The 72,089-nt window shown below is 36.6% G+C and overlaps 3 protein-coding genes, 1 long non-coding RNA gene and 1 pseudogene across 4 annotated transcripts; 2 read left to right on the top strand and 3 right to left on the bottom strand.

The window, feature by feature from the left end:
- Positions 1-13,152: 13,152 nt before the first annotated feature.
- LOC105194291 lies at positions 13,153-14,315 on the bottom strand. Its single transcript, XM_039447578.1, has 4 exons — positions 14,212-14,315; positions 13,905-14,139; positions 13,558-13,827; positions 13,153-13,443 (listed from the first exon to the last, which is right to left on the bottom strand). Exons 1-4 carry the CDS (start codon positions 14,313-14,315, stop codon positions 13,153-13,155), a joined length of 900 nt encoding a protein of 299 aa, XP_039303512.1.
- Positions 14,316-23,302: 8,987 nt separating this feature from the next.
- Positions 23,303-27,623, top strand: LOC105205437. The gene is made up of 5 exons (XM_039447577.1): positions 23,303-23,447; positions 23,891-24,328; positions 24,563-25,562; positions 25,683-26,532; positions 26,607-27,623. Exons 1-5 carry the CDS (start codon positions 23,303-23,305, stop codon positions 27,621-27,623), a joined length of 3,450 nt encoding a protein of 1,149 aa, XP_039303511.1.
- Positions 27,624-46,521: 18,898 nt separating this feature from the next.
- LOC120357259 lies at positions 46,522-48,094 on the bottom strand. The gene is made up of 2 exons (XR_005574420.1): positions 47,063-48,094; positions 46,522-46,703 (listed from the first exon to the last, which is right to left on the bottom strand). It is a non-coding gene; the product is annotated as an uncharacterized LOC120357259 (long non-coding RNA).
- A 13,354-nt stretch (positions 48,095-61,448) lies between these two features.
- On the top strand, positions 61,449-63,211 carry LOC113005687 (annotated as a pseudogene).
- Positions 63,212-68,435: 5,224 nt separating this feature from the next.
- Positions 68,436-69,143, bottom strand: LOC120357393. Its single transcript, XM_039447575.1, has one exon. It carries the CDS (start codon positions 69,141-69,143, stop codon positions 68,436-68,438), a length of 708 nt encoding a protein of 235 aa, XP_039303509.1.
- Positions 69,144-72,089: the final 2,946 nt, after the last annotated feature.

Here is a 72,089-nt window from a genome sequence, read left to right as displayed (position 1 = left end):
TCTACATCAGTATTGCTCGTATTTACTGCATTAATATTCATTGAATTTTCAATTCTTTTCACGAGTTGACTTGGTTGATTTATAAGAGTTTCAGTTTCTGGACATTGAACATTGCCTTTATCACTGGCCTGAATGTATCCCCTGGAAAGTATATGTCTGATAGATAATCGGATCATTCTTGCCGTTGGATTAGGATTAAATCTTCCACGTTGTCTTAATTTTGAAAATAAATGTTCTACTGAGTCTTGATTACATAATCCTGTCGCAAGCTCAAATCCTTCATATTTATTTGAAAGATTTTCATAAACTGCAAGAATAGCTTTTATAGTTAGGACTAAGCCTTTAAAGCAAGGCATTTGACTTATACGTTCTGCTGACTTTGACCTTTTTGAGCACCATTCTACAAAATCTATTAATAGATGTTTAATATCTGGATTTTTAGTGGATAATGGTCGTGTAAATTTGCCGCCAAATGAAATATTGAGACTATAAGAATTGCATGCATCAATAACTTTATTTAAGCGCTCTGCAAAATTTGCTGTTTCTTGCCACGTCATTGTATTTAATTCTTTTTCCTGGCCGGCTGTTTTTATCGCGGCAGAAAAAATATTGCTGAATAGCTGAAATGATTTTTTTACATTCATTGCTTCAAAATTATTTGGACGAATGTGTGCTTCTGTTATATGAGATAATAAATTAGAACCTCCTTTTGTGGCATTATCGATAGACCAAGTCATTTCGAAATCCTCATATGACGCAATAACTTTGCCATCGCAATACAAATTTGTATGTGTTCTGAAGAAACTTGCTAATCTTTTTATTAGATGTGGAAAGTCAAACGATGCGTTATATTTTTTTTCATTATAAAGAAAAAATGGATTTTCCGAGTTAATACCAAGTTGAGTATAAGCACTTTGATTACACGTGCCTTGATCACATGCCATGTAACAAGTTGCACATCAGCACCCGTTTCGCTCAATTTGTCTAGACATTCTTTTAATAACATTATTATTTCCTCTGCTTTCATGCATTATCCTGGGAGGAAATATGCTAAAGGCTGTCGCCAAGCATTGCCGCATTTAAGCTATCTAGACAAAAGACAAATACGCACTTTGATCTTTCTGATGTTCTTCCCAAAGATCCAAGATCGACAAGGCCTTCTATTTCATCCAATTTCAACGAATATTCTTCATAAGGTTTTATGGCTATTTCATCCCATTTTAAAGCACACGCTCTTTCTTCCATTGGTAGGTGAAAAATCTTTTCTTTCAATTTTTGAAATATAAAATCACAAAATCCTGATCGTACATTATATTCTTCCAGCCATCTTTTAATAGTTCGCTGTCCAGGAAAATTACAGCCTGCTTTTCTTAGGCGACAGAAAGCAGCAGCTGAATAATAATATAATTGCCTTGCCAAATTTTTTTCTTCTTCGTTATATTTTGCTTTTGGTGTATGCAGTTGCAAATGTATCATGGCTTTTGCAACAGGATGTAGATTTTGTTCATCTATCAAGGTTCTTAACAACTTTTTTTTTTGTTTCTTATTTTTTGGCATTTTACGTATTTGTACAGTACAACGTAAACGATATTTTAAATGTCTGATTTGCTTTCGTAATTTCATGTTTTCTGTTTTCAAGCAATCAATTGTAAAATATAATTTATTTATTTTTGTAATATTATTTTCTTCCTCTTCTATACTTTTATTCGATGAAAGAGACACTTTTTCACGTGTACAGAGTTCGAGATGCTCATTTTTTTTATATGTTACACTTTTATTTAATGGAGGAGACGGGAGACCACTTTCATGTATTGGTGGCTCAAGGTGCATCCATTCCGTAATGTCTTCCTCTTCCTTAGAAATATCAAAATTTAAATGTGGTGCTGCATATTGCACTGGATATCGTTGTAATGGATGTTTATCTATTGTAACATCATCGTTAATAAAAATAGGCGATGATGTTGACGCAACAATCTCCGTTGATTCTATTTCTTTAATATTTGTTTTTTTATAAAAAGGCACTTGTTTCGCTGGTATTATTTCTCTACTTTCATTTTGTACATTTTTATTAAATACATTTTCATTAAAAGGAATTGGTACAGACTTACGCTTCAAATTTTTCTTGGCAGTATTAGTGAAGCAATCTTCATGGAAATGATCCTCGCATTATCCAGCACGTCGAATTGAGCTAGGAGACCATTTTTCTAATTTAGTATTTCCTGCAATACAAACCAATTAAAAAGTTACAAATAATGTGATGTCATATGCTCGAGCATAGATGTTCTATTACACATATAACTGTATAATATTAACTTAAATAATAGTAAACGCATAAAATATATATTGGACTTTCAATTTAGATGGACTTTTAATATATCATACTTCAGCCTTATTATTACATTAATACGATACGCCTGTCAAGCATTTGAGGGAAAAATGCGTTACAAGATTTATGTATCAGTATTGAGCGATAAAATTGATTCGACAAGCGATGTGGAATAGTGAGTAAAGCACTTAATTGCAATGCTTGGTTTGAAATTAATTTTTACAAAAATTTGATTTAATTTTTTTATTGCAGCATATTATTGTGTACATTTAATATTTAATATATAACTGACAAAATTAATGTTTTATTGTTATTATAAAATTTATTACATTAAAAAAGTATATAATTTATAAATTTTATGTTTTACATGTTACGTTATTAAAATTTATTTAAAGTTGTTTTAAGCTGTAATACTTTTTTTTTACTCAATAAAATTAATATTTTATGAAGTGAAAAAAAATTAAAATTTTTTATTATATTATCAACTCATAAAATTTATATTTTAAATTAATTCATTGTGGCAAAAATAAAAATTATAGCACAAGTAAAAAATGATTTACAATGTTTATTGCTTAACTTATTTATAATTTAATAATGTAAATGCATTAAATAAAATTCATATAAAAAGAATGCTTTTTTATTATTTAAGGTTCTCTTTAATTTGAAAAAAATAAGGAAAGGAAGAAAAAAGGATTAAAACATAAATAAACATTATATCAGAAATACAATATTTTATTGATAATAATGATATATATTGTTAATAATTCCTCCTCTTTTTCGTCCCCGTGTCCCACGTCCACCCCGTCCACCTCGTCCGCCCCGTCCACCCCGTCGATCCCGTCCTCGCCATCCTCCCTGTCCTCCCCGTCCTCTTGCTGCTGCGATTGCATTAGCTATTAATTCTTGAAGTTCTTCTCTCTAAAACAAAAACATAAAAAAATATGTAAAGTAGCAATAATATTAAAATGTTAAAAAAAAATACTGTATTTAAAACTGTATTTAACATTATATTCTAAAAATTGCTTACATAATGTTGTCATTGTCGGCGTTGGATTAGCCGCCGACGGCGTCGTCGTCGCCGTTGGATCAACTACCGTCGTTGGCGTTGGATTTACCATCGACGGCGTCGACGTTGCCGTCGGATCCACCGCCGTCGCCGGCGTTGGATTTCCCGTCGACGGCGTCGACGTTGCCGTCGGATCCACCGCCGTCGCCGGCGTTGGATTTCCCGTCGACGGCGACGTCGTTACCGTTGAATCCACTGCCGTCGTCGGCGTTGGATTTCCCGTCGACGGCGACGTCGTTGCCGTTGGATCCACCGCCGTCGTCGGCGTTGGATTTCTCGTCGAGGGCGTCGTCGTCGCCGTCAAATCCACTGTCGTTGTTGTTGTCGCCATCGGCAGTATGTTGGCGGTTCCTTTCTTGATCGTCCTTTTAATAATGTAAAAAAAAAAAATAAAATTATGCTTAAAAACATTAATACTAGCTAAGTGAGCAAGTGAGAGTGAATGAATGAATGTATGTATGTGTGGATGTGTGTGTGTGTGTGTGTGTGTGTGTGTGTGTGTGTGTGTGTGTGTGTGTGTGTGTGTGTGTGTGTGTGTGTGTGTGTGTGTGTGTGTGTGAGGCACAAACAATATTACTTTTTTTTACATTAAGCAATAAGTAACAGTAAAATTATTCATGTTTCACAATGTAATGTAATTTCAGAAAAATATACATTGTAACGCTGGTACTTTCTCGGTGTCGGTTACGGAAATTTGGTTCAGGATCGGATGCTCGGATGTGCTCGCCGGATGTCCGGGTTCGTGTCAAAATGATAATGCCGTGGTTTGTTAGTGAAAACGATATAGTGTAAATATATTTTGAGACGTTGGTCTAATACAAAAATAATCATACAGTTCCGATATCGTTATCGGATAATACTGAACTCCTCGAATAGTATTACGGCACTCAATTGCGCGGTCGTCGGCCCGCGTGAAATCAAGAGAACGATCACAATGTATTCGAATAGTGTTACGGCACTCAATTGCGCGGTCGTCGGCCCGCGTGAAATCAAGAGAACGGTCACAATGTATTCGCGCGGTACTTAATATCTAAACACTTAGAAGAAACGGTCTCGACGGCCAGGTAAACGACTGACGAGTACTTAATATCTAAACGGAACGGACTTTAGAAATTCCGGAAACGGACGGACAGTGACTAGGCGCTTTGCGCTCGGAGGTAGCAATCGGGGTTGCTCGGTTCGACAACATATATATATATATATATATATATATATATATATATACATAACTCGCGGCGGAACGTGCGATATCAGAACGGACTCGCGGTTATCGAAGTGTACGGACTCGGATGAGTCGTGCGATATACGGACGGATTCGGTTTACGCTCTATGCGTATGGTATCCGTATTTAGAGTGGTCGCGCGGCGGTCCACTCTAATGCCGTGCTCGGGGCGCGATTGGCCCGTGCGGTTGACCGGTTACGGTCTCGGATGCGACGGCTCGCGGCGCGACGGACAGTTTCGCGCTGCGCGAGGGTCGTCACCGGTGTCGGCCTGGGCGGCCTCATCTCGCGGGGAAAACTCCCCCACGAGGTACGGTAGGCGGACACAGGAACGGTGTCGGCGCGGACAGTCCCCGAGAATTCCCGGGGACACTCGGAACGGTCTGGTCGGAGTAGCCGGACGACGAGAATGCCCGTCGTCCGGCTGAACGGAACGGATAAGCCGTGCGGTGAGAATTCCCGCCGCACGGTGCAACGGATGCGGATTGGACCTAACCGGACGCACGAGAATACCCGTCGTCCGGCTGAACGGTCTGATTGGCCGCGCGACGAGAATGCCCGTCGCATGGCTTCCGCGGATTGGATCGTCCGCGCGACGAGAATGTCCGTCGCGCGTCGGAGCGGATCCGGCCGAGCATACCCGGCCTCGGGGACGACGGTTTTACCCGTCGCGGGAAGACAGGAACGAGTATGCCCGTTCCCGAGGAGGTGCTCGAGAATCCCCGAGCTAGGAGGCGCCGAGTATGCCCAGCGCTGGAGATGATCCGGGGAGATCGGTTGTTCGGAAGGATCTCTCGTACGTTGCCCACTGCCGGCTTATATATCGTTCCGCGCGGCTGGACGCACCAATCAGCGCGCTCGGACGGGCCGGCTAGAGTGGGAGCGCTTTCGGAACGCGGCGCGTAACGCGTCGGTCGCGCGCGGTAGCACGCGGTGGTCTTACGTAAGCCGATCGTACGCGCGTGGGTCTTACGTAAGATGCACGTGCTCGGCTGCGGTGCGTCCGACGGTTGGTCGGTCTTGAGTGGCGGCACGGCGGAGGGGCGTAATGTTACAACATAATAGATTCTTGCTTTTCCTTACATTTTTTAAATAATTAGAAGCTTAGAAAACAATATGTTTTTTGTATAAGAACAACTACAGAAATAAGAAAAATACTACATTACATTTCGAAACATGATACATTTCTATCTTTCGAACGAGTGAGTCATACATGTTTTATATCTACCCGTCGACACACACATACACACACAATACACAACACAATGCCCAACAATACATAAACACAATGTCGACTAACTCGAATTTTTTGTCGGATAAACGTAAACATAAAATTTGCTCGCTTGAAAGGAGAAAGAAGTATGAGAAGAATTAGATTTAGAACGACCAGAAATATATTAAATAAAATATTTCATATTTCAAAATGTGATACAGTATTTTTCTCAGTTTTGTAATAGTTTTTATTCAGAAAACTTATCTTATTTTTAAAGTAAACAACTCTCTAATTAGTAAAGGAAAAGCAAGAATTATGTTCAATCAAAAAACTGCATTACATTATAAAACATGGTAATTTTTGTTTATATGTCTTTAATCGTATTAAATGTATATGTTTTTCTACAAGTATAATATTATACACTATAAAGATTACAAAAATAAACAAAATAATTAATTTTATTTCCATAATTGTTTTATTGATATTGCAATTATAAATGTACACATTTTACTATAAAACAAAGTTAATATATGTTTTAAAATGTAACATTTCTCTCTTTCTCTCTCTCTCTGCAGATCTACCTGGACTTCTCTCCTGCCGATCTCGAATACGCGCTTGGGAGGATCAGAGAGGACATCTCCGCGATAGAGCAATGGGCTCGCAACAACCGACTCACCCTGAACGCCATGAAAACCAAGGCCATCCTCTTAGGTAGTGCTCGCTATGTCAATAATATTCTTGCTAATAACAACATCGTTTTGGAAATTAACGGCACTCCTATCGAGGTCACCGATCGGGTGGTCAATCTTGGCTTGATCTTCACCAGCACTCTTAGCTGGAACGAGCAGGTCAGGTCTGTGTCCCAGCGCGTGAATGGCGTACTCTGGCGCCTCAAATATTATCGGCACTGCCTCTCACGTCCCCTGCGCGTTCGCCTCGTGTCCTCTCTGATTTTCCCTATCTTTGACTATTGCTCTGCCGTCTTGACAGACCTCACCGGGTCGCATCGCCTTCAGCTCAGGCGTCTGATGAACTTCTGCGTACGCTTCATCTGCGACCTCCGCTGGGATGATCACGTCTCACATTTTTATTCCCAGCTTGGCTGGCTGCGGGCGGATGACAGGAGACTTTACCTCTTCGGCTGCTTCATCTTTGCCATCCTCCGTACCGGCATCCCTCCCTACTTAGCCTCCTTGCTCTTGCCCTGTCCAAGACCCAGAGCGGCCTCCAGAGCTTCCCCACTGGACCTAGCGATCCCCTCCTGCCGCACCTCTACATTCCAGCGTTCCTTCGCCTTTACCGCTCCCTCTTTCTGGAACTCTCTCCCCATTGCGGTTCGCAGCGCTGAGTCTACTCGCTCCTTCAGACGTGGCCTCTTCGATTTTTTGCAGCAGCGTGGTGCGTCTCAGTCCCAGCCTCCGCCTTAATTCTCAAGCTTATCTCTCAAGCTACTCTACCTTATTTTGTTCTCCCTTGTTCCACGCATATTCCCTAATCATTACTTTCTTTTGTTTTTCTCTTCTTTTGCGGCAATATACATATTTATTTTCTTTCACTTATTGTTTGTTCCTTGCTATTCAATCTTCGTATAGTTATGTATTTTCGGTTCTGAGCACTTCTTAGTCTTTATCTCTATTTTTGTTATTGCGATACTTTATCTGTATTCTATGCATCGTTATTCTACTTTAGTTGTTTTTATTTTTATTTTTTATTTTTATGTTTATAATTTAGTCTTAAGTCGACACTTTTCTTCTTTATCTGTTCTTGCTATGTATCTGCCTGTCCTTAGAGGGCTTGCCCTAGGACAGTAATAAACGCCCATTCATTCATTCTCTTGCTGTCTGTATGTCTCTCTCTCTCTCTCTCTCGCATTTTTTCCCGTTAGTACACACACACACACACACACACACACACACACACACACACACACACACACACACGCACGCACGCACGCACGCACGCGCGCGCGCACACACACACACACACACACACACACACACACACACACACACACACATATATATAATAATTAGAATTAAAAAATAAAGGTATCCATATATTCCATATTAATCTTTATTACATTAATATTATTATTTACTATACAATATTAAACACGCGCGTATTGTCATTTTTAAATCATACATGCGCGTATACACCATTATAAGAAAATATGAAACATTTGTAAAAAGTGGGCGCTTTCTGGCCCCTTTACGTCCCTGCCCAAAAATCGTCCGAAATCCTCTTTCTGCATTTTACGGCCATAGCGTAGCGCGGAAAACGAGATGGGCGAGAGGAGAGTGGAGAGGAAGGTATCCGTAGAGATAACATCGCCGCTTGTTCCGTGTTTGCCACTGCGATGCTTTCTCTCTCTCTAACTGATGGTCTAAACAGAGGACGGACAGAGTTCGATTGTCCGTCTTTGCCTAACTAACGCATCTCTCACTTTTACGCATAGCACGGATCTAGCACGGACATGCACCAATCGATCGGTAAAGAAAAGGTGGATCTACACCAATCGAGCGGGAAAAAAGGTGGATCCAGCCATATAGTTCCGCCGACTGAAAATGTGGATCCATTGGCGTCACTGTACGACCTAGAGAAAGCGTCACACAAAAATCGACGGCATGGCCTCTCTCAGGTTTCTCTCTGTCGAAGGTCACCTTATTTGGCGACTATGAATTCTTATGACTTAAGACGATCTTGATTGAATAAGATAGTCTGGCCAAGACGATCTTAAGCGCTGCCTTGAACTTGGACTATGAATACGGACCATAGACATGCTCTTACAACACTGTATGCTTTGTACGCATGCGCGGCTTACCGATTTCGGCAGTGGAGGAAGACACACAAAACAGCGTACACTGCTTAAGATCCAAAGGGTCGTGCAGTAGCTCTAACTTATCGGCCTAATATGTCAACACATACCGATAACTCAGAGCTACTGCACGACCCTTTGAATCATTTTTACATGTGACCATATTAAAAATATCATTTCCGGGACAAAAAACTTTAATTACTGGACACAGGACCAGCTGACAAATTCCGGGACAATCCCGGAAATGCCGGACATCTGGCAACCCTAGCTACAGCTGAAATGGCATCAGATTTCAATCTGAAATCGTTTGTAGTTGTTCGTAGTTCAAGAATTTTTGTTCAAAGTTTAAAAATAAGAACGTCATCAATTTTTAAAAAACCAGTTGGGAATTATTTTATAACTACAGCACAAATGGCATCACATTTCTATATAAAATCGTTTGTAGTTATTTGTAGTGTATGAGTTTTTGTTCGTAGTTGATTGTAGTTTAAGAATTTTTGTTTGCAATTGAAAAATAAATATGCTATCGGTTTAAAAAAAAACAGTAAGAAATTATTTAATAGCTACAGCTCAAATGGCATCAGATTTCATCCCGAAATCGTTTGTAGTTGTTTGTAGTTCATGAATTTTTGTTTAAAGTTTAAAAATAAAAACGTTATCAATTTTTAAAAAAACAGTTGGGAATTATTTTATAACTACAGCACAAATGGCATCACATTTCTATATAAAATCGTTTGTAGTTGTTTGTAGTGTAAGAGTTTTCGTTCGTAGTTGATTGTAGTTTAAGAATTTTTGTTTGCAATTGAAAAATAAATATGCTATCGATTTAAAAAAAACAGTAAGAAATTATTTAATAGCTACAGCTTGAATGGCATCAGACTTCAATCTAATATCGTTTGTAGTTGTTTGTAGTTCAAGAATTTTTTTTATAATTTAAAAATAAGTATATTATTGATTTTTAAAAAACATTTAAGGATTAATTTTTAATTGAAGCACAAATGTCATCACATTTTTATATAAAATTGTAGTTGTTTGTAGTAAAATTTTTATTTGGACTTAAAAAATATGCTAATAATTGACTTTTATATAATAGCTCGGTATTAAATTTATCATGTGCGAGCTGCTTGTCGACATAAAGCGAAGCGGACCTCGACGCCTGCGATCATAAGTCGGCATCCGTGTTCATCACAAGTCGCCGATCCGCCGGTTTGCCGATTTTCTTTGATTTCGACGCTTGTGTTACTTATTCTGGCGTCAGCGTTTATCGCGAGTCACTAATCTGCCGATTCGCCGACTTCCTTTGATTTCAGCGCTTGTAATATTGGTCCCGGCGCCGCGTTTGTCGCGAATCGCCGACGCACCGATTTGCCGATTTGTCCTAATTCGTTGGCGCTGGACACTCGATGAAAATTTTTACCAATAAGAGAACAAGGGCGGATTGAAAATTTTGGATATAAAGCGAACACGGACATCGAGGCTATCATATCTCACTCAAATTCTCTTGTGAATCAAACCTAATTTAAGACGTTGTGAAGCGAAGTTAATACGTTACTGCAAATTGAAGTCAATACGTTATTGCAAAGTGAAGTAAAAACATTGTCGTAAATTTTAAAGTAAAAATTTATTATGTTAAAATATTGCAATCCAGTTGACTCATTACGGCCCCAAAGCGTTATCACGGATCGTCGAGAATGAGATTCCTAATCTCAGGTAACATTAAAGATACATAAATGCAGTATCAGGGTGCTATTACACGTATCCGATGACGACATTGTCGGACGATTGGCTAATACTGCGCGTGCGTTAGTCCGTACGACGAAATTTTGTCGGCCGCATGTAATATGGGTCTTAACAGCAAACAGCCGTGGGCCGAGTTGGGCCGAGTTCTATTGAGTTCTACGAACGAGTCAGTTTGATATATCATATTGCACCGTTGTCCATATTTTGCATAGTTACAAAATTGTTAAAGATGGCTAAAGAAAATATCGTAAGTATTTTTACTTATCATAAATAATCCAAAATAATTTGCGTGTGTGCTAATTGAAACAAACTTTTGTCATTGAATAAATAAATAATAAAACGGTTTTCAGATTCATTTTCCAGCAAAATGCACTGTATGTAACGATGTGTTACAACAAAATGAAATTGTGGGTCATAAATGCTTTGTCTCATCTCAAAATATTTTTATTAACGAAAATGGAGAGTTAGTTCCACAGCGTGGTGAGTAAATTATAAGCAATATAAGTCATGTGTTATATTCTTAAAAAGTTCACAATTTCTTTTATATTATATGTATAATTATTTTTATTATATATATTCATATTTCAAGAAATCAATAGATATATATTTATAAATATTATATTTTTTAGAAAATACAATAATGACTCCATCAACTTCACAATCAACTGTAGCTTCAAGTTCGCCATCAACTTCTTCAGCATCAACTTTGCATCACGTGCCAGGTAAATATATTCAACGTTCTAAGACTAACCCCAGATAGCAAAGTGACCTTATTTGTTATTATTTTAACATCACAATAACATCTGATCACAATTTTATTTGAGACATTGTTACCTGGGACGTTACTGTTTACAAACAGTATTGAATATTTACATGCATTATCATATTTTCTGATTTTAACATTGTATATTGATAGGAACAACTGCGACACAAGACGATATTGAGGAGATTCTTATAGCTGAAGCACAAAAAAGAAGAGAATTATGGGACCATACATTACCTGTAAGCAAAAGATCTCGAGAAGTGTTAGCATCACACTGGGAAGAAATTTCAAAAGAATTAAATGGTAAAATTAATCTATTTAGCTGTTATCTATTTAAAACATTAATTGATCAGTTTTATTTTAAAATGTTAATAAATTTGTGTTATAGGTATTTTAACACCATTTTCTGCTTTAAAAAAATGGCGATATCTCAGAGATTCATATATGCGTATTCGCAACGAACAGCTTAAAAAGAAGAGTGGTTCAGCTGCTTCAAAAGCTATCAAATGGAAGTGGTTCAGTTACATGGAGTTTCTAAATGACACACAGGATTTTTGCAGGTTAATAGATTAAAACTTTGTTTAAATTAAAATAAATATTAACAAATGTCGAAATACGATTTTAAATTAAAATTTATAGTAGAGCAACAACATAAGCTTTTATTTGGAATTGTTTTTTATTTTCCATACATTATATACACACATATATGTACATATATATGTGTGTGTATAATAATTTGTAATTATTTATATTACATATAGAGTGAACCACATTAATACTAATATTTAAATTCTAAATTGCATTTTAGTACTACCAGTAATATACCGAGCAGTGAACATAGTGCATCAACAAATGAAATAATAGAAGTTGAGGAACAAACTCGGCCGTTAAAGCGACGTAAAAAGGATGATATGAAAAAATAGCAACCATGATAAAAGAACCGATCAAAGTTAATGTATCATCGGAGAAAACTCCCGAAAAACAGTTAGTACCTAAAAATCATTTTTCAAATACAGCTGATAATATAAATAACATACTAAATATTATAAGTAACTTATTACATGAAATGCCGGAAATGGCTTTAATTTTAGCTTAAAACTATTAAACTTAACAACACAAAAAGAAAATGAGTTTCGAAACAACTATCTATAGTTTACTTACTGTTTTGTTAAACAATGTTTGATAATCTTTTATTACTTATTACTCTTTACAGCGTATAATTTTTATTTTATTATATGTATTATCCGATCTCAACTAAAATGTTTTTTTTTTAAGTATATAACAAATGTTATTTATTATACTATTATTTTATAAGAAATTTTAAGATCATACAGTTAATCAATTAGATTAGAAGTTTTCTTGTATTGAAAATAGTGTAAGAATATCATATATTTTCTTTTACTGCTTATTCTGTGATTCTCATTACATGTGATATTAGAAGATTTAAAAAATATTGTATAATGCGCATGTTTTATTATTAAAAAGTAAGACTGATGTTTGGAAGGAACACAAGAGTACAAAATAAAGTATTACATTTGAAACCATGTTGTACATTTTAATATACCCTAAAAGCATATGTTAATAAATTTATATCTGAGAACTAAAATAAAATAAAATCATATAAATATAAACTAAACATGTATATTATGTCGTTTTAAAAATTACCTTATATAATACATAATGTATATACTAAGACACATGTCTACAACGGAACATATATAATTAACTTGATATTTATACGTTTTCTTAAATAGTGCAAACTATACTGCGGAGAAGAATGTTACTGGCAGCAATGATATTAGATAAAAAAAGAAAATAACAAAAGAAGATATTGGGTATCTGATTATTTATATCAACGCAAAATGAGTGGTGCTTATTATATTACAATTCCGGAATTAAATTTTGATTCATTTGTCTATTATTGTCAGAAGAACAGAAACGCAATTGTAATTTTTAAGATTTGAAAATATCAAGAACCATTCAAAAATATTAGAGAAAATATGAGTATTAAATCATAGCTTCTTGCGATGGAATTGCACCCATGGTATTAAAATAAAGAGTAAAACTATTGCGTATTTCGGAGGCTTCTCGTGTATTTGTATTACTACCAACGTTATTAATATTTTCTAATGCTTCTGCTCTCATCTCAAAGGACTCTATATTATTTTCTGTATTAGAAGTAATGAATGAATTATTATCGTTATTTTGGCGAAGAAAATTATGTAATACTATTGTAGCTTTCACTATATTTTCACCCGTCTCTAATGAGGTATTTATAGGTCTCCTATATATTCTCCACTGCGAAACAAGAACATCAAATGTACATTCTACCATACGACGCGCTTTACTTAGTCGATAATTAAAAATTCTTCTCTCTTTTGTTAAACTTTTGCCAGGAAAAGGCCGCATTACATTATTTGTTAACTGGAAAGCCTCGTCCGCTACTAATACGTATGGAAGAATGGGTCCTTCAAAGATACGATCTGGAGGTGGTATATCAATGTTACCTCTTGAAAATGCCTGACCAATATTAGATCTTATCCATATACCTCCATCACTTTGACGCCCTTCTGCACCAATATCGACTAAGATAAATTTATAATTACTGTCACAAATAGCCAGTAATACGATGCTGTGTGCGCTCTTATAATTATAATAACTAGACCCAGCATTTGGTGGTGCCTAAAAATTTATTTATAAATAATCAAATATTTGTCGTAATCGTAATGATAGAATTTATGAATCATCTGGTACATTACCTGTACAATTACGTGTTTACCATCTACGGCGCCTAAACAATGTGGGAAGTCACACTTTATTTTAAATCCTTCAGCAATTTTTTTCCATTCATTATATGATGGTATTTTTAGTACAATAGGCATTAAAACAGTCCATAATATATCACATGTTTCATTAATAATTTTTGATATGGTAGGTTGAGCAATATAATATTGATACTTCATTGACATCATGCTGTCCCCAGAGGCTAAGTATCTATAAAAGATACAATGCGTCAAAATTATAATTTAAATGACAAAATATACGTATATGCTCGTATATTTCTACCTTAATGTAAGCAATAGACGTTGCGCAGGATCAATGGGCTCTCGAATAAATGTATCTTTTTCAATATATGGTGCAATTAGTGCAAGTAATTCTTCGAATTGCATTCTGTTCATCCGACAATAATTGACAAATAAATCAAAATTTAATTCCGGAATTGTAATATAATAAGCACCATTCATTTTTCGTTGACATAAATAGTCGGATACCCAATATCTTCTTTTCTTATATTTTCTTTTTTTATTTAATATTATTGCTGCCGCTAATATTCTCCTCCGCAGTACAGTTTGCACTATTGCACATAAAATATCATTATTTACGTCAACAGTAGCCATATCTACTATTTTTACGTATGTTTTTACGCGTATAGTTTTTACTATCGCGTCGTTCAAAATTGTCGTATGAAGTTCGTTACTGCCCGACTTCAGTCCGACAAAAATTTAGTAACTATCCGACGGAAGTCCCCCACTTAGGTACTCATCGGCAGCCAATCGCTACGTCCGACAATGTCGTCGTCGGATACGTGTAATAGCACCCTCAGTATACATATGTAGCGATTGAAAATAAATACATTAAAAATAAAGACGCAAACGAAACCGCGGTATTATTTGTTATCTTGCTCATACAAATCTATAATGTGTGTGTGAAGTTGGCGTATCATTTCGTAGAAATTTACGAAATTTTGAGAGTTTGAGCTTCATTTACAATAGTTCTATAGTTCTTAATAGATAAAACCAATACTTCTGGCCTTAGAAACAAAAAAAATGCATAGGACAAAGTGAGACGCCAGGCCAGGTTTACGCAGCGTCTCAGTTTGTCCTGCGTCATTTTCTGGCACAATTCGTGTAGGATTTTAGAAGACCTGTAGTTCTAGATGAGTTCTGGTATTTAACATAGTTTTTTTTTTAATTTTTATTTAAAATTATTGTAAAATAATTATATTTATAGGATTATCGAGAGTTCCATGTATCAAAAAATATTTTCCCTACAGTTCTTAACGTATTAAAGTGCCTTCCAAAGAGTTTTAGTCCATTCCATTATTTATTAATTAATAAAAAATTATTAACTTCCGCGGAAGACGTATATTCGCGTATATGGGTGAGACGCTTGTTTATTATTGAGAGTTTTGTATATCAAAAAATATTTTTCCTGCAGTTTTTAACGTATTAAAGCGCCTTCCAAAGAGTTCTAGTCGATTCCATTATTTATTAATTAATAAAAAATTATTAATTTCCGTGGAAGACGTATATTCGCGTATATAAGTGAGCGCCTTCGGAAGGCGCTTTAATACGTTACGAACTATAAAAAAAATATTTTTTGGTACACAGAACTTTTGAATAGACCAGCGTTTCACCCACCTATGCGAATATTTTCTCTGGAAGTTAATAATTTTTTATTAATTAATAAATAATGGAATCAACTAGAACTCTTTGGAAGGCGCTTTAATACGTTAACTGAGAACTGTAGGAAAAATATTTTTTGGTACACGGAACTCTCGATAATCCTATAAATATAATTATTTTACGATAATTTTAAATCAAAATTAAATAAACTATGTTAAATGCCAGAACTCATCTAGAACTATAGGTCTTCTAAAACCCTACACAAATTGTAGGGTTGTATAAATATAGTTGTATAAATTTGCCAGAAAATGACGCAGGACAAACTGAGACGCTGCGTGAACCTGACGTCTCACTTTGTCCTATTTTTTCGCTTTAAAAGCCAGAACTATTTGTTTTATCTATTAGGAACTATAGAGCTATTGTAAATAAAGCCAGAACTCTCAATATTTTGTGAGTTTCCACGAAATTATACGTCAACTTCACACACACTTATAATTAACTTTTAAATATTATAACAACTAGGTATTTTAACGGTGTTACTTAAGAGTTAACACCGCAAAAATGTTATTTCGAAAACATTCAAATTTCATTGATAATTTCTCTGTGACTCGTCATTAATTCTATTTTCTTTATTCACTTTTTATTTTACAGTATATTTTTGAGATTGTTATTATTGGATACGTTGCACTCATCTGTCTCTGAGTTCTCCGCTAGTCAGTTTTTCAAAAGAATTACTCAGTATATTAAAATTTGTAATTAAGATAAGAGTATTTATTGTCACACTAAAGAAAAAAATGTCTTGTCAAATAAATTTATTTTCCAATAAAAGAATATGTAATATTTGTATGTATCGATACAATGCATTAATTTTTTTATACTTTCTTAGAACAAATACATTTTTTTGACAAAAATATATATATTTTTTCAGATAGTATAGTATAGTACAATTTTAGTATCATTAATTTAGTATAATTAGTTTAATATAATTAATAAAAGTTTGTATCATTGAAAAATCATTGTTGCAAGCTTCCTGTTAATTTTTACAGATAAAAAAGGAAGACTACATATTATCCTACATATACATCGAATGGAATTGATGGATGGATTCGTTATCAAATTAGTTTTATTACGGATTCTTTACATTTAAAAATGTAGCGACTTTATAAAACTTAGCATGTAGGATTAGTTATGTACATATGTACATATGTAAAATTTTAGATATAGGATACTTTTAATTTAGTAGTTTTGATCTAGTCAATCTAAATTTCATAAGCATCAATTGAATTCGATCTAGTCTGTATAACATTATTATCATAGACTTTATCATGCCTAAACGACCACATCTGAGCTGTGATGATTTATATGACATTTTTAAAAATTGGTACTTCTTAAAAGATGGCAAATATCTACAGTATAACGATCGGAGTTGGCAGGGTGCATCTCAAGCAACAAACAATAAAATGAGCAAAGTTTACATATATCAATACATTACACAAAATTGGGGAACGATTAATAAGAATTCAACAACAGGTTTGTCATATCGTATTCATGGTGAACACATGCCAAAGATTTAAAAAAAACAAAAGAAGTGCAATAAAGATGACTTTAACTGGTCAATAAAAGTGCCAAAAGAACATCATAAAAATTTACAAGATTTGAGACAAAATATTCATTTGAGCTGCAAAGAATGGGATAAAGTAGGAGTTCAATTAAAGAAATATAAAGGAAAGGACATACGAAGTTTTAGAACCCGGTTGGTGTGACAAAATTTATTATATGATTTATGAAAATCTTAAATTGCCATGTGCCTTTAGTTTCAAGAACGCCAAAATTGATAGAACCACAGGGGGACCATTTTTAACTATCAGAGGACAGTGTATTGAATGTAACACAGAAATTAATCTGTACAGTCTAATATTGAACCAACTGCTGACGGAATTGATTTTCACATATCTACTCTGGATACTCGGGGGATTGTCCACGTGAAAAAACGGCAACTTCGAGGAGATAAAAGAAAACAAATAGCTGAAGAGCTGAAAGGAAAGTCAGCCTACTTATGGCAACGTGAAGCTACGCAGAAGCGGATGAAGTTTGGTGATAATGAACCTGCTGACTTATATTCATCGGAAGTCTTACGTAAAGTAATGCAAGAAACAAATGAAAAAGAACTAGGATTAAAATCCGGGGAAAATCCGTTATTTTCCCTCTTTAAATTAGCACACTCACCTGAATATGCGGGAAGTATTTGAGAGATATGTCTCTATAAAGCATTTATTATGTATTGGTTACCGAAACAAATTATATTATATAACTTGTTTTTAAAAAATGATAAAGTAGGTAGCATTAGTATTGATGCAACTGGTAGTTTAACAAAACCGCTACCAACAGTTGATGGTTCAAAGAACGTCATTTATTTGTATCAAGCTGTAACACGTTATGGTACAACAATGGTAAAATACTTCCATTATTTCAAATGATATCCCAAAAACATATCGCAAACACATTATGCTATTGGATACGAGAGTGGTTGCGCTCAGATGCTAAAATTCCAAAAGAAGTTATTGTGGAATATTCTCTGGCACTTTTAATTGCTTCTTCGTTGGCATTTAATCAGTGCAGTTTGCAACATTATTTGAATAAATGCTTTTATCAAATATTTTCATCAAATACATATCTGGAAAGAATGTGTCTTTTGCGCATCGACGTCGCTCATTTAATAAAATTGATTACTCGATGGCCATGCTTTCCCAAGGATCAGCCTTACATAAAAGATTTTTTTGTACGATGTGCTGCATTATTAGCTCTTCAAACAGATGTCAAAGAATTTGAAAGTTTTTTGCTTGCCGTATTAATTGTAGCTTATTCCCCTAAAATTAATGAAAATGATGACACAGATCTCTGCTTCAAATCACGAGAAACACTTTTAAAATTTATGAAAAGTGGTCTTAATACCTGGCAACCAAACGATTCCAAAGATGACATTTTTGCAAAAATATGTGATTTAAATTGTGATACTGATGAAGATTATGAAAATGACAACAGACGTTCTATTGTTAACTTCATAAAAAGCATTGAGAAGAAAAGTCAGGATAACGTCTAAAGGAGTTCCTAATAAATATATGTGTATCAATTTTGGAAAGAAGCTTGTTAAATTATCAAAACAATTTGTTTTATGGACTAATATTATGCCAAAACTTTACCGTAGAAATGAGGATCATAAGATTGATGAAATTGAGAGAGCATCTTCGGCACACAGTGAAGCATATTTTAAAGATATCAAAAATTATATTTTGCAGAAAAAGAAAACACTCAGGGTTGATAAAGTTGTAGTCCAGCATTTGAAAACTCTAAGGTACAGTGAACTTGCTAGCACCGAACAAACATGTCAGTAATCCACCTACCAATGATAGTGTACAGGAAGGAAGTAATAATGATGAAACTACTAATATGAGTCAGAATAGCAACGCACAGTTTACAGACATATCAGCGAAATGCCGAATTTCTGAATCGCCTAACTTAAACAAAAATATTACTGAAAATTCACTAGTGAATTATGCACAATCAAGCTGGAAAAACTCTTTTAAGAACAGTGTAAATCATTTGTCAATTCCAGATACATCTCCCATTGTTCAAATTAACAAAAACACAATTTTGATTAATGAAACTAAAGAGGAATTATCTTCATCAAGTCGCGATAATTCGTATTCTAATATTAATCAATCGATTAAATTAAAGAATTCTCCAGATAATAAGCATACTGTAGTTACAAATGTATTACAGGATATTTCTTCAAATAATGAAAATTCTTATTTAAATAAAGTAGATGAATGGAAAGGATTAATCAATAATAAAAAGCATAAATCTGTATATTTTGAATATTATCCTGATATTGAAAATCTTCATAAACGTCCAAAACCAATTAAAAAAATATCACTTATGATAAATAGCAATAGCAAACCTCCTCTCCAGACGAATGCAGGGTTACTTAAGTTCTCTAATACTTGTTCTTTTGATTCAATTATTCATTGTATTAGAGTTGGTTATATAGACTGGGCTCCGTATAATGAATACGTGAATCAATCCAATAATAAAATATTTGATATTGTTAAAATGCTGTCAACTAAAGGCGCAATTAGTTATGTTTATAAGACTTGTGCAGAAATATTGTTAAAATTTAAGAAACCTGAAGGCAATATTGTGAATTGTGAGTCAAATGTTAGCAACATTATTAACGAGTTATTTCATGATGAACTTTCCATTACCACGAATCAAATTTGCAATATTTGTAAAGATACAAAAACGAGGATTAAATCAATATTAGAAATTGATTTGATCCCATTATACAAAAAAGGTCTAAAAGGACTTCAAGAATCGCTAAACCAATATTGTCAACAAAAGCCTCCAACGTGTAACACATGCAATGAAGAAAAAACATGTGTTTTTGATCACGGATCTCATTTATTTCTTGATATTGAAGCCATACAATGGACTATTCTCGCCAAAAGATCAGGATTTTCAAGTACCAACGTGAACTTTCTTTGGAAGATATACCAGATAATTTGTACTTTGGTAGACACTTTTACAAATTAGTAGTTGCCATTGAATATATTGCAGCAAAAAATAAGAATGGTATATCCCACTATCGAGCATTAATTTTAAGAAATCGAAAAATGTTTGGTTCACGGGAACTTCACGACGGTCTATCCCCCACGGCAAAACCACGTAAACTTAATAAACAGGAAAAAACAAAACAAAAAAGATGCATACCTGTTCTTTTTTACGTAAAGTCTGATACAACTCATATTAGTGTTTAACTTATTTAAGATTACATAAAAAAATCATAATATGACTAGCAGATTTTTTAACTTACATTTTATATAATAAAAAATATTTCAAGTATATAATAATAATAATATTCGTTTAAAAAATATTCGTAATTACAAAAAAAATTGACACTTGTTACTTTTTTTTATGCGATTATGATTCAAAAATACAACATGGAATGGTCTTAATCACATTTTTTTTATGTTACTAATTGTAAGTATTAAATATATTTAAGTTGAAAATGAATAACAAAAAACACAATATGTGCAATAAACAATGTATATGTTATCTAACAAAAAAGTACATATAGTAATTATTTTATTTCATAAGATGAGTTCTTGTACAAAAAGTATTAAAAATAATTATGTAATGCACTTATTTTTTGTCACATTTTTAAATAAAAAAATTATACAATAAATTGATTTCTTATACATGATTTTATTATATTTTTTAAGTTCTAATTTTTTTGCGATTACAACAATACTGTAGAAATAAACTTTGTATTACAAATGCATGCATTTATAAAAAATTGATGTATAATTTTGATTATTAAATGTATTAAAATTAATATATTTAATTTAATGATATCATGTTCATATATATATATATATATATATATATATATATATATATATATATATATATATATATGTACTGAAACAACCTGTCGTGTGAAATAACCTCGAATAATTGTTGCTCAAATAGGATTCAGTCAACGTTCCAGAGGCAACCAATTCAAAGATACAAAATATTCCAATGAAGAATATAAAGTTCATTTGCTACATAGGATAATGAATAATTGCAATCGGACGATCACTTTAGATGCAAGCTTACATCATTAAAAATGATTATTTTACACGTAAGTTTACATAAATTAAACGATCATTGTGCACGTAATTTTAAAATATTTTTCAGCTGAGGTTTATTGTAATCTGCAAATCGGCGGATGCAATTATCAGAAACGTGAGGCCGGAAAAATTACAACATTTGAAATGTACTTATACAACAATTTCTATTTTTAAGCATGCTTACTTTAAACCTACAAAAAAATTCTTAAATTGCAAACAATTTTTACAAACAATTTTATATAAAAGTGTAATACCATTTGTGCTATTGTTACATAATAATTTATAACTGATTTAAAAAATTCAAAAATATACTTATTTTTAAACTATAAACAAAAATTCTTAAACTACAAAATATTACAAACGATTTCAGACTGAAATTTGATGCCATTTGAGCTGCACTTATTAAATAATTCCTTACTGTTATTTTTTTAAACCTATAGCATATTTATTTTTCAACTGCAAACAAAAATTCTTAAACTACAATCAACTACGAACGAAAACTCTTACACTACAAACAACTACAAACGATTTTTAATGACGATACGATGTAATTTTTTTTTTATTGTAATTTAATACCCAGCTATTATTTAATAATCAATTACAAACATTTTTTAACTACAAACAAAAATTTTGATACTACAAACAACTACAAATAATTTTATATAGAAATGTGATGCCATTTGTGCTGTAGTTATAAAATGATTCCCAACTGTTTTTTTTTAAATTGATAACGTTCTTATTTTTAAACTTTAAACAGAAATTCTTGAACTACAAACAACTACAAACGATTTCAGATTGAAATCTGATGCCATTTCAGCTGTAACTATTAAATAATTTTTTACTGTTTTTTTTTAAACGATAGCATATTTATTTTTCAATTGCAAACAAAAATTCTTAAACTACAATCAACTACGAACGAAAACTCTTACACTACAAACAACTACAAACGATTTTATATAGAAATGTGATGCCATATGTGCTGTAGTTATAAAATAATTCCCAACTGTTTTTTTTTAAATTGATAACGTTCTTATTTTTAAACTTTGAACAAAAATTCTTGAACTACAAACAACTACAAACGATTTCAGTTTGAAATCTGATGCCATTTCAGCTGTAGCTATTAAATAATTTCTTACTGTTCTTTTTTAAACCGATAGCATATTTATTTTTCAACTGCAAACAAAAATTCTTAAACTACAATCAACTACGAATGAAAACTCTTATACTACAAACAACTACAAACGATTTCAGGTTGAAATCTGATGCCATTTGAGCTGCAGCTATTAAATAATTTCTTACTATTTTTTTTTAAACTTCACGGAGGTGAGATATGTGAGTATAATTGCATGGTTAAGAAAATAATTATATTCATTATAATTGTAGTTGCCTTAACAATATAAAAATAGCTATTTTAATTTACATACATATCTTGATATGTATGTAAATTAAAATAGCTATTATTATATTAATAGTTGTGATTATCATAATTTATAGTAAAACATTTTCACAATTGATACAACTATACCTATAAGATTGTTCGTACTAACAATATGGTCCTATGTACTTTGTGCAAATAATTACTTTTACAATTACTTTTTTCAATTTTTTACTATACGTAAAGTAAATTTGAAGTTAGAAATGTTGTCCAATGTGCTATTAATACAGTCATACTTACTGCTCAAAAATTTTATTTAATTATTTTTAAACGATTATAATTGTTTTTATTATTTATTTTTTACTTATTTCTAATTATTATTACCACATACATAGTAAACAAATGTCAAGAAAATAGTTTTATTCATTACAATTGTAGTTGCGTTAACAATATAAAAGTAGTTATTTTAATTTTTTAATATACCTTGATATGTTACTATTATACTTCGTGTCTCGCCCTTCGCGATTACGAAGGTAGTCTCGCTACTTCATGCCTAACCAGCCACGACTTAAGAGCTAGATTTTTTAAACTTTCCGCCATTTATGTCCCGTGGCGGCCCCAGCTATTCTTCTTCTTCATTCGTTTTCTTTGTGCCGAGCAAGCTGCACGTGTTAAGAGCCGCTGAATCCTAGATTTGGTTGAAAATGGGAAAGCATAGGAAAAGATCACATAGCAGAGAAGAGGAAAACGATCAATTATGGAAAAAAATTAAAAGCCTCGAAAAACTAATCGAGTCACGGCTGCCGCAAAGCCCTAGAGATGTCGACGACAACGACAGCATTGACTTCGGTAAGATTCATAAAATCTCAACGAAACTAAACCCGGACGAGAGCCGGGACATAGTCTGTCATACGCGGAGGGTTGAGCTCGGACGAGAGCCGAGACATAACCTATCCTATCCTATCGCACGCTACAAGGTTGAGCTCGGACGAGAGCCGAGACATAACCTAAGTTTCACCGGACGATCTTATACGAGAGATAAGACGTGTTCCGAGTGCTTTTTTACGTGGTAAACTTGCACATTAGGCAAGACCAGAAGTGATCGAGTGTTACTATCTGGATCGCAGCACGGGCGCCGGTAATGACACTGGAAAGAGCGATCATCGCTCGCTCACTCGCTCGTTTGCTCGCTCGTTTGCTCGCTCGTTCTCCCGCTCATGCTCACAATGCTCTCACTCTTCGTGAGTCTGCAGCATAACTTCATTATGTTATCAGTATTTCATTAATTACAGGTTATCTAGACAATGACACTCAACCGAGCATTTATAAAGATCCTGCTTCGTCGGTGGTTCAGGTTGAAAATCCACCAACTGAACAAAATCAAAACATCAATCAAGATCAGAGTAAAGAGGATGAAGCCTTTGATTTAGATGACGAGACTTTACAAATCATTGGCGAAGAGCCTCCAACAAATAAAAAAGAGCTTGAAATTCATGTTAGCTTGGCCAATCGTTGGAACCCATGGTTGCAAGAAGGTTTAAAGAAAGAAGTAAAAGAAGAATTACTTGCAAAATATCCAAGAAGCGGTAACTGTTCTTTAGAGGCACCGATACTTAATCAAGAACTTACCACATTAAATGCTACAGTGGTAAAGAAGGACAGACTTCACGTTTACGCAAAATTTAGCTGGCTCAGCATTGTCAGCTCTTGCACCGGTTATAACGGAACTGGTAAATGTTAAAACAAAAGAATCTAGGAAAACACTCGGAAACCTATGGGACGCAGCAAAATTAATGGCAGAGATTTATCACTCTCAGACAATAGCACGAAGGGCTTGCATTTTACTATGTGTTTCAAAGCATATGTCGGAGCACTTATCTAAAAAGAAAACAGATAAATATCTCTTTGGTAAAAACTTGGGAGATAAAATCAAAGAAATTAAGATGATTAATAAATTGGGGCAGGATATCAAACCTCCAACTCAAAAATTACCATCCATTTCATCCAATTCGGTAAACTGGAAGGGCCCGTCTGCATTACAGAAGCCGGCAACGCAGACGGGCCACAAACAACGTTCTCAGCAGTCCAAAAAGTCAACGTCAACGGAGTCATCGAGGAAATCGTATTATCCGAGGTCGAGTCATTACCGGACTCACTCTCACAGACGCAGACACTACTAAAGCCCGGGGATGATCAGGTTTTTATCATAGCTGGCAGATTGTCAAAATTCAAAGAAACCTGGAAACTTATCACGTCGGACAAGTTCATATTAGAGACAATTGAGGGTTATAAAATACCTTTTGAATTTTTACCATTTCAAGATCAATTGCCTTTGGTAAGACAATGGTCATTGTCAGAGAATCTTGAAATACAGAAAGAGATCAATCGTCTCTTGGCAATTGGAGCAATTGTTCCTTGTGAGACAACAAAGGATCAATTTATTTCAGATTTCTTTTTAGTACCAAAACCAGATGGCAATTTTCGATTTGTTCTGAATCTTAAAAAATTAAATAGTTTTGTTGCAACAGAACATTTTAAAATGGAAGATTTAAGAGCTGCTTGTAATTTATTAGAACCGGAAATGTGGATGGCTACAGTTGATTTAAAAGAGGCTTACTTTCTTATTTCCGTTTATCAAAAATTTAGAAAATTTCTTCGTTTTTCCTTTGATAATCAACTGTATGAATTTACTTGTCTTCCATTTGGTCTTAGTTCAAGTCCTATGGTTTTTACAAAAATAATGAAACCAGTAATGAATTACTTACGGTCTCAAGGTTTTATATCAGTTATCTACCTAGATGACATTTTATGCTTAGGTGAAACGAGACAATTTTGCCAAACAAACGTACAGATCACTTGTGAACTTCTACAAGCGTTGGGTTTTAAAATTAATAAAGAAAAGTCAAGCCTAATTCCAAAAAAGGAATGCAAATATTTAGGATTTATACTAAACTCAAGGAATATGTCAGTAGAATTACCAAGAGAAAAGAAAATCAAATTATTTGATCAAATTTTAAATTTCAAAAATAAGAAAGTAAGCTCTATCCGTGATTTTGCACGTTTTATTGGTTCGTTAATTGCAAGTTGCCCAGGAGTTGAATATGATATGGTTCACTCAAAAACTTTAGAAAAAGCTAAATTGGAAGCATTAATAAAAAATGATATGGATTTTGATAAAAAAGCTAAGATTCCGAATTATATAAAAGAAGATCTAAATTGGTGGAAGGAAAGCATAATGCATTCTATAAAGAGAATAAAGACTTACAATTTTAAATTAGAAATCTTTTCAGATGCTAGCAAAACAGGTTGGGGAGCTTTCTGTAACGATAAAAGAGCCCACGGTTTATGGAGTTTCAAAGAATCAAAGTTACATATTAATCAGTTAGAATTGAAAGCTGCTCTTTTAGCAGTTAAATGCTTTACTAAGAATTTATCACATTGTGAAATTCTTCTCAGAATAAACAATACTACAGCCATGGCCTATATAAATAAAATGGGCGGTGCAAAAATTGATCACTTACACACAGAAGCCAAACGATTCTGGGATTGGTGCGAAAAAAGAAATCTTTGGGTACTTGCTGAATATATTTCTTCCAAAGAAAATGTAGACGCAGATGCTTTATCAAGAATATCTAATAACGACATCGAATGGGAATTAGCAGGCGATGCTTTTAGAAGAATAATAAGAGTCTTTGGAAAACCTGATATAGACTTATTTGCTTCAAGAATCAACAAAAAATGCGAAAAATACTGTTCATGGGAGAGAGATCCAGATGCAATGGCTATTAACGCCTTTACTATCAATTGGTCAGATAAAAATTTTTATGCATTTCCACCTTTTAGTGTAATTGCCAAGGTTCTCCGAAAAATAAAAATAGATAAAGCTGCGGGTATAGTAGTCGTACCTCTTTGGACTAGTCAGACGTGGTTTCCGGTTTTTCAAAGCTTGTGTAGAGGGTCATATTTAGAATTCAAACCAGATATCAATCTATTGATCTCTCCTTGTAGAACTCAACATCATCCCCTGGCTTCAAAACTTACCCTGGTTGCCGCCAAATTATCAGCGAAACGTTCAGACGAAAAGGTGCATCGGAAAAGACAGTGGATGTGATGTTGAGAGCGTGGGAGGAGTCGACAATCAAACAATATAACAGCGCACTAAAACTGTGGTGGAAATTTAATAATTTCGAGGAGAGTGATCCTTTTGATGTGACAATCCCCAAAGTGCTCAATTTTTTAACTGAAAGATATCAAAATGGAGCTAATTATGGAACCTTGAATTCAACAAGATCCGCATTGGCGATGATAGCTGATACGGATATCGCAAACAACGAATTAATCAAAAAATTTATTAGAGGAAGTGGAAAAACAAGGCCAAGTAAACCTAGATATGATTCAACTTGGGACGTCGACCCAGTCTTAAAGAAATTAGAAGAATGGTTCCCATTGGAATCGCTTAATTTGAAACAACTGTCACAAAAATTAGTTCTACTACTAGCTCTTGGTACAGCACACAGACTCCAAACATTAACCTCAATAAAAATTTCGAACATCAACAAATACAACCAAGGATTGGAAATAAATATTTCAAACAGAATCAAAACAACAAAAATAGGCAACAAACAACCAGTTCTAAAACTGCCTTTCTTCAGTAATAAACCTGCTCTGTGCATCGCAGGAACATTATTACATTATTTGGAGATCACAAAAAGCGTGAGAAATGGAGAGGATAAACTTTTTATTTCCTTTCACAAACCACATAAAGTTGTAAAAGAAGATACCCTAGGCCGTTGGATAAGATCGAGTCTCATTTCTCTAGGAATAGACAGAAGATTCACAGCACACAGCACTAGACATGCGTCAACATCAAAAGCTTATCAGAAAGGAGTAAGCATTGAAGAAATTAAGAGAGTAGCTGAATGGTCCTTAAATTCAAAAGTGTTTGCGGATTTCTACAATAGACCGATAAAAATCCAACAGAACACCTTTGCCCAAAAGGTGTTATTGTCCTCATCGCCAAAATAAAAAAGGTCTTTTATATTATAATCCTGTATTTCTATTGTTGGTTTTAATATATATATTTAGTTCTATATTGAATTATTGAATAGATATAAAATGCAACTGAATTTCTCTATATTGTTCAAAAAACTTAAGCTCTAAAGATCTACCTTCGTAATCTCGAAGGGCGAGACACGAAGTATAATTGGGTGATCAACCGAACCGCCAGGGGCGGGTGAGAGTTGATCTGAATTATACGAGTGTCTCGCCCGAGAGATTCCCACACCTTATTCATTTGACCCCCCCCCCCAAAAAAAAAAAAAAATTTTTTTTTTTTATTACTCTGACTGGTTTTTTGAACAATAAACTCTAAACGGAATGAAGAAGAAGAATAGCTGGGGCCGCCACGGGACATAAATGGCGGAAAGTTTAAAAAATCTAGCTCTTAAGTCGTGGCTGGTTAGGCATGAAGTAGCGAGACTACCTTCGTAATCTCTCGGGCGAGACACTCGTATAATTCAGATCAACTCTCACCCGCCCCTGGCGGTTCGGTTGATCACCCAATATTAATAGTTGTGATTATTATAATGTATAGTAACACATTTTTATAGCTGGCAGAACTATACATATAAGGTTGTTAATACTAACTTCTAAGGTTGTTAGAACTAACAATATAGCAATAATGATATAGCAATATAGCAATAATATAGAAATAACTACAAAAATGGGCCTCTTAACTATAATTTTTTAACAATGCAATTATATATAGTGCATAAATATCATATACTTTTTTCTCTGTCTAGTAATTTACTAAAATACGTTACGCCATTTTAAAAGCTTACCCTGATAGCAATGCATGTTTTGCAAAATCAAGCAACTTAATTAATGCTAAGCATGAATTTTTCGACTAGTTGCTGTGTATTTGCTGAAAACGTAATGCATAGTCCTACATATTCAACAACATGAGAGCAAATTTGAGACATTTTATGTCAGCAGATTCAAAGCAAACGGAGAGTAACTGTTGCTTATACTGTTGCCAACAAAATGACTTCTATTTGTGGAAAACATTTTGCTTTATCAATCATTTTCAACAACATAAGAGCAACGATAATAAAAAAAAAATAATGATGCTGTGCTTTTGTCGTGTATTTGTTAAAAACATTAAATATATTAATTATTGTCTTGTAGTCAAATAAAATGTTGAAAATGATTTGTGTGTGTGTGTGTGTGTGTGTGTGTGTGTGTGTGTGTGTGTGTGTGTGTGTGTGTGTGGGGGCGCGTGTGCGTATGTGATTGTGCGTTTGTGCGAGCGTGTGTAATGTAATAAATAAACAGAAGTAAATTAATTATTTACTTGGCTATCAGATCGGATTGAAATGGATTTAACAAGTGAGTGCTGGCATCACCGCTAGATGGCCACGCCGCGGGGGATTTTCTCGTGAGTCAAGTGCGGCCACAGGCATTATATCTATGTGCCACCGCAGCGAACACCCTAGCTCATACTTTTGTGAGATTTTACGACTTGCTTGTTGTAAGCTCGAGACGAATACTTGCTCTCGTTCTTTTCAAATATGACGTTTGTGTGGAACATTGGTCCACATAAAATTTTATATTTTTATATGTAAATAATAATTTGTTATTTAATATTTAATCTTGTACATAAATTAATTGTTTAATTTAAATTTAATTCTTTTTAACGAAAAGGATACAAGAAATACTTTTTGTAAACTATAAACATTTATTACGTTTATACGAATTTATTCTGTTTTAATAAATCTATCTGGATTCCGATCTTAAAGGAAAATCGTTCTTTAATACCTGTATAATAACTGTATTTTTTGTGCAGAAATCTCAATTGATTCAGATTAGTTTTTTTTAATTGGTTTATTGTACATTTTTGGGAGGGTGGTGACAATTTAGTAGAAAGAAGAATTAACTTATTTATTTTTTATATATTTGAAAAAAAGTACAAAACATATATTTAACCGTTTTCGACATGTTGAATTTTTGCTGAAATTATGACTCAGCACATGTTGTTGGCAACCAGCTCTCATGTTGCTCTTTATGTATAGCGATAAATCGTTGACAGCAAATACGCAGCATATTGGCAGCAAAACATTATTTATATGATGTCAAACCAAATGCAAATGAGACACATCTTGTTCTAAATTTACTGAAAACTAATGCCCTTTGTTTTCGGCAACATTACAGCAACAACACAGACAGGTGGCTATCAAGGTACTTTTACATGGAGCGTATTTCGTGGAATTTCGAGAAATATGTATCTAATGCAACCAATTGCTGTTTAAGGGTTTCTCTTGTACTTTCTAACAGAAATATTAAACAAATTTGCGATTTGTAATTTACGTGTTACTTTCTCGGAAAGTACGCCTTATGTGGAACTGATACTCTGCACACTAATATGTGTAAATCAACTATGTGCGAATCTAACCCGTGCGGACATACATCGCACCTAAGTAAAACCTAAACGTTATATATATATATATATATATATATATATATATATATATTCATCATTCTAAAAGATACTAATTCTAATTAATGCAAAAGTATTAATGCTAACTACATTATAATTAATAGTTTATTAAATTATAATTGAAATGTTAACAAAAATGTTTTTTTGAGGTCTAAAATTAAATATAAATGAACTAAAGAATAATGTGGATCTTCGCTAGATGCATGTGCATGTAGTACGTATGTACATACCTTTGTAAACAATTAATGTAATTTGTCACAAACGTTTCGACTCCGCTATTGATTCACATCGTTAGTGTCGTTTTAAGCCGGTATTCATAATCTATTCTTGACCGTAAAAATATAAAAATCTGTAAAAATAAAAATAAATAAATGTAAATAACTGCAAAAATCTCGCGTTTTTATATTTTTTAGCCTCCATTAATATTTTAATATTTCATTTATTCCTGTTGCTTGTAATTTTCAAAAATTTATATTCTTAAATTAAAATATATATATGTTAGGCATTTAAGAAAAAAAAAAAGCATTTTACATGCAAGAAATGCAAGCAACATGGATAGATCTATTAATATACAACTATAACATTAAAATTTTCTATCGACGTATTAAAAGAAGAACAGATATAACAGAATGTTATTACAGAATAGATATTAAGAATAATAAATTTGCTATAGAACTATTTCTTAACTCACCCTGATTTTATTCTTATTTATCTTTCAATATTTTGTTCTTAATTAAGTTAAAATTACCATTACATGTATTACTACATGTACAGCGTTTCTTTTGGAAGAAATTGGATTCAATGGAACCATAATAACGTAAAAAGCGTGAAGTAACTTGATGAAAGATGATGTTCCAGTAAAACGATATCATTGGTCAGCGCAAGTTACGCCCCATATGACAGCACCCTTACTGAACTGAAAGATTCTACATTGAGAAAAGAGAATGGTTGCATTTACATAATTTAACTATAATTTATAATCATTTTCAGTGCGAATTATAAATTTACAGTTATTTTGACTATGCAAATTATAGCTGTTTCAACTATGAATTATAATAATTATAACTATAATATACGTTAATACAACTACTGTGTACGGTTACACTGAGAAAAAAAAATGGTTGCAATTACCATAATTTAACTATAATTTATAGTGATTATTTTTAGCTAGCTATAAATTTATAGTTATTTTAAATGTAAAATGTTATTCATAATCAACACTATTACATGTTTGTTATTGCACATTTATTATTGAATATGTAAACTGTTTTACAAGAAAACTAACTTTTACAATAAACTTTTAAAATAAACTTAAAAAATTAGCACATACATTTGGATGTGTGATTAAAAAAGTTATTTTATTCAATAAAGACTAAAAAAAGTTAATAAAAACTTAAAAAAGTTTTGTTCAATGAAGACTAATAAATTTACCATCTGTTTTTTTAATTAAATTATATACTTTAAAATACACGAAAGAGTTGAAATTTATAGTATCATATTTATCCGAAACGTTTATGGCGTATACTTGATAGTGAGCATCAAAGTACATTAAAAACAGATATTTTATAGTAGCAACAAAATCTGATGGCGATAATAAAATGTCTGTGCTTGTCTTATTTTTTAAAATATTTGTAATTTTAGCAAATAAAAGTAAATCATCGTCATTGATGCTTATTAGAACGATCGAGCTTCTTTTAAGTATTACACTTCCAAAACAAACTTTTCAATATAGTATAATTTAAATAATCATTCAGTACTACTTTAGAAACAAATAATGAATTATTTTTTTTGTATGTTATACGTTGAAAGTTATTTGTTTGCAAATTTATTAATAAATGGCTTAGCATTACTTGTTGTTTGACTGCAATACTATAACATATATTTACTCTACTAGTACTTGAATGAGCATATTGTTTTAAAGGACGATGTTTAGCTTTAAATCTCATTGACCACAGAGAACGAAGCGGTCCAACAATTTTCATAATTCGAGGATAATGTAACATTAAATGATGTTTGGATTTCAAAGTTTCTCCAAATAATTCGATATATAGTATATGATACTCATTAATCAGGTTTTCTAATAAATCTGCTGTCAATTCAGTGTTGAAGTGTAATAGAAACAATTTTTCGTAACAATACAGAAAGTGTCATCGGGATTAGTTATCAGATTACCGAATATTAAACCAGCATTTAATATAAAATCCCCGATAGCCATGTATGTTTTGCAAAATTAGGCAATTTATTGCTGAGCATGAATTTTCGACTAGTTGCTGTGTATTTGCTGAAAACGTAACGCATAGTCCTACATATTCAACAACATGAGAACAGATTTTAGACATTTTATGTCATGTATTCAGCAGATTCAAAGCAAACGGAAAGCAACTGTTGCTTATTCTGTTGCCAACAAAATGACTTCTATTCGTGGAAAATATTTTGCTTTATCAATAATTTTCAACAACATAAGAGCAACGTGACGATAATAAAAAAAAGATAATGATGCTGTGTTTTTGTCGTGTATTTGTTAAAAACATTAAATATATTAATTATTGTCTTGTAGCCAAATAAAATATCGAAAATGATTTGTGTGTGTGTGTGGGCGTGTGTGCGTATGTGATTGTGTGTTTGCGCGAGCGTGTGTAATGTAATAAATAAACAGAAGTAAATTAATTATTTACTTGGCTATCAGATCGGATTGAAATGGATTTAACAAGTAAGTGCTGGCATCACCGCTAGGTGGCCACGTCGCGGGGGATTTTCTCGTGAGTCGAGTGCGGCCACAGGCGTTATATCTAGGTGCCACCGTAGCGGACACAGTGTTGCTATCAGGGACGCTTTCTCGCGCATGCGTATTCATATACACCTTCAATGACGTATTACGTTTGACAAAAAGAAGGTATACAAGAGGGTAACTACTTAATGTGCAACAGTATCCCTAAAATCATTATTAAACTTTACTCCCTTGAAGATATCATACTGGATCAATTAAAATTTTTTAATTATATGAAATTGTATAAAATTATAAAAATTGTGTAAATTTAGTTATATAAAATTACTTAATTATAAAAATTTTTTTAAATAATCAATATTAATATTATATCACAACCTAATTTTTTAAATAAGTTATATATTTATAAATTTAAAGAAAGGAAGAATATAATGAAACACATATGTACTCAAAATAAAATACTTTATTGGGCAGAATTAAGAAGAATACCAACATTTGTTGCAAGGGTAAGGGAAACTGCCCAAAAACCTTACCAGTATTCGCAAAACAAAATACATTTTTCAATTACAATAAAATATTTTGCTAAAATAATACTTTAAACAATTACTATACTATTAAAAATTAAACATTTTTTAAATTAAACAACAAAAAAATAAATATCTTTTTGTACTTAACTGTAAATTATTAATTATTCTTAAATAAAAAAATAAATATTAATATATGTAAAATTAATTTTTAAAAAATAATATAATACATTTATAATAATATAAATAACATTAATCTTTGACGTAAAATCAAATCAGGTACAATCACATTATTGCACAGTACGTCAATCTACATAAAATAAAATAGTATTAATGCAATCAATATATTAAAAAAATATATATGGGTGGATTTTAATGAAAATAAAAGAAATGAAATAAATCTTAAAAAATAAAAAACTTAAAGAAGTAAAAATAAATTAAGTATCAGATGTTGCATACAAATTTTGCGGATTGTGTAACTCTAAATGTCGTGAATCTGATTCAAAATTTATACATTGTATGTTGTGCGCTTGAAAACTAGATCGGGCAATACAAATCGCGGAAATTGTTTCAATGGACAATCTATTTCTTTTTTTATTTTTTACGTCGGTAACAATAGAAAAAATTCTTTCAGCTTCTGCGTTAGAATGAGGAAAAGACAAAACTGCTTGCACTAATAATTCTAAATTTTGAAACATTTTTTCCCCATCAAAATCTTTATACTCTAATATTTTGGCCCACATTTCATTAATATTCATATTTCCTAATTCTCTTTTTTCAATTTCATCAAAAATTGTTGGTAAAATTGTCCATTCATATTCTATTTTTGCTACATCTATATAACCTATACGCGAAGCAATACAAGATAAATTTCTAATTTTATTTCTACCTTCTTGAAACAAAGCTATTGTGGGATCTAAAAATGACAAATGTTCAAAAAAAGTGTCTTTATATGGTAAACGTTTCATCATTTCGCGAACAGCCGTTTTATAAAAGTCTAAACATTTTAATTTGATTGCCCGTGCGCATTCTAACGACAATGTTGTTAAGAGTTCTTCACACAGACCCCAATCGTAAATGATTTAGATATTGATCATCATTTTCATCAGAAATGGTTAATATTGCAATGTTTTTCAAAGCCTCAGGAGCCATAAAATTAATTGCTATATGTTGAATAAGCTGTTGACTATTTTTATGTAACGTATGAATTAAAATATTGCGTGATTGAAAAAGAGCGTTAAATTTGTTAAAATAATTTAAAGAATATTTTAAAAAAAGTAAATACGATTTAATAACATTGTCATTCAATTGTGTTAAAATTACTTCCGCAGATTTTGATTTGTCTTCAATGGTGGCTAAAATAAAATAATTTTTTAATACTTCCCATTGATCAAGAATTCTAATCACGCATTTTTGTAAAACAAGCCATCTTGTATTACATAATCTTAAAATTTTCTGTTTTTCTACCTGAAAAAATTCTTGAAACTCTGTTAAAATTGCACACCTCTTTGCACTGCCCGATATATAAGTTGCAATTCCTCTAATTAACTGTTCACAAGAATCCGGTAATTTTTCGCACGCTTTACTGGCTATTATCGCGGAAGAATGGCAAATACAATTTAATAAAATTACACCCGGAGTCTCTAATTGCAAACGCGAAAAAAACGAATTATTGCATCCTGTCATTACTGATGCATTATCGCTTGCCATTCCAACAACATTTTTTATGGGGATATTTTTATTATTTAAAATTTCCTTAAATTTTTGAAAAAGTTTTTCTGCTGAACAGTCTCTAGCGTCTAATGAAACTAATTCTAATAATTGAGTTTTGACCATTTTTTCTTTTTGCAACCAAAATTGTACAAGAACGCACATAATCTTAGTATCCCCAATGTCTGTGCTTTCGTCTATTAAAATAGAAAATCTAAATTTTTTTAAATATTCTACGAGTTTTTCGACTTCACGCTTTGCTATTACATTTTTAATAATAGAAGTGCACTTAGATCGACCCAGAGAAATATCGTGTGCAATTGCAGAATCTTTAAAAATATTTTGTAATAAGGGAATTAAATGATCCGCGGTATAAAGAGCAACATTATGCTCTGCGAAAAATGTAGCTAATTTGATTTCTGCATGTTTTACGCTATCGCTATGACACATTTGATTATTGTTATTATTATTAAGGCTTTCATCTTTATTATTAACCATTTCAACATGCTTGGTCGTTTGTGAATGTCGCACTAAATCTGCTCTGCAACATCTGATTGTAACATTGCACAAACTGCATTTAGCTTTATTTTTATCGGGAGCCAACCACCCTTTAAATATATCTTCATCTAACCATTTATTTTGAAAATTACGAGCATGCTTTTTAATGGCTCCCTTTTTATTTTGGTTGTCCATATTACATTTAATACTAAATAATAAAATGTTATACTTACCTTACTTAACCTACATCCTAGTCTACAGCCCGCCAAAACGCTAGTGCCGGTTACACGTATGTCATGTTACGGCCCTAGATTTACTGTTGGTCATAATGCGCATGCGCGAGAAAGCGTCCCTGATAGCAACACTGAGCGGACATCCTGGCTCATACTTTTGGAAGCTTTTACCACTTGCTTGTTGTAAGCTTGAAACGAATACTTGTTCTCATTCTTTTCAAACATGACGTGTGTGTGTGGAACATTGGTCCACATAAAACTTTATATTTTTATATGTAAATAACAATTTGTATTGTTATTTAATCTTGAACATAAATTAAATGTTTAATTTAAATTTAATTCTTTTTAAAGAAAAAGGTACAAGAAATACTTTTTGTAAACTATAAACATTTATTATGTTTACATGAATGTATTCTGTTTTAATAAATCTATCTGGACTCCGATCTTATTTTTAATCGGTTTTAATACTGTATTTTTGGTGCAGAAATCTCAATTGATTCGGATTAGTTTTTTTTAATTGGTTTATCGCACATTTTTGGCAGGGTGGAGACAATTTAGCAGAAAGAAGAATTAACTTATTTATTTTTTATATATTTGAAAAAAAGTACAAAACATATATTTAACCGTTTTCAACATGTTGTTGAATTTTTGCTGAATTTTATGACTCAGCACATGTTGTTGACAACGTGCTCTCATGTTGATCTTTATGTATAGCGATAAACCGTTGACAGCAAATACGCAGCATATTGGCAGCAAAACGTGCTGAATTCATATGATGTCAAACCAAAGACAAATGAGACACTCACCTTGTTCTAAATTTGCTGAATACTAATGCCGTTTGTTTTCGGCAACATTATAGCAACAACACAGACAGGTGGCTATCAGGAAACTTTGCATTTTGGCAACAGACATTTTAATAGATTTTTTAAGTAAGTGTGATTCTGAAATTGTAGGAGGACGATTTGACATTGAATCAAAATTAAAAAATTGTAAACGCCAATTCAAAGTACCTAAAGTAAAATATTTTTTTTTAATGATACAATAATATAAAATACAACTCATTTCATATATACACACACACTTTCCAATAAATCATGCATAATATCAATGCTATAATTTTCAATTGCATGAAAGCTTTTCAAAACATTAAATGTACACGTTTCTCTTATACCCGTGATAGTTACATTGTTAAATGTTAATTACTAAATCTTCTGCATAATGTATTTTATCACTCAATGCACTAACATCTTTGCTACACAATTTATGACGTATTTCTTTCGATACTTTACAAAATTGACAGCATATATTTGCAGAGAAACTTTAGCAAATCCCAAAATGCTGTGTAATTCCCAATTGTCACCAATAATTAATGCGAATTTAAAATATACTTGAACATTTTTAGATTGTAACGATAGCATAGTTACGAAGGTAAGTTATATCTCTTTCTCGCTCGCACGCCGGATTATAACGTATCGTTCCGTCTCTTTTACTCGTACACCCGATCACGTGACGTCAGTACTCTCCGTCTCGCTCACTCGCACGCGCGGCCACGTGACGTCGGTTCCGTCTTCCATCTCGCTCGCTCTTGCGCCCGGTCGCGTGACGTCACACGTAGCATCGCGCGGGCACGTGCGCGTAGGTATACGCCGAAAAGTGGGGTAAACACGTGGTTCCGACTGCGTGGGCGGCTGGAGGGTATAAATACGGAGCCACACCAGGAAGGAACAACCAGTCTGTTCCAAATCACCGGTACCGACACTCCGGGAGTACTCGGAGCTCCTTGGCTGGGTGTTCTCGGCTTCCTTATACCGGGTGTACTCGGTTTCCTGAAAACCCCTGACACCGGGCGTTTTCGGCTTCCTGACATAGGCCGGCTACGGCCTTCCTGACACCGGGCGTTTTCGGTTACCCGCACTCCTGTGCCGGGCGTTCTCGGCTTCCTGACACAGGCCGTTTACGGTCTCCTGATACCGAGCGTACTCGGTTATTCCGTACCGCACTTCTACGCCGGGTGCTCTCGGCTTCCTGATACCGGGCGTACTCGGTTACCCGTTTCTTTGCCTGTTACCTGTCCTTTAATTTCGATTCTTAATTTTGTTTTATTTTCAGAGCAGATTTAGAATATTTTCACTCGGTCGGCGACGACGCGATTACCCGGAGTTACAACTTCCTCGCCGGATTTTTCCTTGGATATCCTCCGTCCCGAGCGTTCCGTCCGAATAAGCGCCCTCCTAACAAAGCGAGCGTATCGTGACCCCTTCCTCAGGCGAGCGATAGCTATTAAGTTGCGTTAGCATTAAGTCGCGTTACTTGTAATATTTTCCGAGCGTTAGTTTGTAAGATCCGCGTCTCAATCTACGCCGCGAGCGCTTAATTTAGTTTAAGTTTTCTATGTGTTCTCTATGCGAGTACGTTACAATTAGTTTTAGGTTCTTTCCGTGTGTGATCAAACGTTCCGGGGAACACGAGTTCCGAAGGTGTTAACTTCCTCTCTTCCTAATAAATTTTATTTTATTCTTTTGTATCACGGAGTGTGAGGAGAAATTGATTTAAATAAATATTTTGTTAATTTCTTTTCAAATCGGAGTTCCTTCTTTTCTCGACCCTGGCACCGGCGAGCTAATCCGTGACCGCGAGAAAAGTCGCACCGTTACAAGATCCTATTGATAATTGAATACCTTTTGTTTCTAAAGTCATTAAATCTTTAATTAAATATGAATAAATTTTATTTTTTTTAAATAATTTTGAATTGTGTGCAATTGTGTAATATAACTGATTGTGAGTAAGAACAATATTATCCAATCTTGAACATAATTCTGGTGGTAAGCACGGTATTGATTGAGATGTGTACATTCCACATAATTTGTATATGCCCGCGTGCGATCTAAGTGGATTTGCTGTTTCAAAAGCATCTTCATATAAGAACAAAGGAAAAGTTATTAATTCATTATTTGAAATTTTTGATTTTCAAAATGTCGTTTGTATAATATCACAAATTTCATTATCTTTAGTTTTATTCAATGTTGCAATGTATTTGCAAGTTTTTTGAAACACATTAGGTATTTCGAAAAATGCTTTTAATACTTTTCTAATGATATTAACTGACCATACACATTTACAATTTTCAATGCATTTACATCTTTTACTTCCATAGTTCCAAAAATGCTCGTGCAGGCGCAATATAGTATCCAAGATTGGTTAATAAGTTATTTCGTTTGTATTCAGTATCGAGGTCACTCAAAACACTTTGTAATTTTTCAAATGTTTTGACTATATAGTTTGAATTTGGTGACTCTATAAGAGACATATCTCGTTTAAATTTATATAACTTGTATAAATGAAATATATGCGTAATTCGATTAATTTGTACTCGAGTTAAGATAGCATCTAAGTGTAGCGAAGAAATCATTTTCAATGCAAGTATTACATATGAAGATTATGCTCTACATTTTTAGTGTCTGAGTTATTAAAAACTGTATCGTTATAAGTTATATCGTTATCAGATTCAATTTCGTTGTTAGTATTAGTGTTTTTTATTTCTAATCTTGATTTTTTTAAATTCGATTTTAGAAATATTTCAGAATTTGTTTGCATTATGTTATTACAAGTATTTGTTACTTCTAATACATCTTATCTACAATCGGCTTTACAGAATCATATTATAACGCTGGCCTTTCAAAATGTTTGCAATGTCTTTGATGCCTAGCAAGAGTTTTATAATCAGAATAACAACGGTCGCAGTTTTCGAATTGACACAAATATTTTACATACTTGTGATGTATTTCATATTCAAAGTGCATATGTAAGTTCAAATATCTTAAACAATAACTTTTGGAACAATATTGATTCGACATTTAATCATTTTTAAAAAATAATTATATTAAATAATTACTGACAATAATCTCATATCAATCAATCTCATATAAATCATTAAAATTATGTCTCTGAAATGAACATAAGTTTTTCAATACTTTGTCCAATGTTACTAACTAGAAATAAAATGACGAATATATTTTGCATTTGTCAAACCGTAAACATAATTTTGTAAAAAGTACCATACCATTTCTGAATCTACAGGATATTTTGGTGCAAAGAAAGCTCGAAAACATAAATCAGTTGCACTCATCAAACTCGTCAATACATATTTAATATTATTTTTAATAACATAAAACTCTGTGAGTTTGACAATTGAACCAACTGTAACTACCATTGACCAAAATGTCAATCCAAAAGTTGAAGCTTTTTTCTTCGTTTTTCCAATTTAGGTTCTAATTCTGTTATATTGGATGTTCTCTTTCTTCTGATCGTTTTCATTTTGTTTTATATGTATATTTTTTAAGATTAGTATACTTATCCCATAATTTACCATTAGCAATATGTTTAAATTTTGCATTACTTGGAACATAATACGTCGATACGCTTTTTCGTATTTAAATATGTTAACTATTTCTGCAGACCATTCTTGAAATTCTTAAAATAATATTCTACAATATTAGATTAAAAATAAAAGAAAAAGAAAAAATAAAAGATAATTTCATAAACTTGTAACAACCCGTTTTTCTTGGATAGATATCGCGCACGGACGTAGCTCGTCGGGAATTCCAGGGCGCGATCCGGGTTAAGAGAGAATTAGACTCGTGTGTTTGAACGTGTAAAATATGTACAAGTTTTATTGAGTGAAGGGACGAATACTATTGTCTTAAAGCTAGTATTTACAGAGGGTGCGTCACCACCGATACGTCGTCGGCCGTATCGCGCGCGGGGTGACGGCGATCTTGATCGCGGTGATCGAGAATACCGTCGGGCAACGGTTTCGGCGCGGGGAACGTCGTCGGCGCGGTTGCCGTTTATTGACACGGCAGGTGCGTTGTTTACGCGGTCGGCGTTCTTTTCGGCGCCCCGGCGGCCTCGTGTTTTTCGGCCTTGCGAGGTCGCGTGCTCGGCTTTTCGCGGTCGTCAGCACGGTAGCGGGGCGCGGGGCGGCGCTCGGCCGAGCGTCCCTTTAAATCCGCAGCTGTTATGTTGCGATCTCGCTCGCAGGCAGGATGCGACGGCTACGTCGAGTACGCTCGACGGAGGCAAAGACGCTTTACCCCGTTTTTCTGTAGCCGCCGCGGTAGGATCGGATCGGTGTCGAGGAAAGCCGGTCGGGCAAGTACGCTTGCCTGAGCCCAAGACGCTTGAGCCCAGCTTCGGCGAGGAGAGACGGGTACGAGAGTGGTAGCCGTCGAGAACGCTCGACAGAGGCCAAGACACTTGACCCCAGGACTACCTCGGGAGACTTCTTCGGAGACTAGTCGGCGGAGTAGCGGCCCGAGCAGTCGGCGGAGAAGAAGCGCAGCATCTTGCTGCTCCGGCGCTTTTATATCCGTATCTCGAGACGTCGGGAACGTTCGGTGGCGGTTCGGTTCGTGTCGGAGCCAGCGTCCCCGCCGCTCGAGATCGGTTGCGTGGTGGGCGGACGGAGGCGCGTGAGCACGTCGCTAGCGCGTGCCGGTTTGGGGCCGGTGCGCGGCGCGGTAACCGCGACGCGCGGATGCCTCGCTGCTCGCATTGGCGCGTTTGAAGGCGTTTATCGGCGCGTAGCGCCTCGTTTGACGCTCGGCGGATGTTCGGCCGGCGTTTTGCGGACGATGACCGGTCCGTCGGGGGGGGTCGCGCGGAAGCGGTTTGTTACAAACTCTAATATATTATATTATTTACTTTTACAAAGAAGTTTATCAATAATTAAATGACAGAGTTTATTGCAATCTGATGAAGTCAATCGTACTTGGTTCAAGATTTTGCGACCACAACTTGACTCAGAGATTAATATTCATAAATTCTAAAAGAAAAACAAAAAAAAAATTATATTTCCCTTTGCTCGTTTTTTTCAAAATATTAAATCTTCAAAGAGGTTAAAGACAAGTAATAGTAAGGTTCTATAATAACAATGTATTAATATGTACAGGTAATAAACGCATGTATATTGGTTATGTAATTATTTATGTTTATTGTTATTCAATATTTTAAATAATTTTATAAAAAGTAATTGAAATTTGAAAAAAGAATACATTTATTCCTTCTAATCTAAAATAGGTAAATAGTTAAATGTCTAGTCGAAAAAGCTGAGGCATATAAGGAGAAAAACAATACCAATAAATATATAATGAACATAAAATGGATATTTTTTCTTGATCTAATGAATTAATTGAATAATTGCTGACTATGCTAATATCAGAGTCACTCGTTTGCAAATTAAAATTTTCCTAAAACAAATAACATTTATATACAAATATCTCAATAATAATTTCATTAGAAACATAGGATATAAAACTTGTAATAAGTTAAAAAAAGAATAATTAATACAAATTAAAATATTAACAAAAGTATACATATATATTGCGTATATATAATTAAATTGATTAAGACTTGTTAAAAACTGTTTCTAAATAAACTATTTCAAAATAACATTTTAAAATTACTTTTTTAAATTTAATAGATAGAGGAGACCGGGGCAAATCGTTAGACGAGGTAATTCGATAATTGGAAATATCTTTTTATGGGTACATATTAAAAATTTACTTTAAACACTGTAAACACGTCCTAATGAAACGATGTTGCTAACAAAATTTTGTTGAAAACGGCGTCATATTGAAGTCGTAGTAGTGAAAAATGTATTTTGCGATAGTCGAAGTAATTTCTGATAGTCAGCATTTCTTCGAAATTTAAATAAGATAATAAGATTTTTTTGAAAACTTTGAATGGATCGTGTCTAGTTGAATGTATTTGAAACATTTCGTGTTTACTTTTTGCTGTGTGTTGTCTATTTTTGTCGATCATACGCAATAATGCGCACAGTTGATGTTGGGGCAATTCGTAATACCGAGCATCGGGGCGATTCGTTAATACTGATTGCGCTTAATCTAAATTGGGTAATTCTAACCCTTTGGCTGTGTTACGAACGTTTGCGATACGCAGAGTTAAGGGGCTGCTTAACATGGTCCTTTTTTACTGACTAAACACGATTAATTTTTGCAGACAAAATTGTTGTAATTGCATTTATAGATTTCAAAATCCTTCTCGTCAATTAAAGTATAGACATTAATGGACCTCATAGTAATCCACTTTATGCCGAAAACATTGAATTTATATCTTTTTTATCTAATTTTAACTGGCTCTCTAATCTAGAGCGTCAGCGGGTGCCAAATATTCGTTTCATACAAATATTTGACGGTTTTTTTTGTATAAAATGAGTGTACTATGAGTTCCAAATTAGACGCCGGAACAACGTAAAATTTTCAAAATTTGGCTTAGAAGTCAAAAAAAAAGATTTTTGTCTGCAAAAATTTGTGAGCATATGTCTGGTCCGATGCCGGTATATTAAGCAATATGTAATAGAACAAAATGCACAACTATTGTCACAAATGTTATTGAAAAATTAATTGAAAGGTTAAAAATACAAAAATTTGCTCTTTAAGTGGATGAATTCACTGACCATAGCTGTACAAAAAGTCTTGCTATAATCACTCGCACTGTAAATGAAAAATTGGATATAAGAGATGAATTTTATGACTTAATTCCTATTGAAAGCTCAACAGCTTCATTTATAATGTTATTGTAGAAAGTTTTACTAAAAATGGTATTCCCTATAAGGAGAATTTAATAGCTTATGCTGCTGATGGTGCTAATTCTATGATGGGTGATCATAACTCCTTAAAAACTTTATTAACCACAGATATACCTGATATTTATACTTTTAAATGTTTGTGTCATTTGCTTGCACTTTGTGCATCCTATGCCTGTGCTGAATTACCTAGTGAAGTCGAAGAATTTGTGAGGAACATATATACTTATTTGCAATATAGTTTCAAACGTCAAAGTGAATTTAAATCATTTCAAGAATTTGTGAATGTAAAGCCTCACAAATTACTTAAACCTGCACAAACGAGATGGTTATCAATTTTATCAGTAGTAAAAAAAAGTATTAGAACCGTATAACGTATTGCAGTTATATTTTCAATCCGAATTTTTAAATTTAGAGAATGTATTATGCGAAAATATCTAAGTTTTCAGATCCAACTATTAAACTTTATCTTGAATTTCTAGAATATGTATTACCTATTCTAGTTAATTTAAATTTAGAATTTCAAACAGAAGGCCTTAAAATTAATGTGATCTATTCTAAAATGTCTAGTGCCTATAAGACAATTTTAGAATGCTGTTTAAGAGAAGATTATATCCAATCCACAGACATATCGTAAATACAATATCTAAATCCACATAATTTTATGCAGTTGGAAAATATGTTTTTGGATCCTAAAGTTTTAATTGCTTTCAATAACAGCAATTGCAAATTATTTGAAATACAGAAAAATAATTTTAGAAAAAAATGTTTAAATTTTTACATTGAAGTAGCCCACCAAATTTACAAAAGATTTCCTTTTAATTCTGCTTTGGTTAAATCATTAAAAAGTTTTTAGTCATTTTTAGAACCTACAAATATAAAATCGATTTCTAGTTTATCATTAGCAGCTGCTGCTTTTCCAAATTTTGTTGATGACTAACGAATTAGATGGAAAATGGAGAATGTTGCGTAATAGTGATATAAATTTTAATCAAGATGCATTATCATTTTGGAAAGATGTAAGAGACATCAAAAAAGGTGATAATGACATGCTGTTTTTAAATTTAAGTAAGTTTGTAAGACTGATATTTTGTTTACCGCACAGCAATGCTTCTGTTGAACGCATTTTTTCAACAATTAATTTAAATAAAAACAAAATAAGAAACCGACTGAGCACTGATACCCTAAATGGGATTTTGCATACAAAGCAAATTTTGAGTGATTCTAATTGTTACCAAATTCAAGCAACTGTTGACATGTTACTGAAAATGAACAATACTATGTATAAATAAAAAATATTATTTTCAATAACATCAGTAATACATATTCAACTGTTGCTTCAGTTTTGTAAATTATTCTTAAAAGTAATTTTAGTTTGTTTTAATTATATTTTATTAATATGTACCGCTGTTACGATATTTAATATTTCTTCATACTTTGACATAAGAAACTCTAAAAAATTGGAGAACAATCGGCGTCTGATCATCCGGAATTCTCGAGGTTTACTCGTAAATATTAACTGTAAGCAGCCCTTACAGTTCAAGATTAAATCGTGAGAACTTAAGAAATTGGCTGTAGAAAATCGCACGCGAAAGAAGAGAAAAGAAAATTAATATGTAATATGTTCAATAGATGTTTCAATAAAAACATTATTTAACAATACAAAAAGATTTTTTTTTACTTATTGAAAATGTATGTTTATAGTTTGTTTTTCATATTTTTCTTGATTAAGAAAAATGTTACAAATTAAGTAACTAAATTTTCCCATCTCTTAATTGCTACTTGATAGAAGAATATTTCTTGAAAAATTTGACTTAATGTTAATTTCTCTGAAATTAATTCTTATAAAATTATAACGGTTAAAATAATATTCTTATTCAAAATTTATAAGAAATGAAATATTGAGTCTTAAAATTAGAAAATAAGAGCTCAATATTCTGGTGATTTTCTTTTTAAATCTGGTGACAAAATGATTGTTGATCTGATGACAAAATTTTAATAGACCTGGCAACACTGATTGAATCTAAGCTAGCCGATTACTAGGTTAGGTTTCCTGTCAAACAAATTCAACTCGACGAGCTGGCTTGAATTCTTTGGCATTCTGATATACAGTACTAAAAATTTATAATTCCGTATACTGTAAACGTTACGTATACTGTAGATTTTCAGTACTAACAATAAATTTCGAAACGCAGCCTTTTGTTTTGCATTACCTACTCTCTAAGTCTGAATCAATGGAATTTTACTGATTTACAGTTCTATAACAGTATCATCAGTGACTGTTCACTATTTTTCAGTGATTCCGATTAAAAAGGAAATATTCTCACTGACCAAATCAGTGTAATGTCACTGAAAAACTGCATATATCACTAAATAAAATAGTTGTAAGTATATCACCGAAAACAGACTATTCACTGTCTTTCAGTGAATAATACACTGATTTCAATTTAGAGAGTATATGAATGTTTTATTATATGGGTGAAAATGCTTGATAAAGATGTAACATTAAGTATTACAATAAGAAGAGGTATTCACGTAAAATTAAAGAAACTATCAATTTCGTTCATAAGTATCAACATTTATAGTAAAGGTTTCACAAAGTTATCGAAGTAATATAAGATAATATAAAATGTATAGAAAGAAAACTTAATCTATAGAAGGCTTTCTAGAGGTTTTAATTAAATGAAAAGTTTTCATTATATTAAACGTATTTTATAATCATTGTAAAATACAATATATTTCTCATAAGAATTATCACATAAGAATATGAAAATAAACAGCAGGAATTTTTACATTTTAATCGATTACAGATGGAATCATCATTAGATCAATGTATTTATTTTGAAAATAATAATTAATATTCAAATAGCACAGAAAATTTAAAAAGATTAAAAAAGAATTCAGGTTTACGTCACCAATACTGAGTTTATTTTGAAATGTAAAAAGAATCCTTTTTCTGAAAAAGAAAGAAAAAGTAAGGAAAACAATTTTTTTGCATTTTAAAATAAACTCAGAATTGGTAACATAAACCTGAATATTTTTCTAATTCTGTGTGTTATCTGGGATTCTTATATTAAGGGGGAAACCTCATTTACACGGTCGAAAAATACATGATTTTCACGAATTTTTTTCTTGGGTGTAATAAACTGAAACGTTTTGAAATTTTTATGACAATTTAGTACACAATCAAAGAGTACACAGGAATTTTTTCATAAAAAAAAAAAGATGTTTACTATATAAACGGACGCCATAATAATATTGCTTCGCTTATGGTGTGTCTCCGCTGTGTACACTGTAGCGTCCTTAATTTTGATCTGAAACAAAAAAACCAAAATTTTTTGTAATGTTTATGATACTAGCTTCTATGTGACATTTCGATTTTTTAAAGAAAAAGTCAAAATTGCATGTTTTTACACAGTTGAAAATTGAAAATGCGTTTTTCGTTAAAAAAATCGACTTTAAAATACAAAAAAAATATGAAAAAATTTTTTTTTAAAAAAACAATTAATGTCACATCGAAGAGAATTTAATTATCTTTAAAATGAGAGGTCGTGAAACCAAATCGGTTCAGTAGATTTCTCTTAATCGTGTACACAAAATCGAAAAAACGTGTTTCGAGAAAAACGCGTTTAAAGTTTTAGATGCATAAAAATATTACATATTCACAACTTACGGCAGTCTCAGGCTAATCAGCGATTCCAGGTGCATAAAGTAGCCCCTCCGCTTCCTCGTAGAACTCGTTTTGTGCCATCATCTCCATCCTACGAGCCGTTCTTGCCTTTTTTGAGCTGTTATAGCTTCGGCGGTTCTGTGTGGTTATTCGTTTCTCGTCCTTCGCTATGGCAAAATTGTGTGCCTGTATCCCAATTTCTATGTCCAATTTGTTCATAATCATCAATACTGCATTGTAGCCTTCGTTAAATATTGATGCAGCAATATACGCAGCAATGCAGACGATTTTTGCTCCACTGTGAATGTGTTTAGGCGATAAACGCCAAACGGTCGAATTAAAACATTCATTTGCATTTTGTGTGTAACCGCCTAACACCTTTCCAAAAGATTGTCATTCGAAAGATCGTCGAAGATTGGTTGCAAATGTTTCTCAACATTTGGGTGAAGAGGAGGGGGATGTTTAAATGACGCTGCACAACCTGCCTCAGGCTTGCGCCACTTACACCAGCTATCAGCTCCAGCCGGACAATTTCCGTGTTTCGGTGTCTCGTCGATGGATGTTAGATGATCGAGTGTTGCTTGAATGGCTTTTTTCATGCCCTGGACCGAATCAGTATTTCGACGTATGGCTAATCCGTAGTATCGAGTTATTTTGTTTATCAGTACATCGGTCAACATTCCACGTCCTCCGAGCTCCTTATCTTTTTTTACATTTCGAAGTCTTGTGCCCATTCGTTTCTCGACATGCCCAACGCATTCACTTTTTTTTACAGGACAGTCATTGCCGTACGGATTCAAATCTAAGATGGCTTTGAAGGTTTTTGAGAACGCAGGTATAAACGCGACCGCCCGAGAGGTCGCCTAGGCCTGTCTGAACTCGTCACCCGACCCGTCCGCTTTAACTTCGTAACTTCGTAAATACTGCAGATACCGACTTGAAATTTTCAGGGAATATTCTTGAATAGTTTAACAATCGATTAAGACTATTTCCAAAAAATCGATTTTTTTGACCCGATAAATGAGGTTTCCCCCTTAACAGGTATTTTTATATTTTAATAATTCTATTGACTTTATATTTTAAATGTATATCTTTATATTAATTTTGCTTAAAAAGAAATATCTAAGTGTTGTTCGATTCGAGAATGGCTCTCAAAATCTGGGGCTTGTGCCCTGTTCGCGCGTCCCGCACCAAATAATTCACAAGAACCGCGCGGTCGAGAATTGCTGGCTGATTCTCTAATTTCTTTAATAACTTTATTTAAAAATTTTGAACACACTACAGCTTTTGCGAAAACGGGGTACAAGAATATCGACACGCTTGAAAAACTTAAATGAAAAAATGTACAAATACGTCCGCACGCATCAGTGGCTGAATTATGAATAATTGCGATCGCAGAGCGCGAGAACAGCGCAGAAATCGGGATCAAAAAGACAATCGGAAACGCGAATATTCATCTGTCTAAGACGCACGACGCTTTATGGGAATATGCGCAAACTGAGGCTTATTGCCAAGGGAAAACTCGCGAGAAAAACGGAGTAGGCGATGAAAATAGGGCAATCGCAAAAAAATGCGATGAAAACGAACCAAACTCAAAGACGCCAAGCGACAACGATGACGCGCGTACCGAACAAGTGTAGAATTATATTGTGAAGTATAACAAGAAAAGATATTCAAGTAAAATTAAAGAAAGTATCAATCTCGTTTATAAATATCAGCATTTATAGTAAAGGTTTCACAGTACAAAGTTATCGATGTAAAATAAGATAATATAAAATATATAAAAAGTAAACTTAATCTATAGGAAACTCTAGAGTTTTTAACTAAATAACAAGTTTTTATTATTTTACAGTTTTTATTATATAAAATACATTATAATAATTGTTACATAAGAATCACATAAGAATATAAAAATAAACAGCAGGAATTTCATGACATTTCTGCTACATTATTGATTATAGACGGAATTGGATCAATGTGTTTATTTTGAAAATAATAATTAACATACCAGATAGCACAGAGAATTGAAAAAAATTTTTTAAAGAATTCAGGTTTATGTCACCAATATTGAGATTATTATTTAAAAATGTAAAAAGAATTCTTTTTTTAAACAAGAAAAAAATCAGTATTTGGATTTTTTTGCATTTAACTAAATTCTTTTTAAAATTTTTTTTAATTCTTTGTGCTATCTGGTATGTTAATTATTATTTTTAAAATAATTTTCACAATACAAAGTTTTTGAAGCAAAATAAGATAATATAAAATGTATATAAGTATGTGCGTTAACAATTTAAAAAATGCATTTACAACATTGCTATTCAGTTATTTTATTTAAAAAAAAGTATCTACTTTTGACAAACAGTAACAAAAAATAACCTTCTACTCATAAAAAAAATACTCATTTTTAATGATTTTTGAAGAACTTGTTAAAGAACCCACTAAACATTTTGGTCATTGTGTAACAGAAATGTCATGCTAACATCTCGACAACAGCTAACATCCTTCTTCTAAAATGTTTCAGCAAAATGTTTTCTTTGTAACGTTATTACAACGCACAAGAACGTAATTGCTACGTTCTGTACGTTGATTACGTTACAAAGAAAACATTCTGCTGAAACATTTTAGAAGAGGGACATTAGTTATTGCCGAGATGTTAGCATGGTATTTCTGCAATATTATGACCAAAATGTTTAGTGGGAAAAGATGACAAGAAGTATCTAACTGGATGGCAGTGCTACCTTTTTTTAATACCGGTAATACCCTGCTGCTGCAGGCACATATACCGTATAGTACGATGGTGGCGGCGATGGTGGTGGTTGGTAATATGCTGGCAACGGTGGTGCACATGATGGCGATGGTGCGTATGTTGGCGGCGGCGGTGGTAATGATGGTGCATATGTTAGCGGCGGTGGTGGTGGGAAGTACGCACTAGTGTATATAGCCAACGATGAATAGTACCGGTCTTTTAACGTATCTCTGTTGCTTTTCTTTTTTGTTTAGTTTTTGTAAACTTCTTTTTAATGCCTTCATTTTCTGAAACATAAAATATAATTTATATTTAATAAATATTTCATTAATACTATTTAAATAAATATTTAAATTTAATAATTTTTTTCTCGGTACACACACCAGTATTGGGCACACACAATGTATAAGTTGTTTTGACAATTAAGAATTAAAATTTTAGGTAAAACTTCGGAAGAGCTACAGCAGCTAAAAATTAAATGAACTCACATTTTTCTTATGTATTTTTGACTCCTGAAAACGAATTTCGTATTTTAATTTGGCGGTCGGCCATATTTCATCTTGAAAATACAAAAAGAAAGGTTTTTTTTTATTCTTTTGCATATATCTCGAAAAATATTGATTTCCTAGAAAAAAGTGTCAAATAAAAAATGAAGCTCCTTAAATTGTTTACAATAAAGCTTCTATGCATAATTTTCGTAATACCAACGGTATACGCGTAATCATACTTTTAAATATGTGTGAGTGCATGTGTAATTATTACACGTGCATGAACCCTGCGACTCGTCATTTTCGCAGTATTTTGTGACTCCAAACCACCACGTGTGTGTGTGTATGTGTGTGTGAAATCATATTGCTTAATCGTCGATTGAAGTATCAATATTGATTAAACTTTCATCGACAAAATTATCAGCAATCATGTGTTCTTGAAATTCTTTCATTAATTGAAAGAATGCGTGAATACGTTCACGACATGAATATGCACGTTTAAAAAGGTATTCCGCAAGATAGGAAATCAAGTGTGGTTCTTTCGTGCCATATTTCGAAATATTGCTACGCACTTTTCGCCAGGTACGTTCGATAGCTTGCGTGTGTGCACCTGTATCTGGATCTACAAAATTAATGGAATGATTTACAGACAAATGCTTATAATTTTCTGACGATAAACAATTATATGCTTTCCATTTGTCTGACATAATTGTCGTACCAGGAAGGATCCATTCTTTAATACAGCTTAATACCCTGATAGCCTCCTGTCTGTGTTGTTGCTGTAATGTTGCCGAAAACAAAGGGCATTAGTTTTCAACAAATTTAGAACAAGGTGTGTGTCTCATTTGCCTTTGGTTTGACATCATATGAATTCAGCACGTTTTGCTGCCAATATGCTGCGTATTTGCTGTCAACGGTTTATCGCCATACATAAAGAGCAACATAAGAACAAGTTGCCAACAACATGTGCTAAGTCATAAATTTTAGCAAAAATTCAACATGTCGAAAACGGTTAAATATATGTTTTGTACTTTTTTTTCAAATATATAAAAAATAAATAAGTTAATTCTTCTTTTTGCTGAATTGTCACCACTCTGCCAAAAATGTGCGATAAAACCGATTAAAAAAAAGTAGTCCGAATCGATTGAGATTTCTACACCAAAAATACGGTATTAAGACCGATTGAAAATAAGATCGGAATCCAGATAGATTTATTAAAATAGAATAGATTAATGTAAACCTAATAAATGTTTAGTTTACAAAAAAGTATTTCTTGTATCCTCTTTGTTAAAAAGAATTATATTTAAATTAAATATTTAATTTATGTACAAGATTAAATAACAATACAAATTGTTATTTACATATAAAAATATAAAATTTTATGTGGACCAATGTTCCATACACACGTCACGTTTGAAAAGAATGAGAGCGAGTATTTGTCTTGAGCTTACAACAAGCAAGTCCTGAAAGCTTACGGAAGTATGAGCTGGGGTGTCCGCCGCGGTGGCACTTAGATATAACGCCTGTGGCCGCACTCGACTCACGAGAAAATCTCCCGCGGCGTAGCCGCCTAGCGGTAACGCCAGCACTCAGTTGTTAAATCCATTTCAATTCGATCTGATAGCCAAGTAAATAATTAATTTACTCCTGTTTATTTATTACATTACACACGCTCGCGCAAACACACAATCACATACTCACACGCGCGCACACACACATAAATCATTTTCGACATTTTATTTGGCTACAAGACAATAATTAACATATTTAATGTTTTTAACAAATACACGACAAAAGCACAGCATCATTATCTTTTTTTATTATCGTCACGTTGCTCTTATGTTGTTGAAAATGATTGATAAAGCAAAATGTTTTCCACGAATAGAAGTCATTTTGTTGGCAACAGAATAAACAACAGTTGCTCTCCGTTTGCTTTGAATCTGCTGACATAAAATGTCTCAAATCTGCTCTCATGTTGTTGAATATGTAGGACTATGCGTTACGTTTTCAGCAAATACACAGCAACTAGTCGAAAATTCATGCTCAGCATTAAGTTGCCTGATTTTGCAAAACATGCATGGCTATCAGGGTAGTGTATCGGCAGTGCGGTCTTCAACAGGCACAAGAAAAATTTTTTTTGTGTCTCGTTCATAGCCTCCGAAAACCCATTTTCCAGTAATTAGACGTCCACGGTTATATTTACGTTTCCCAAATTTTGCTTCGTTTATTTCGACGATTACACCGGGCCCACCTAATTTTTGAGAATTATATTCTGTCCAATACACGCACAATTCTCTACAGTAACTACTCCAGTTAACAATCGTTTCTGCTGACAGACCAAGATCTTCGCAGATATAATTGTATCTTGGAACAGGAATCCATAAAAAATGTGCAATAAATTTTAAAGCTGTTGAAATTGGTAAACGCACAAAGTGGACCATGTATTCAATTTTACTGATTGAAAGAAACCACACGTTACTGATTTTCTTTTCTTTTTAATAACCATTACAGTGCTTCTCTTTCCACAACGAAATGCTAATGTGTCGACATTCAAATTTATATTTGTACCACATGTCGGACATTCCATTTTTTCTTTAAATATATTATATGAAATTAACAATTGTATGCACCATTTTTCGTCGTATGCCTTATGTAGAAACTCGCTATGAGTAGTAGACATTATCTTCAAATAAAGATATAGAAGAGAATTCAACAGAATAATAGCTAAACAGAAAGAATGTTTTGCTTATATGCAAGTTGCGCTCGTTACTGGTCATCGTACTCGTTCCGATATATATATCAAAAAGATCATATTTTACTTATGAGTTGGTCACCACCTAGCGGCGACCAGCGGCACTTACAGGCGAAGACGGGTGAATATATATATATATATATATATATATATATATATATATATATTAGCCGTTACAATAGAAATAAGACACCCACCCCGCCATCGAGGTTCCCGTCCCCAAGGAGAGTATATTTATAATATTAAAAATGAATATATTTATTAAATTATCACACTTAAAAGTACATGCTTAAAAGGGGGGAGGGGCTTCGCCCCTCCCCCCTTTTAAGCATTTACTTGTAGGTGCGATAATTTAATAAATATGTGGACAAAAATCTCATTTTAAAACATTTTCCCATTATAACGACTGAAGTATTGGAGTTAGATAAAATATGTATATGACCTTTTTTGTAGAGTTTTTTGTAAGCTTTATTTTTTATTTGACACGTTTTTTCGTAAAATGTATATTTTCTGAAATAATTAAGAAAAACTGTGTTTTCTTTCTCTAAAGATATCTCGAAAGCTGTACGCGAGCGCCAATTATTTTATAAGGAAAAGTTGTTCAGTATCCTTGACTTTATAACATATATCAAGATCAACATGATTGCAGCTGTTGTAGCTCTTCCGAAGTTTTACCAAATTTTATTTTTAATTGCGATTGACAATTAATTAATTGTTAATTGTCCTTTTGATAGTTTAATTGTAATTGAAACACTACAATTAAATATTTAATTAATTAATTGATTTAACATTTCATTGACGCTCAATACTGATACACACACGCACGCACGCACGCACGTACGCACACACACACACACACACACACAACAGAAATATAAATACTTACTTTTGACAAAGTATTTAGATCATTTGATTGTTGCGACGGAGATGGAGACATTGGCGACGGTGGCGGCGTCGGGGATATTGGCGACGTTGGCAGCAGCGTCTGTGACATCGACGGCATCGGCAGCGACGTCGGCGGCATCGACGTCCGCGTCGGCAGCATCAACGTCCGCGTCGGCGATGATTTCACTATTAGCGCCGTTGTCTTATCTATGCTCTTTGCTGAAAATAAATGAATAAATACAGATAAGAAACATCTGTGAATTTGGTTCAAGGATTTCATGTTTTGCGGATCCTGTCGAATACCACACGCAATCAATGAGGCTAGAATTGCGCGCGCTGTGGCTACTGTCCAGACATTGGTCGCTTGAGATATGAAATAAAATTATTGGCTGTAGGAGATCGCGCCACAGACAATTTCATTTCGTATTTCAAGCGACCAATGTCTGGGCAAGTAGCCGCGGCGCGCGCAACACTGTCGCTAGTCTCGCTGGATTGCGTGTAGCATTCGACAGGATTCGCAATCTAGGATACCTGATTCAAATGTTACCTTGTGTAGAAACAAAAACACACACACACACACACACACACACATCCCAGTAAGAAATTGAAATAGTTACATTTCTGATATATTTTCTACGACGACACGACAGTCTAAATTTTCCCATATGTCAGGATCGGCACCGCGACTGCCTCGACGGACTTTCGACAACAACACGACAATCACTTACTGTCTTGCTCCGATTTTCTCACCGGCCGGCATAAGCTCCACTCAGCTGCCACGTGTTCTGCTGCATATGATGGCGGGCCCGGTTTCTAGAATAGCGCTGAAATGACTTGAGCGACGGAGCAGGACAAATAAGACGACACAAAGAGCGACAACACTTTAATATTTCGGCACTTTGTACAATGTTCGGTACTTGACTCCACACGGTTAATACTTGACAATCGGCACGACGCGACTCCAGCCTGAACCTCGACCGGTTTGCAAGCTTGCTCATAGCAGAGTCCACGAGATCTCCCTTTCGAACGGTTTCGGAGCAAACGGTGCTCTCGTGGAGATTTCCTATTGGCTCTTATTCTAACATTTTGCGTGACATGCGGGGTCACGATTTTGGAGCATGACAACTCGCATTTCTGATCGCGGATCAGCTGGCGCCATCGGATGGCTGCCATTCGCTTTGCTGCGTTCGCAATTTCTTACAAAATGATAACGAAACCGACGTGCGTGCGTGCATGTATGTGTGTGTTTCTGTACAGGGTAACAAGGTATGCCTGATTCCTATGTATAATTTGTATAGAAATACACACATACACGCACGCACGCCGATTTCGTTATCATTTCTCACTGGCGTGTATGTGTGTTTCGACACAAGGTATACATCCTAGATTGCGGATCCTGTCGCATGCCGTACACAAGCATGCATGCCATGTATGTGTGTGCTCGCATCATCTTCACATCAGCACATACATATACGACAAACATTCTTGTGTGTGGCATTTGACAGCTTGCACAATTTGAGAACTTTGATCACAATTTATAAACGTTCTCATTGGGACCCACACACACACACACCCACACATACACACGTACACAATAAACAAATTATTTGTACTTACGTCTCGGCATGCCCTCTCGTTCTTCCGCAGGCTTCCGCAGATTAGCTTTCCGCTTTTCACGTGGTCACTTGATGTTCACTTACAATTAGCGTTTCAATTTTTCCGATATCCGATATTAGTAGTGAGGATCTATAGATATTCAGTATTTATACTAAAGGATCTAGTACCTATACTTATATATACTCAGTACCGATAGTAAATCGGGAATCGAGAATCGGGACTTAGCAAACAAATTCCGCGTAATCCTAGGCAGAACAGTGCAGAGGCTCGCTCGCTTGTCGTAACAGCGCTCTCTCCCGGCTCATCGGCCTGCGCCGAGCAGCGACAAATGGGGAGCTCATCTGTCTTCTTTCCTCTACATCTTTAGACACGAATTCCGATCTCGATCTCTAGATCCGCGTTGCAACACGCGTGATACATGATTGTTAAATTTTTCCAAGTTTATATATAATTCTATAAAAAAATTATTTGTTATACATACGTCTCATTTAATATATGTAAAATTATTCATATATAAAAATTAATAGAAAAATATAGGTCATTTATTATATGACGAAATCTTGCACAAAAAATATAATTTGCAATCATGTAGAAGTTTTTTCAAAAATAGATATAAACATATTAACGTTATATAAAATAATGATAATTGTATGTATAATTTTGAGACAGTATTTCGGGAAAATTAATTATACATAGCTATATGATTTCAGAGCTCTGTATATTCCACTACAAGCATTATAATTCTTTTACTTTCTATTATTTCGATGATAAAAATAAATGTGATTTTGATATCGAATTGGCAATGGGTTATTCGCGCGCGCCGACATTGTCGACATATAAATAAATTTTTATTTAATATATTGATTGTACAGAATTGTATATATATATATATATATATATATATATATATATATATATATATATATATATATGTATATATATGTGTGTGTGTGCGCGTGTGTGTGTGAGTGTGTGCGGTACGTGTGCGTGTGCGTGTGCGTGTGCGTGTGCGTGTGTGTGTGTGTGCGCGCGTGTGCATGCGTGTGCGTGCGTGTGTGTGTGCGCGCGCGCGTGTGTAAGTGCATTGTATATACATATATATATATATATATTGTCACGTACTTTTCCTGACGCCGGAGAGCAACGGCGAAATACGCGATCAAACAACAGAATAACTCGCGAAACACGCGCGGGAGCGACGAGCGAACCGAGAAACACCAAACGCTCGCACCAAATCGCGAGATTGGGCGCCAGACGCGATGATACCGGTCGCGTCTCCGGGTTCACTTTTCCACTCTAAACACGGATTCACAACACGCGAGAATGCGTCATGCCGAAACGCGAAATCGTCGCTCGCACGCGGCCAGCTAGCTCCTCTAACCGGGGCGGGGTAGCAGAGACAGGGACGAAGCGGCTCTCTTACGGGAGACGACGGGTAAGCGAGAAATTAAGTAAAGTCAGGCCGATATAACAGATAGAGAACACATATATTGCAGTGCATAATAGAGACAGCATACAATAAAATAAGAACAAAAAAGAATAGCGGTTAACGTAAGAAAGAAAGACAAAGAGATAAGGTGTTGACCAAGAAGAAATTAATAAGCCGGACGCGGGAATTATTTCAACTCAGACCATAATTACGCTACACGCGCCGATCACGACGACTGGTCCCGCGCGAAGCGCGGCAGCCAATCACGCGCGCTCTGATCGGCGCGGCAAGAACGCGAACGCAGAGCCTCCGCTACGGCGAGCCACGTAATTCTGAGACAAAAGTGCGTACAGTAAAAGGTTCGCGCCGGCGACAACGCAGCCGCCGGAACCGCACTGCAAAATTAATATAACACGCACGCTGCAACAACGCACCGATAGCCCGGGCGGCCGTGCGATCACGGCCGTAACACGACTCGCGCACGTGCACGAGGGCTTTGCGGCTTCCCGGGAAGCCGGTCGTCCGCGAACTTCTACGGCGGGACCGTCAAAACACACGCGGCAGCCGACAGCTGGGTGCCTCGACGAGGTCTCGTGCTTGAGGTGGAGAGCCCGCCAAACACCGAGAAGCAAGGTGCGTTCAATCGCCACGCGGCGGACGCACTCGCACACTAACCTAAAGGCTCCACCCCAGGACGCGAGCCGGTCGACACCGACAGCTCGTGGCCTCACACAGCGATTAGACGGGTCACCTCGACTCTCTGCACGGTCCTCTTCTTCGTCTGCAGGACCCCGGGCAGAGATCGCTAGGCCGGACACCCGATAGCCGCCTCCTGGTAACTCAGGACGATATCCCACGCTCTCGCTTCCGATAGCACCGTCTACGCCGAACGCCGAGTCGCACGCAAAAGCTGAGAGGATCGCGTTCGATGCGCGATCGATGAGCGCTACCCCTCCCACAGGGTGCGCAATATCCTTGCGCCTAGCGGTGCGGCCTATCAGCGGCCGCCCTTATCTAACCGTGACGTCACAGCAGCGCAGTGTCGGGTCTCCGCAGGTGTCGTGCGGTCCCCGTCGGCATCCGACATCCTCGTCGTTCTCGTTGTCCTTGTGGACGACAGCAGCAGAATTTTCCCAGCGACGACTCTTCGCCGCTACCCTCCTCGATGGACAGCCGGCATTCGACGGCCCTCGTCCCGGCCGTTCGTCCGCCCCAGCCTGTCCATCAGCTGTGCCACTCGCGAGCCTCCTTTACGTGGCGCTTATCTGTCGCCACGTCTTGTCTCGTCCGTCTCTCCGTCGGCGGCTTCCTGTGCGCCGGCTCTGGACGATCGCCCTCTCTTTTTCCTGTCGCTTTTTCCGTCTCCCTCGCCGCTGCTGCTCCTTAAGCGACGTTTGTCGAGGTGCCCGCGGTTACATGAAATAAACCGCGAATGAGTAAATAAAATAATACGCTCCGCAGTCCCGCCGGAGATTCCGCTCTCTCGCTGAGTGCCCGGCCCGATCGTACGCGCCTCCTCGCGCTACGCTTAGGCGAAGGACGAAGTGGCGAGGCAGATAAAACTGCCACGTCACAATATATATATATATATATATTGTCACGTATTTTATTTGATACCGGAGAGCAACGGCAAAATACGCGATCAAACTAGATAGCGGAGACTATACACGAAGTGCGCGCAAGAGCGACGAAAGTACCGATGACTGCGTGCACACCAAATCACGAAATTGGGCGCCAGACGCGATTATATCGATTGCGTCGCCGGGTACACTCTCTAACGCCAAACGCGGATTTACACCACGCGATAGCTCGTCATACCAAAGGGCGAAATCATCGCTCGCACGCGGCCAGCTAGCTCCTCTAACCGGTAGAGGGGCGGGAAAGCGGAGACGGACGAAGCGGCTCTCTTACAGGAGGAGACGGGTAGGCGAGAATTTAAGCGAAGCTAGGCCCATGTAACAGGTAGAGATCACATGTATTATAGTGCATAATAGAGACGGCATTCACCAGAATAAGGAAAAATTATAAGCCAACGTAAAGAAAAAAAAACAAAAGAAATAAGGAGTTGGCCAAAAAGAATAATGAGCAGGACGCGGGAATTATCTTAACTCATACAACAATTACGCTAAACGCGCCGACCGCGGCGACCAGTCTCGCGCAAAACACGACAGCCAGTTACGCGCGTTTTGAGCGGCGTGGCGAGAACGCGATAGCCGAACTCTCGCTAAAACGAATCAAGTAATGTAAAGACAAAGTATGTATGGTAAAAAGGTTCGCGCCGACGAAAACGCAATCATCGAAACAGAATTACAAAATTCTTCCAATGCGCGCGTGACGACAATGCACCGATAGCTCGGGCGGCCGTGCGATCACGGCCGTAACACGACTCGCGCTCGTGCGCGAGGGCTTTGAGGCTTTTCGGGAGCCGGTCGACCGCGAGTTTCTACGGCGGGACAGCGAAAGCACACGCGGCAACCGACAGCTGGGTGCCTCGACAAGGTTTCACGCTTGAAGAGGAGAACCAGCCAAACACGAAAAAGGTGCGTTCAGTCACCATGCGGCGGACGCACACGCACACCTAACCTAATGGCTCCACCTCAGAGCGCGAGCGAGTCGGCACCGGCAACTCGTGGCTTCACAAAGTGTTTAGAGGGTCACCTCGACAACGTCGCAGTCCTCCTCCTCGTCTCCGGGACACACGGGTAGAGATCGCCAGGCCGGGCACCACCTATAACCACTCGCCGATATCAGGACGATAGCTCTCTCGCTCGCTTCCGTCACCGGGTCGCACGCAAAAGCCTAGAAGATCGCGCTCGATGCGCGATCGATGGGCGCTACCCCTCCCACAGGGTGCCTTGCGCTTAGCGCCGCGGCCTATCAGCGGCCGCCCTTATCTAGCCGTGACGTCACGGCAGCGCAGTGTTGGGTCTCCGCAGGTGTGGTCCCCGTCGGCATCCGATATCCTTGCCGCGCTCGCCGTCCTCGCGGACAACACCAGCTTCCTTCCGAGGCGACGATCCTCCGTCGCTATTATTTCGGGTGGACAGCCGGCATTCGACGACCCTTGCTCTGACCGTTCGTCCGCTCTAACCTGTCCATTCTCGATGCCGCGCGTGACTCTTGCGATGCGCTTATTTTTTGCCAGGTCTCGCCTTGTCCTTCTCTCCGTCGGCATTTTCCCGTGCGCTGGCCCTGAACGATCGTTCGCTCTCTTTCTTGTCGTCAACATCTCTCGTCGTTGTTGCTCCTTCGGCGACATTAGTCGAGGCGCCCAAGTTTTCATAAAAAAGTAAGCCGCGAATAAATAAAGGAAATTAATAACGTTACGCAGTCCCGCCGGAGATTTCGCTCTCTCGCTCAGTGCCCGGCCCGGTCATACGCGCCCTCTCCGCGCTTTGATTTGGCGGAGAGCAAAGTGGCGAGGCAGCTAAAACAGCCACGTCACAGTATATATATATATATATATATATATGTGTGTGTGTGTAGATATATATATATATATATATATATATATATATATATATATATATATATATATATATATATATATATTGTCACGTACTTTTCCTGACGCCGGAGAGCAACGGCGAAATACGCGATCAAACAACGGAATAGCTCGCGAAACACGCGCGGGAGCGACGAGCGAACCGAGAAACACCAAACGCTCGCACCAAATCGCGAGATTGGGCGCCAGACGCGATGATACCGGTCGCGTCTCCGGGTTCACTTTTCCACTCTAAACACGGATTCACAACACGCGAGAATGCGTCATGCCGAAACGCGAAATCGTCGCTCGCACGCGGCCAGCTAGCTCCTCTAACCAGTAGAGGGGCGGGGTAGCAGAGACAGGGACGAAGCGGCTCTCTTACGGGAGACGACGGGTAAGCGAGAAATTAAGTAAAGTCAGGCCGATATAACAGATAGAGAACACATATATTGCAGTGCATAATAAAGACGGCATACAATAAAATAAGAACAAAAAAAATAGCGGTTAACGTAAGAAAGAAAGACAAAGAGATAAGGTGTTGACCAAGAAGAAATTAATAAGCCGGACGCGGGAATTATTTCAACTCAGACCATAATTACGCTACACGCGCCGATCACGACGACTGGTCCCGCGCGAAGCGCGGCAGCCAATCACGCGCGCTCTGACCGGCGCGGCAAGAACGCGAACGCAGAGCCTCCGCTAAGGCGAGCCACGTAATTCTGAGACAAAAGTGCGTACAGTAAAAGATTCGCGCCGACGACAACGCAGTCGCCGGAACCGCACTACAAAATTATAGCGTTTTTCATTGGGAGAATCAGTGCGCACTGAGTGCGCACTCGCTGTGGTCGGAGCGTTTCATTGGGAATTTCAGTGTGCATTAAAATCATGCGTCCTGTTTCATTGGGAAATGTAGTGCCGAGTTCTTGCACGAAAGTGCAAAAACTCGACACGAGCTCTCCGAGCTCGTGCCGGCTCAGTGCAAAACATGGCTTCACAGGGCAGAGACGTTGTAAATCAACAAACCGCTCAAATAATATTGGATTTTCTTTCATCTTCATCCAGCAGTGATGAAGATGAGTATTTTCTTCCAAATCCGAGGCAAATCATCCCTAAAATGAAAAATTTTTGCAGATAGTGCATCAATATTCTGATCACGACGTAAGTTTATTTCGTTATTTTTATTTAAATATATGTATTTATTTATTTATATTTATATTTATTTATTTATGTTTATATTTATATTTATATTTATTATAAATTATATATTATGTATTATGTGTATACGTTATTCTTTTATTCATTTATTCTTTTGTTACATTTATTACATTTATATTTATATTGTTATTTATACTTATATTATACTTATGAAATGATAATTATTTTTGTTGTAGTTTAAATCCCATTTTCGAGTTTCGAGAGCAACAGCATATACTTTAATAAATAATTTCGAAAATTCGACGTTTTATTCTGGTGATGAAACCAACGGAGGTGTTAAACCGTCCTCTGCTGGATCACACATTTTGTCTTATTTGTGGTAAGTTTTACATGTACATATATATATTGCATATATATAGTTTTTAATTTATCTGCGATTTATATTATATGTATGTATATATTAAAAATGATTTAAAAAAATATTAATACTTTGTATAGGTTTGCAGGAAATAAAGTATGTTTAAGAGACATTGCACAAAGATTCGGAGTGTGCACAACTACAATTTTTAGACAAAGTAACAGAGTGATGGATTTTTTGTGTGATATAGCTGAAAACGTCATTAAATTTTCTGCTGCTAAAGAAGATTCTGCAAACGAATTCTTTCAAGTATGTATGTCTGATTAATATATTTTAATGAAGCTAAAGCTAGTAGCCGATTCATAGCAGTCGATTCAAGAAAAAAGTAATTTTTAATTATAATTTAATAAACGTCAATTTCTAATGATTAATTATTTAATGTAAATAATGTACTTAAAAAATACCAAAAATTAAACAAAATTCTATACTAGTCAAAAATAGTGCTTTTGCAATTGGCTGCTAACTTCATTGCATTTTATAAACGTTTTCTAGTGAGTTATTTAATGTATGTATATATAAAATTAAAGATTGCTGGATTTCCAAAAGTTCTTGGCTGCATTGATGGGACTTTCATTAAAGTACGAACGCCAGCTCACAAAATAAAATCTACATATGTAAATAGATCTGACATCCCTTCAATAACACTACAGGGTATATGCGATGCTCGAAAGAGATTCATAGACACGTTTACTGGAATTCCGTCAAAAATTCACGATGCGCGTGTCCTCAAATTGTCTGATATTTACGACGAGTTGCCAGGAATATGTGACGGTGGAAAATATCACATCCTAGGAGACGGAGCGTACCCAATTAGAGAATGGCTTATTACGCCATTCAAAGATTATGGAAATCTTTCTGCTGATGAAAGAAAATTCAACAAAATGCTGTCTGCGACTCGTGTATTAATAGAAAATACATTCGGGCTACTAAAAGGTCGATTTCGACAATTAACAGAAGTAGACATGCAGAATGTAGATAAGATTTCTAAATTTATTATATCTTGTTGCGTGTTACACAATCTGTGTATTAATAATAATGATGACTTTGATTTTCCTATGTACGAAGAAAACAATGTAGTTGAAGTTTATAATGAAGGTAGAGGAGAGCAAGAAGCTCTGCTAAAAAGGTTAGGAGAAATTAAAAGAAATGTAATAATGGAAGAAATGCTGCAATAAATAAATGTATGCACAATCAAATATTGTATTTTATAACAACACAATAAAATATGTTTCATAATAACATCCGTTTCGTGATACATTTTCCTTAGTAGAATATTTCATATAAAAAAAATGCTAATACATAAGTCTTACACTAAAATTACATGTTAATAATACTGCATTAATAAAAAAGAAACTATATAACCAAAATAAATAATACTTTATATAACCAAAATAAAAAGACTGTATATAACCAAGTTTCATAATAAAAATACAAAATTTACTATTTAGCTAAGAACTTGGTTGTTTTTTTTATAACTTTCTCATTTAGCTTATACTAATCCTTTGGCAGTACTATTAGTATTTAGATTCTTAAAATGAAATATAAGTAGATACAAAAACGCAAAATTATCACCTTTTCCTTGTATTTAAACCTGAGAAATTAGTAAATAAAAAATATATTTTATTAAAGTAACATTTTCTCATTTTTACTGTTTTCAAAATTTCAAAACTACGTATATGTTTGCATTTATTGTATACTCATTATTAATTATTTTCATTTTCATTTGGCTTTTTGCCAAATAAGTCTCTTATAAGTTGCATCTTTTCTTGATGCCTTCTCTCTTTTGCTTCTTCCTTTTGTTTAAAAAGTTCTATTCTTTTCTCTTCATTACTCATCTGTACTTTTGATTTCTTTTTCAGAGGTTGCTCCTGCGGTACATCTTCGATGTTTTCTATGTTACGGCTTGAGTCCATTTCAAGTGACGTGAGTTCTTCTAAAGGTTTTTTCTTCAAGTACTTTACTGACCTAGCGCTTCGTAGAACCTCTGGTTCTATGCTGTCATCGCATTGGGCAATTTTTTTCAGTTCATCTTCAAAGGGCACTTCTTCTCTTGAACTACCCGACTTGCGATTATTTTCGACCGCTTTTTTTTCGTTTTATAACCGTTTTATAACGATTCTCTATTTGCAGTGGTGTTTTAAATATATTTAAATATTTCTGTAAATCTTTCGACAGCTGAGCGCACATTAATTTTTGTAATGGGCCTACTTGAGGCAGCCACTCTGCGTACTTATCTAACATAAATGCAGTTGCTGACTCACTCCACGAATCTATAATTGTAAGCATATATGTAAAAAGTAAACATTAAATTTCAAAGAAATAAATTGTGTTGGCTTATTATTTAACAGGAAATGTATTAGCAATTAATAAGAAATGGAAAATACAGAGTAATGAAGAGAAAAGAATAAAACCGTTTAAACAAAAAAAAGCAAAAGAAAAAAGGCATCAAGAAAAGATGCAACTTATATGAGAATTATTTGATAAAAACAAAATAAAAATAATTAGTAATTACTGAACAATAAATGCATATATATATATATATATATATATATATATATATGTACATATATGTTTGCTTTTATATGTTTGCATATATAGTACATATATGTTTGCTTTTATATGTTTGCATATATATATATATATATAGTTTTGTTGAGTATTTTGAAATTTTTAAAATTAAGTAAAATAATAAATGTATTAAAAAAATGTATCTTTCAATTGCACTTTCAATCTTTTAATTGCAGTGCTAATAAATATCCTGCTAAATATTAACTAAGATTGCCTAAGCAGAATGGTTAATTTTAAGACATTGTTTTTATGTTTTAAATTCTATCTTGAAGTAACGTATAATACAGTCTGAAGTCTACTGTTCTGTTTCTTGCAAACACTAAAAACTCTCTATACACAAAACAGTATTTGTGAGTTACTTTAAGATAAAGATTTAAGACGTAAAAACAATGTCTTGAAATTACGAGTCAGCTATTCTGGGGGTTAATTGTGTATTTTTGAAAAAGTAAAAATGTGAAAAGTGAGCAACATTGATTGGTATATATCGTTAGAGCAAAAAGTCTACACTAATCAATACTCCACTGGTATTTACCTGCAAACTTCTGATGATTCCCACTTCCTTCTATTGAATTTAATTGTACATTTTCCTCCATCGTGTCATTTTCTTTGTCCATATCTTGGCGATTCTCATTAATATTGACATTGTATATTAACGTTTCTCTGCGGTCAAATTTATACACATTATATAATATAAAAAAATGGTTTAGATTAATATATCAAATTTTTCAATAACAAATACATTATACATTAATTGTCTTCTTGTAGTCGATATATTTCTTTTAACTCGTTATCCAGTACAAACAAGCCATTTTTTATTAACAATTTAATGTACTGAATGGTATATAAATCATTATCTGAAATACAGATAGATTAATGTAAAAATATTTCATAAATAAAAACTCGTAGAAAAACATCATACGATAAGAAAATAATAATCCACACGAATAAAAATATATAGTAATAGTAGTTTAGTAGTACATTATTCGTATAGTAAAGATTTTTTTCAATTAGGAAAGGAGCTATAACAAATTATTTTCATAATTATAGGTTAACAAGCGATCTTGGCCAAATGCATATATATAAATATATATATACTTACTCAACAATTTATGATGAAGATCTTCTTCACCTTTTTGGGTGAACATCTCTGGGAGTGACATCTCTAACATTTTGTTGTTTAATCTAAAATAAACTGGAGGTAGTATATTTTCTGAATCTTGATTCATTTTTCTTGATCTCTCTAGCACTTGCTGCAAATCACAATGGCGCACTCTCAACTCGCGAGTGTTTCATTGGGCGTGCAAAAAACTTGCACTGTTGGTAAACTCGGGCAGTGTCGCATGAACTCGATGAGTTTCTAGTGCGCACTCCGTGCATCCCAATGGAAAACGCTATTAATAGAACACGCGCGATACACCAAGTCACCGATATCTCGGGCGGCCGTATGATCACGGCCGTAACACGACTCACGCACGTGCGCGAGGGCTTTGCGGCTTCCCGGGAAGCCGGTCGTTCGCGAGCTTCTACGGCGGGACGGCTCAAACACACGCGGCAGCCGACAGCTGGGTGCCTCGACGAGGTCCCGGGCTTGAGGTGGGGAGCCAGCCAAACACCAAGAAGCAAGGTGCGTTCAATCGCCACGCGGCGGACGCACTCGCACACTAACCTAATGGCTCCACACCAGAACGCGAGCCGGTCGACATCGACAGCTCGTGGCTTTACACAGTGGTTAGACGGGTCATCTCGACTCCAGCACGGTCCTCCTCCGGGTCCCTAGAGTCCTCGTGGATCCTCTACACGCTCCGACGACGCTCGCCAAGGCCGGGCACTCCTTCCGATAGTGGACACCGATAGCCGACCGATATCTCGCTTTTTAGCACACGCACGCAGTCGAACGGGTCGCACGCAAAAAGCCGAGAGGATCGCGCTCGATGCGCGATCGATGAGCGCTACCCCTCCCACAGGGTGCACGACATCCTTGCGCCTAGCGGCCGCCCTTATCTAGCCGTGACGTCACGGCAGCGCAGTGTCGGGTCTCCGCAGGTGTCGTGCGGTCCCCGTCGGCATCCGACATCCTCGTCGCTCTCGTCGTCCTCTCGGACGACAGCAGCAGCAGAATTTTCCCAGCGACAACTGTTCGCCGCTACCCTCCTCGATGGACAGACGGCCTTCGACGGCCCTCGTCCTGGCCGTTCGTCCGCCTGTCCCCCAGCCTGTCCATCAGCTGTGCCACTCGCGAGCCTCCTTTGCGTGGCGCTTATCTGTCGCCACGTCTTGTCTCGTCCTCCTCTCCGTCGGCGTTTTCCGGTGCGCCGGCCCTGGACGATCGCCCTTTCCTTTCCCTGTCGCTGTCCGTCTCCCTCGCCGCTGCTGGTCCTTCGGCGGCGTTTGTCGAGGTGCCCGCGGTTACATGTAATAAGCCGCGAATGAGTAAATAAAATAACACGCAACGCAGTCCCGCCGGAGATTTCGTTCTCTCGCAGAGTGCCCGACCCGGTCATACGCGCCTCCTGGCGCGACGCTTAGGCGGAAGACGGAGTGGCGAGGCAGCTAAAACTGCCACGTCACAACCCCCCCATGCCAAGCGGGACCGTACCGGTCCAGATGCCCCTCTGCAGCCACGCGCCTCAGAGCGACCGAAATGTCCAGTCTGTCGGCTGCGATATCACCAAAAAAAAATCAGACGGCACAACAACAAAAAAAAAATTTTTACCTATTCACAAAAAAAAAGGAAATTGTCAACCGATGAAATGGCCCCGACGACCATACCAAAAAAAAATCGTAATTGTTAGGACGCGGCCAGGGAGACATGGTCATCCACTGGCTATTCGCTCTTTCATCTCGCGGTCCCGCCGTTTCCGGTCCCGGACGATCGCCTCTAACGCGCACCTACGTCTATTGTGCGCTTTCGCGTCGGCGATCGGATGGGATAGGAGGAACGGAGACGGAGCAGGTGGCATTTACACCAAAACCAAAGACAGTAACATATACAAAATAGGCGTTTATTAGCGAATACCTCACCAATCGACAAAAAAAACAAAAACAAACGATATCCATTTGGGTCCGTGCGGCCGATAGCCGCGGCAAGAGAAAGGAAGGGATAGGACTGGCTTTCCCCCAAACAAAAAAAAAACAAAAAGGTGAGTCAGCATCCGATATCCTACGGAGTCCTCTGCTTGGGCTCCTCCGCGATACTGGGGCGCTTCCTGCCCGTCGTGGCTCCCGTCCGGCCGTATCGGGCCCTGGGCCAGCCACTCCTCGCAGCAGCGGGGACATTCGTTGACGCCGGTCCCTGGACGTCCGCACCGGAAGCAATAGCGGCGACCCCGCGGTCTCGGGCATCGCCACGCAAAGTGGTCGAGGGAGCCGCAGTTCCAGCATCTCTCCCTGTCCGGACTTGGCGCCCTTCGACGCGCCTCGGCGTTCCTCAGCCCGGGGTCCGGACTCCGCGGCGCCGGGCGCGGGACCTCTCCGACAGTCGGGCCGACTCCCCCGCAGCCGCACAGACGCACTTGTAGGCCGACGTTGCGCCAGTAAGGGTCGGTGCTGATACCGACGTCCCTCCGGCTCGGTTCCGCTTGCAGGCCGATATTCCTCTGGCGTGGGCCCACCTGCAGTCCCACGTCGAGCCGCTATGGCCCGACCTGGACCCCGATATCGTGTGGCGGCAGCAGCTGCCGCACCACGATACCCCGCGGCGTCGGACGCCGCCTGCGCTCCTCCACATAACGGACCAGGTCCTCCCAAAATCTCGGGTGATGGCGGGAGATCCACTCAAACAAATGGTTCCACCGCCACTCGAAGTCGGCATCCGCCTGCGCGTCCATCCCCCTAGGCATCCAAAGGCTCATGGTATTGCTTGAGGTCTTTCACGTGGACCTTGCCAACTATCCCACCCGTTAGATCAGCCAACTCGTAGATTACTGGTGAGAGAATTCTTCGAATAATGAACGGGCCATGGAACTTTTTGGCCAGTTTCGCTGAGAAATGTTGTGCGCCTGCCGATAACACGTGGTACCTCTTGAGTACCTGTTCGCCTACGTTAAATGTGACTTCGCGCCTGTGCCGATTATAGTACTTAGATTGCCGCTCTTGCGCGGCTTCCAAGTTTTCCGCGACCCACTCCCGTAACGCGCCCATCTTCCCCATATGTTCGCGCCACGCTATGGGGTTCGCCTCCTCTATCTCGACACCGGCGTCGTCCTGCTCGCGCTGCAAACCGGCCGGTAGCGGTTCTCGGCCGTAATTAAGAAAGGCGGGGGTAGGTTGTAGAGACGTGTGGTGTGCGGAATTGTACGCAAATCGAAACTCATTAATGTGAGCGTCCCACTTGCGGTAATCTCGCTCTACAAACGCAGTGATCATCGTCTTTAGGACGCGATTTACCCGCTCCACCGGGTTTGCCTGCGGGTGATAAGGTGGCACCGTCGTATGATATATCCCATACTGCTCCGACATCACGCGCAAGTCTCTATTGAGGAACTCCGTTCCGTTGTCCGTCAGCAATACACGCGGCGCGCCCCAATGGAAAATCACCATCTCCTCATTGCCTCTCTAATCTGTCGACCGGTAGCCTTACGAAGTGGACAGCACTCTATCCACTTCGTAAATAAGTCCTGCATTACGAGTAAGTATGCGTGACCGGACTTACTCGTCGGCAACGGTCCCATAATGTCCGCGGCAACCACCGTCCACGGCGACCCTATCACGCGCTGCCCCATCAATCCGGTCTGTACGTTTTGCTCCACCTTTACTCTCTGACACACTCCGCAATGTTTAACGTAATTCGCGATATCCCTTAGTATGCGCGGCCAGTGATATCTCGTCGCGATACGCTGATAGGTCTTCTCGACCCCCAAATGACCGGCATGCGGTGGATCGTGATTCTCCCTAATTACCGCACGGCGCGCTTCTCGCGGCAACACACGTTTCCACCTATCGCGATCCTCCACGACCTCCGCCATCAAGCGCGACTTTCTAAAATACATCTCGCCGTTGAACATTCGCCATTCTGAATGACGTCGCGGGTGGCGTGCTATCTCCTCGACCTTCGAGTTGTACTACGCGTCATTCGTCACGACCGCAACGCAAAAATCTGTTTCTTCGCCTTCGTACAATCTTGAAAGTGCATCCGGCACGTGGTGCATTGCACCTTTTCTATGCTTTATCATGTAATCATATTCGAGGAGCTCGAGTGCCCACCGCGCTAGACGACCCGTCGGGTTTTTTAAATTGTGTAGCCACCGGAGGCTACTATGGTCCGTTATAATTGTAAACCGATATCCTTCTAGATAGGGACGAAACTTTTTGACAGCCCACACGATAGCCAGACATTCCAACTCCGTGGTGGAATATTTTCTTTCTGCTTCCGATAACGCGCGTCTTGCGTAGGCAATTACATGTTCCGCGTCCCCATTTTTCTGCACTAACACCGCGCCTAACCCTACGGAACTTGCATCGGTTTGCAGTAAAAATGGTAAATCAAAGTCCAGACACGATAGCGTGGGTGGGGTGGTCAAACAAAATTTAATTGACTCAAAAGCAAGCTTTTGAGTCTCCCCCCACACCCAAGAGCGATTCTTCTTCAGAAGACTCGTAAGCGGTTCCATCCGCGTCGCGCATTGCGGTATAAATCGCCTATACCAGGACGCCATTGCTATGAAGCGACGCAATTGTCTAACGTTTCGCGGCGGAGGATACTGCACGATAGCGGCTGTCTTCTCTGGATCGACCGTCAACCCTTCCTTTTGCACGAGAAAACCAAGATATTTCACTTGGGATCGACAGAATTTACTTTTCTCCGGGTTGATCGTGAGCCCCGCGTCTCTAATACGCGCAAATACTTTGCCCAACCACGTAAGATGATCCCCGAAAGTCCGTGTCACAACAACGATATCATCGAGGTACGCAAATGCTTGAGGTTCCATCTCGGGACCTATTAAACGATCTAGAAGCTTTTGAAACGTTGCGGGCGCTCCCGTTAGGCCATACGGCATCCGCGTAAATTGAAAGAGTCCTTTGCCCGGTACCGTAAACGCGGTGTACTCTTTACTACTTTTCTCTAACGGGATCTGCAAGTAAGCCTGGATAAGGTCGATGGTAGAAATGTAACCGGCTGGCCGAAGTTTATCCAAAATCGTATTCATGTACGGCAGGGGCTACGCGTCCTTTTTCGACGCCTCGTTTAACCGGCGAAAGTCTAAACAAAAGCGATACGTGTTGTTCGGTTTCTTGATCATTACGATAGGTGTCTTGATCATTACGACCACGCGCTACTCGAGGGCTCGATAATACCGGACTCAAGCATTGAATCGACCTCGGCATAGATCTCTTCCTATACCCTTGGCGACACAGGGTAATAACGCTGTTTAATAGGCGCGTGCCCTCCGACATCTATACGGTGTTCCGTTAGCGACGTCGCTCCGAGTTTCGCGGGAACGTCCGATATCTCCGTCGCTAAAAATTCCGATAACCGCGCGCTCTCCTCAGCCGACAGCTCCCTTAATCCGCCCTGCAGCGTTGCGCGTTCGCGAGCAGTAGACGTCCCCCCTCTCTTGGTGGGGGCACCACGATATCGGCAGCTTCGTTAGGCGTCGAATCTCACAAGCTTCCTCTTCGCTCGGTGGGGTCTTCCCCCGTCCCCTGCTCGGGCCCAGTACCTCCTTGCGCGAGCGCTGCCGACAGCGAGCTCGTGGTCTCAATTTCCAGGGGATATTGTCGCGTGATATCATCCGCGAATCCCCAGGTACTTCCCGCAAAATTAACCATAACACCGAAGGCTGTCAAAAGTCCATACCTAATATACACGGTAACGCTAACGCTCGCAACGCGTACACGCTCAAAGTACGCGTGCGGTTTTCAATTTCGAGAGGCACCTCGACCTCCCCCCGCACCCGCGTCGTCTGGCTGGTCGCAGTCGTCACGCGGTGGTCCCTAGCCTGACGAAACCGATATGCCAACGACTGCACTAATTCAATAGCGGCCGGACCTAAAAACGTACGACTCGACCCGGAATCCAACAGAGCGCGAATCTCATTACCCGATATCTTAACACGAATAAAGGAGAGGCATGATTCTCTCGCCCCAAACGAATTACAAACGAAATCTGCGCGTACCGGTCTCACTACATTATCGGGGGATGCATTGCCAGAAGTCGTGTTTTCCCCCTTCTCCGACTCCCTTAGGCGTTTCCCGCACAATCTGGGCACGTACGCAACGTCACTCCCGCCTTGCCGCACCGATAGCAATGAGTGCGCGTAGCGGAATTGCAGTCACGCGCAAAGTGGCCCGTCTGATCGCAATTCCAGCATTTGCCGGGATTGCTACGGTGCCCACTTGTAGACGGGGTGGTGGTCGGAGGACCTGCCACGGCGGTGGTCGACGCGGACGCGGCGGTGGCAGCGTCACTGCGAACCTTGGCTTTCTTCCCCCTCCCCGCGCGCGACGCTCAATCACTTTCATCTAGGCTGATATCTCTAATGCCGC

Source organism: Solenopsis invicta, chromosome 3, assembly GCF_016802725.1.
Source record: "Solenopsis invicta isolate M01_SB chromosome 3, UNIL_Sinv_3.0, whole genome shotgun sequence".
Classification (NCBI taxonomy): domain Eukaryota; kingdom Metazoa; phylum Arthropoda; class Insecta; order Hymenoptera; family Formicidae; genus Solenopsis; species Solenopsis invicta.
This window is presented reverse-complemented; position numbering and strand designations above follow the sequence as displayed.

What these genes read in the sequence shown, in the direction of transcription:
- LOC105205437 (XM_039447577.1), top strand. Translation starts at nt 23,303, where the DNA reads ATGGGAAAGCATAGGAAAAGATCACATAGCAGAGAAGAGGAAAACGAT. An exon ending in CAACGACAGCATTGACTTCG is followed by an intron (nt 23,448 to 23,890) that starts GTAAGATTCATA and finishes CATTAATTACAG; the next exon opens with GTTATCTAGACAATGACACT. An exon ending in ATACTAAACTCAAGGAATAT is followed by an intron (nt 25,563 to 25,682) that starts GTCAGTAGAATT and finishes GTTAATTGCAAG; the next exon opens with TTGCCCAGGAGTTGAATATG.
- LOC120357393 (XM_039447575.1), bottom strand. Translation starts at nt 69,143, where the DNA reads ATGGTGATTTTCCATTGGGGCGCGCCGCGTGTATTGCTGACGGACAAC.
- LOC105194291 (XM_039447578.1), bottom strand. Translation starts at nt 14,315, where the DNA reads ATGCAATTCGAAGAATTACTTGCACTAATTGCACCATATATTGAAAAA. An exon ending in GTAAACACGTAATTGTACAG is followed by an intron (nt 13,828 to 13,904) that starts GTAATGTACCAG and finishes ATAAATTTTTAG; the next exon opens with GCACCACCAAATGCTGGGTC. An exon ending in CTTTCCAGTTAACAAATAAT is followed by an intron (nt 13,444 to 13,557) that starts GTAATGCGGCCT and finishes CTTGTTTCGCAG; the next exon opens with TGGAGAATATATAGGAGACC.